The following is a 72,089-nucleotide window of genomic DNA, read 5'->3' on the forward strand; positions in this document are numbered from 1 at the left end:
AGAAGCTGGAGTCTTTGGGTTTATCAAAAAGTAGATTGCTATTGTAATTTATTACTGTTTATTTTGTACCTAATCTATTCCACTGATTCACTATTTTATTTCTTATCCAGTACCAAGCAATTATGATGACTGTCATTTTATAGTATATTTTTAGATCTGATACGGCTAATTTTTAGAACATTTAAATCACAGCATAAAAACCAAAGTTGCTGGAAGAAGCAACTAAGATAAATGGACCAAAGCAATCTCTGCCTGACATTGGCTAGTATGAGACACCTCAAGGTAGTTAAGGAGTGAGACAGTTTTGTATGCGTTGCCACAGAATGCAGACTGCATGGATCCAAAATTTTCATTTTAATTGTCAACTGAATTTTACCCTTTCTAGTTTCAGGTTTCACTTTCTTATAGTTTACCTTTTCTTTATTTGTGTCCCTCTTTTCCTTTTTTCTCATTGCTGCCATCTTTTTCTTCTCCTAGTTTTAACGATGATTTTGAAAAAATGATAATGTATTGCTTTTGTTTTTTTGAGAATTCTTATGAGTAAAGATCCAGTTTTTAATCAGAAGAAATTTGTTTTAGTACAGACCTCTTATTTAATAAGTGAAAGGAATTCTTAGTGTAAGAACTGACTCCATGAATAAAGAGAAGCAATTCCACATGGTTTTAGAAAAGGGAGTCATAACATGGGATCCTTGAATTGTAAAAACAAATATTTGGATAGCTCTTTTAATCTTATTGGTTTCATTTATAAACCCACTTATTTTATTTTATACATTAAAAACATTATTCTGAAAAGGATTTCATAGTCTTCACTAGACTATCAAAAGGTCCATGACAAAAAAATATTGCTTACTCCTATTTATGTTGATGCCTGAGAAATTTAATTATTTGTCCAGGGTGACATAACTAGTGCATGGCAGAGGCAGGATTAAACCCAGATTTTCTTGTTTCTAAAACTATTCCTATAATCTGTTGCCATGATGCCAATTTTCCTGAGAAAGTGATCAGAATTCAGAACAAGCAAGACCATAAGGCTTCAGTCATGACCACTATTTATTGTAGTTTCATACATTTCTTAATCATTTAACATAAATAAAACTTATACCATTTTATTACATTTCTATTTTTTTGTGTCAGTGATGAAGTTTCTGATCACTGTGTTAATGTTAATATATGCTTATTGACTGAGTCTAATAATACTTTAAAAGAAAAATAAGAATAATTATATTTGATTATGATCTTCACAACTGTGTATTCATCACATGGTTGGGTAGATGAAAATGACCAAGAATAAGTATTACTGTTTACAGTAATATTATTTTCATAATTAAATTCCATTTTCAGTAGTACTTCAGTGATGTACCTGCCAACTAGGGAAGGAAACACTTGTCAAAGCCTACTGAAATGTTATAAATGCCTGCTTTGTCTAGTATAAAATAAAACTGAAAGTCTGTTTCTTTATGAGTTTAATGCTAAAAATTCACTAAATTTTTTAAAATGATATCATCTCAAGATAAATCAACAACTTAAATTCTTATTTTCCTAAATATTCAGAGCTTCATCACATAATAAAGTTTCCCTCATGTGGACAATTCTATTCATTTTTTAAATTCCTTCATCTTAATATTTCATTCTTTCATTATTATGTATTTATTTTTAACAATCTTTCTTTTTTAAATTTTGCATTTCAGATTCTCTCCCTCCATCACATACCTCCACTCTCTGAGAAGGCAAACAATATGATATCAACTATACATGAAAAATCATGCAAAACACTTTCATATAGTCTTGTCACAGAAAAAAAGCAAAAAAAACTATATTTCAACTTGCACTCAAGAGTTCACTGGTTCTCTCTCTGGATAGCATTGTTTTCATTGTGAGTCCTTTGGAATTGTATTAAATAATTGTATAGATCAGAGTATACAAGTCTTTCACTGATCATCATTATAACTTTGCTGTTCCTATGCAAAATGATCTCCTAATTCTCACTTCACTTTGCATTAATTCATATAGCTCTAGATTTTAGTCTTTGAAAAGCAATATATATATATTTCAAATATATATATATATATATATATATGCCAAATCAGTCCTCTTTCCTTTGTCAAAATATCAAGCATTTTAAAAATGTTAAATGGCAATGCATGAATTCAAAATTTTTATATTTTAAATTTCAGTAAATGTGTTGATAGAGAAAGCAAAATTTTCCTAATTCAGAATACCACCTTTCTAGAAATAAGTTCCATTTTGGTTAAATAGCTTAAATTCCTGTAAATAGTTATCTATTCAGTTAACACAAACATGAGAGTTACTACTTCATTAACTTAAAATTCACATGATCTCTTACAGATAATGTTTTTCTTATGCTAGAGTTGGAAGAAATATGCAAAAATAATATTATTTGTGTATATACTTTGAAATCATATGATACTGTAAAAATAACTAGAATACTTGATTATAGTAAGTTACTTAGCTGAGATGTCAAATGTTGTCAAATGTCAAATGATGTCAAATCTTAGGTCTGAAGAATAAATAGTGAAAAGTTCTTTCTCTTAATGTTGAGGTGGGGGACTGTAGATACAGAATAATAAAAATGCTTTCAGATATGAATGCCTTGTTGGTCACTGTTGTTTATTTTTCCTTGTTATAAAAAAAGGTTCCAGTATCAAGGAGGCATATTATGAAATGACTGACATGAAAACAAGTGACAATAAAAGTTTAAAAAAGTAAATGAAATAAATAATTAAAAATAGTGGTAGAATCCTTCTGAAGCTTTTTTATAGGTTTTATTATAAAGATTATTTTTCCTTTCATGAGAATAAGCAGAGCCCATTAGCTCTCTTCTTTTTTCTTTCTTCTAATTGTTTTATATTTTGATCTGATTTAAATTGAATCAACAAAACTTTATTAATCATTTATTATATGTTAGCTCTTATGCTTAAATGCTGCTATACAAAGAGAGACAAAAATAGCTTGCCCTCAAAGTTGACATGTTTTTCATATGTTCCTATTCTTCTATTAATTTTTTAGCATCTATTCTGTCCAGTGCAGTTCCTCAGTTCCTCCTCTGATGGAGGGTTAGAATTCCTTCTAATAAGGAGAGTTTTTGTTCAAGGTAGACTCTGGCCTTTTCTTGGTCAGCATTGCCAGTATTGATTTTTTTTTGTAATGATTGACTTTTGCTTTAGGTCTCTAGGTCTGCTGCATTTCCTTTTGGAACAATTGTGGTTCAATTACTCTTCCCATATTTTCTTGTTCCTTCTTTTCAGGAGACACTCTCAACAAGAGCTGATAAAGTCAAGAAAATTTAAATCCATGTGTTTAGAGTTACTTTCCACATATTTGCATAAGTCCTAGTATCTGAGTGATTATTTGCAAAATAAAAGTAGCCGTGCAAAATCCTTTAATTTTCACATTTTGTCTGGTGATGGGGGATTACCTATTCAGACTGTTTTAGCAGGCCCAGAAAAAAAAAAAAAAAACACCTCACTTTTTATATAAGTATTTCCCAATTTCAAAGTGCTTTATTTATATCTTCTTTCATCCTTAACTTTTTGAATTTGGTGGTACAGATATTTTTAACCCTACTTTAGAGGGCAGGAAACTGCTAATAAGAGGAAGGAGCAGGGATTAAAACCTAGTTCTTTTGATGCCAAGTCCAGTGTTCTTTTCCCTAGATGATGCTGACTCACCATAGCCAACATTATTGTGATTTGCTGTCTTGTGACCTTTAAATTCCTTCCAAGTGCCTACCTGTTCCCATGTGTTTAATTAAGGTTGTATTTACAGACCTTCATTCATTGTGAATGCCAACTTACTTATTTGCCATCAGCTACTTGGTCCTTGTGCTAATATCCTGTAGTAGATATAATAATCTGATGATTTCCAGTCTCTGCAACCTTCTTACCTCTCCAGCTGAGGTCACTTAATACTTACTTATAAGATTAACCCCTCTTTGTCACAGAGATACTCACCACTAGGCAGTGTTCCTGAGGATATTGAACTGGTTCACCTTTTTATGATCATGGGAAAAAGAAGTCTTCATCTCCATTTCGATTGTTTTCTGTTTGTTTTCTATGTCCAGCTTCTCTTCAATAGGGACCCTGAAAGCAACAGATTACATGAAATTCTGACTCCTTCCCTAGAGTAACATATGGTAGGGAGTTCACAGAGGAAAACCCTAGCTGAGTCATAGCAAGTTCCTTGGTACCTTACCTGCAATTCACTTCTTACTCTCTCATATACTGCAACACCATGTATATGAATTGGATTGATTTGATTAAGGTAAACCATAGTTGGTAAACTATAGTTTCATTAAGGAAATTCAGAAGTGGAAGGAACTTCCATGGACATCTATTCTAGTAAAATAGATCTTAAAGGAATACCTGCTAAAAAGTAATTGACAAGTTGCCAGCAATAGTTTGTTTGAAGAATTCCAATGAAGAAATAGAAACCTCTTTCTCTGGAGTTAGCATACTCCATTTATGGACCATACTATTTGAAATGAAACATACTTATGCAGGCTCATTCACTCCCATAGAGGAGGATTTCCAAATATAAAACAGGTCAGAAAAAGAAGATTGCACATAACACTATTTCCATTTTCTAAAGAAAAAAACAAAAACAAAAAAAACCCAAAACTAAAACAGCAACAGAAACAAACCAGGATATAACAAATTACACATATTACTTTCAAAACTGTCCTACTTATTTATGTTTCCTTCTATTCTCATGTATTATAAAAAAGTCACTCTCATGAGTGAGAGAAAGTGTGTGTGTGTGTGTGTGTGTGTCTATCTGTCTTTCTATCTGTCTGTCTCTCAAGGAGGAAAAAAAATCCCCACAAAAACCCTTTGAAACAAATAAACATGGTCAACTAAAATGAATCTATCCAGTGATCATGTCCAAAAATCTTTGTCTCTTTTTAGATCTTGAGACCAACCCCTTTTTGTCAGGAAGAGGATAATGTGCTAAATAATTGAATCATTCTAATTGTTAGAAAGGTTTTCTTGATATCATCAGATTTTACTTATTGCTCTAGGTTGTGCCAAGTAGAACAAATCTAATCCCTCTTCCATATAAACACATTTGTGTTTTGTGAAAATAGCTTTCATAATACTCACATATATCTACCTATACCTATATACATACACATATATTTAAAATACACCCTTTTTTTCTTCTTCCTCAGATTTCATTCTCCTCCTCCCCGAGGTAATAAGTATAGTTTCAAGGAGCATATTTCTGAATTTAAAACTTGACAATGAATTTATTTCATTAGAACTAAATGATAACTAAATGAACTAAATAAATGAACTTAAAAAACCCCTTATTTTTCTGATGAATATCTATCAAATACTTGGATTTCACTTATTTTCCTTATTAAAAACACTGAATCATGTCATTGGAAATGTGTAGTGAGAACAGCATACTTGATTGTGTTATTATAAGACCTGTCTGCTGTTACTGTGTTAGGAAAAATTTGAGTTGGGAGGGGAAGCTCAGAAAATCAAAATGAATCATTAGGGAAATGCAAGAAATTTTATTCTCAAATAAAAAAATATTTCAAACTTATTGTGAAATATATGTTCCTGTGTGTCCCTTTTCCACTCCTCTCCATTTGTGAAAATTTTCTTCAGCTGTTTTTAAGATCAGACATCTGTGTTTGAATTTTGCCTTTTTTTCTTAGGATTTTCACCCATAAGTATTGGAAAGTACATAATAAATATTAAGGATTCATATGAATCTGGGCACTTTCGATCCACAATTCTATACTGCAACAAGGAACTATTATTTCTTAGTCAAGAGCATAATATTCTCAGGGCTCACATTGAATTCATATAATTTTCATGGTCACTGGAAAAATAAAGTTAATGATAACACACTTTTCTCACTCCCTCTGCCCAGACTTTTTTCTTTTATTACATTGACTTGTTGCTAGTTAGAAAATGTTTCCAAAGAGAGATGTACTTCTAGACACCTGTTAGTTTGGGGTGTATGAAGTATTCAAGGAGGGCTAGCACTTCTGGTAGGAGGGATTTCTGAACCTTTTTTCAGGGTTGCTCATCTATCTTTGGGGGTCTACCTTTCAACTTTCACTTCTGGCTCCAAGAAGATGTAACCTGTACAACAGGCACACCGCAGTAAACCATCTTGACAGATGTATGCGAAGACTCTTCTCAGTAGAAAGGGCAGATGAGAACAATATGTTCCTCTGGTCATGAAAGTGACCAGAGTAGGCACTGTGGTGTTTAGAGCTTTGCCAGATAGTGAAGATGCCATGGTCTTCCATCACATCCTGAGCTATCGCCAATTGTCTTTTGTCTTGCCACTGGACTTCGATATTTCTGAAAGAGTGGGATTGATGATGTGCAACTCTGCCTCACTTAAATCCAATCCATGCATATATAAATATATCATCCCTTGATGATATTGGTCCTCTTCCAAAACAAAAGATAAATAATAGTAGCAACACTTCGGCAGTTTAAAACTTGTAAGAGATAAAACAACTGAATATTTATGAGTGTTTCTTATTTTTATTCACATTTATCCACTCAGTATTTATTAAGTATCTTAGTACAATGTATTATGCTTTAATTCATAAAAGGAGAAATAAAAGATGCTACCTGCCCTCAAGGAATCCAGTTTAGTAATACACATATATATATATGTGTGTATGAACACATGTTCACACTAACTTTAGTTGCTTGTGCTCAAGAAGATGGTTTTGAAATCTTGACATATATATTCATATATATATATATATATGTATATATGTATTTATATATACCATATTCCTTAGGAAAAAAATGTCATGAATGGTAGTTGGATTCTCTAACCAGTCTATAAAAACTTATTTGATGCCCTCTAATAATAGCCTGTGTTTATGTAATGCCTTAAGGTTTATAAAACTTTATAATAATTCTATGGAATAGCTAGATTAACTGATTTTTCCATGGTCACACAACTAGTATCTGAGGCAGAATTTGAACTCAGATTTTAGCACCTTATCATCTGTGCTGTGTAACTGCCTATAATATGTTCTCAGTACTGCAGCATTTAACCTCCATGGTCATGCAATTGTATTTCTTTATAGGAAATATTGTTAATATATTCCAAATTTTCCATTCTATTCTATGAGTTGAAGGAGGATTCCTCTAGTTACAGGTGGACTGTGACTGCATAGTGGGGACTAAGACCACTGAAGTGGGATGAGGGAATAACTTGGAGTGATGGTGATAGGAAACTCAGTTGGTCAGAAGTGGAAATCTTCACATTTACTTTTTTTTTAGTCCTGCCAGATTAGCTCCTTGGTCACCCCTTTCTTTTTCTTCATGAATCCTGGAGATTGGTCTGTCTTCCTTACATTTCAATTGTTAGGATGACTTCCTTTCAATCATGGCTTCTCTCTTTTCCAAGTTGATTGTGGAAAAAGATCACAATCTTCTTTTTTAAGAGGTCTATATTCTTTGATGTTTGCAAAATTTTTTTGGGGGGGGGGAGGATGGAGTCAAAAGTTCATTTTCATCTCCTATAACTTTCTACATAAGCAGTAAAACCAAAGTTACATATAACTATCAACAGTGATCCTCCTCTCTATACTGAGAAAATAAAATTTATTTACATTTCAGAGGAAAACAAACTGAGACTATCCTAAGAATGTCTTTGCTGGAGCTAGGGTGCTATGACAGAAAGAATCGTGTTTTTAGATGAACTAAAAAGAGGTGAGAGAGGGAGCACAGGGTTGTTAAAAGAAATCTTGGTTTGTGTTCGACTTGGTCAATAAGGCAAAGACAGGAAAAGAAAGATAATAGTATTTTATCAGTATACTAAGACAGCAGTTGAGTGAAGCAAGTGTGGATTTCGCTGCTTTTATAGACAGGAGCGACTTCCATGTGAGGGCAAAAGTATGTTGTGTGGGACATATATCATGAGCAGATGAGTTATGCATTGCCTCAGCTCCTCCCCCATATCTAAATACAGGTGCAGGGTTATTTTTGGACTACCATCCCCTGAAGGTTAGCTGCACATGTATCTATAGTCAGTAAAATTTAAACAAGTGACTGATTTTTCACAGGGTCAAGACTAGTGAGATCCCTGCTGGTTTTGGAGGAGCCAAACTGTGGAGGTGAAAAGGGAAAAGTAGTCTGGAGGCTTGCTGCCCCTTCCCATCTTCCATGCCCCAGCTAGTTCTATATTGACAAAATTTCCTATTTACTAGCCCTGGGATAAAATGAAAAATTAATATTTTTTTTCCTGTTCACAATTAGTTACTTGCCTTTGGTGAGTGTTCAAACAGGCATTTCAAAAGTTGATCTAATTGGAGCTACCTAAGAATTTATGGTATATATCACAACAATGTTCATAGACTGCCTACAAGAAGTACTCAAGGTTATTGGCATTGACTTAAATTAGGAAGATTCTCACTCAATCTATTCTCTCCCCTCCCCTCCCCCCATGAGGAGGAAGAATTAGAAAAGGTTGGCAGGAATGCTTTTGCCATGCCATTTACAAATGCAAATAATTTTAAAATCAAAAATAGTTTCTGAATGTGTCTTAAGTGTTATAGAAGATGACAACAACAACAACAAAAGATAGTACAGTACTCTAAGAGACCATAAGACAGTTTCACAGAATTGTAGAATTTCAGTTGGGTGATAACCTCAAAGGTTATCTGGTTCAACACCCCCATTTGATATGAACAAACTGAAGCTCACAGAGGTCAGATGACTTAACTTAGAACATATTAGCACTAAGCATAACAGAGAGATTTGAGTCAAAGTCCTCAAAGTCTGAAGTCAATACCTTTTTTCAAAATCATATTTGAAATATAATTTTATTTACAAAAATATAAGCATGTATATAAATTTATATCTCTAAGGTATAGGGAATTTTGTTCTCTGCATATTACTAGACTGGCCACATCTGTTTTAGTTTTTTATTTTTTGAAAACATCTTTAAAAGCAACAGAAGGACAATGTTCTTTCTATATGAAGGTTAATGAACTTTTGGATTCAGGACATTTTTTCCTTGTTGTGAAAATAGTTGATGTAAATTGGAATTGTTTTCATAGAGACTGAGCTAATGAAATCTAAGACTAGAGAAAATACATCTTTTGAATCTGGGAAATGCAGCTTTAATAAGTATGCTAAAATTGTTCTTCTATTACCAAAGCATGTAGAAATGATAAATGAATTCCTTACGAAATAATCCATTGAAATGGAATATTAAATCTCATGTGGAGGTGATGTAAAAAAATTAGTAAAGGTGTTTTAGATCTCTGGCTGAAAGATGTTGTCATGAAAGTAAATTAGCTTCTTTAAGGAATTCATGTTAAAAGTGGTTTTAAGGTAATATGGAATTGGAATTTGTCATGTAAGTTTACTGTTTTCTGAATTCAAATGGCTGAGACTGCTCACAATATTGTTTTATTAAAAGCATTTAGAATCTTTTGGAAAACACTCACATTTTATTAATGTTATATGTGTCAACCAATAAACAGTTTAATTTTTAAAATTACTACTGCTTATGAAACTTGAGTCAAATTGCTTACTTTAAAAGCAATGCAATCTAAAACTATTCTGGAGTTATTCTTATTTCAAGTAGACAAATTAGATTACTGGCAATTTAGAGGTCTATATCCCTTTTTATGTATACATATCACTACCATTTATATTTATATGCAATTACAAGTGTATGCACAAGGAAGAAAAAGCTGAGTCATTTTTTCCTTTTCTCTTCAATTCAAAATGTTTAGCAAGTGATAATCAATATGACATTTTATATTTATCTATAGATACAGATATATGTTTATGTATGTGTATTACAATATTGTGTGTGTGTGTGTGCCAGACACTGATGTTAGGGAAACAAGGACAAAAATAAAACAAACAATTTCATTCTCTGTCTTCCAGGAATTTATAATTGATTATGGGAAGCAAAATATACACATATTCATTGAGCTACACACACATATACACACACATACACACACATACACATACATACACATATAAGATAAATCCATAGAAATTTCTAAGGGTAGGGAAGGAATCAATAGTGGTTGTTAAGGTAAGAAAATGTCTTATGTAGAAAGAAATTCTGAGCAATGGAGGTGAGGAGGGAGTGTGTTTAAGGCATTGGGGTCAGGCTATTTAGATAAAGGTGTAGACACAAGGGATAGAATATCCTTTGGGAGAAAAGACAAGTGGGGCATTTTGGCTGAAATCAGAGTGCATAAAGGGAAGGAAATAATACTTAGGAAGTAGAAAATAGACCGGAATCAGGAAGGACTTCACAAGTCAGAGAAGCTTGTAGTCTATCCCATATTGAGAATCACTATTGTTTTTTTGAGCAGGGAAATGACATGAATAGAATTATACTTTGGAGATGTCACTTTATAAACTGTGTGAAAGATAAATAAGGGGGGAGAAATAGGAGGCAGGGAGACCAATTAAAAGACTATAGGAAATGTGAGAAATGATAAAGACCCAAATTCTAGACTGATGGTTCTCTCTCTCTCTCTCTCTCTCTCTCTCTCTCTCTCTCTCTCTCTCTCTCTTCTCTCTCTGTAGGTGTGTGTGTGTGTGTGTGTGTGTGTGTGTGTGTGTGTGTGTGTATAGAACAGATGATATGGGTTTTTTTGAAAATTTGGTATTTTAATGGATTTATGAGGGGACTGAGAATGAGGAGTTGAAGTTGACCCTGAGATGCTTAACTTGGGAGTCTAGAAAGGTGATGATAAGTAGTAAGATTGGAATATAGGTGGGTTTATGAGAAAAGTTTAGTGCATGTTGAGTTTGAAAGCTCAAGAAGAAAACCAGTCATAAAAATGCAAGTAAACAAGGTAAAATGTAATGCCACAGAGAGGTAAGGAAGACTATCAATTCAGAGAAGGAAAATATCTTAGTGGCTATCTACTCCAACAACTTCTAAATTTTGCCTCTTTAAAAATCTGAGATCCAAAATAGTTAAGAGCTGATCATACAATTTTAAATGGCAGAACTATGATTTAAATAAAGTCATGACTAAAAGAGTGGTGATCCTTCCATTGCACCCATTCATGGCGATCTTGTTTTCCTCTTCTGTAAAGGAAAGACACATGAATGATTCTTGTTGACAACTTGTATAGTGAAATATGGAGTCTTTTACATGATTTATATGTACTGTTGATATAAATGCAATCAATGCATTAGTCAGATATTTATAATTTTTTATCAAGGATAGTTTCTATTTTTCACATCAAATGTAAATGTGACCCCTTACTGGAGAGGATCCCATATTCATAGTGAAGAGAAAACATAAACACTACCCTTATGACATATCTTACACAATTATTTTCTCAATCTCTTGTGGTCATTTCTCTTTCTTTGTTTCTTCAGTATTTTTTCTCATGATTTCATCAATAAATTGTTTTATTCTGAAGTGCTACTAGAGATGTAATTTTATTGGTAGGGTGACCATTTATTTCTTTCCAAAAATTCTAAGAATATAATGTTTTATACTCTTTTTGGACTTGCATGGAGTTTAGACAATAACTCTGGGCCTGTCCTTAAAAAAATACCCGAAAAAATTACATATCAAATTGGAACCATTTTGGCTTTGGCAGTATCTGAGGATTAATATGTCTCCATTCCATCATGGGAGTGGGGGGGAAAGGGAAGGAGGGAGAGCAAGAGAGAGCAAGAGTGAGAGAGTGAGAAAGAGAGAGGGGGAGTGAGGGAGGGGGGAGTGTGAGAGAGAGAGGGGAGAGAGGAAGGGAGAGAATGTTAAAATAAGATACACCTTTATATTCTAATATATATTTCTTGATAAACTGCTTACCAGTGTCTGCCAACTTCCTGTGCTTTATTTCAGGGAATTTTTTCATTATTCAGTAGCCTGCATAATTAAGATATAATAGCAAAAATATAATAATTAAATTTGAAGAAGAAATTTTATTAATTTTTTTTTTACCCCAACCAGGAAAGATGATTTCTGCTGACTTGTGTATAGGCATTTTTGGTCTGAAATTAGTAATGTAGAATGTATCTTTACTCTCTTGATTCTCTCATTCCTAAATAAGGAATATTTGAGAAGGTTGTTGATCTCAAAACAACTCTAAATTTTGATAAAGCAAGTGAAAAGACTACTTTATTAGTAATAGAAAATGCAGTGAATAATCTCATGCTTACATTTCATTTGTGTTTAGTAGGAATTTTCTTAACCATCCTAGATTCCTCACAGTCTAGAGTGTGGAAGAATTTAATTTTGGAATGCTTATTTTATTTTAATTTATCATTCTCTAATTATTTCTGCCTTGCAGCAGGAAGTTTTTCACTGAGGTTACCTCACTGGACTTTTTTTTTTTTGATGCATTGCTGTAAACAGTTTAGCTGAGTTAATGAGTTTGTCATTAGGGCTTTAAAAAGGTTTTCTATTAGTACAAAAGGGTTCAGCATGAAAATATGTTAGGATAAGAAGTCATTGCTTGGTTATATATTATTTTATATTTAATTGTTTTAAATGTCTGATTGTTTTCTTTCCCTGTTTAATTGATTTATCTAGTAAAAGACCTCTTTTGAAAAGCTCCTGTTTTTTTCTTACGACTGAATTTTATCTTTTTTTTTTTCCTTCATGTTTTTAGGAATGGGGTTGATACAAGGCTTTGCGAGAAGATATTTGAAGGCCTTTGTGAGAAGTTTCTTTGTTGCTATACCTGTAAACAGTTACTTTTCTGGATCGAGTGGCCTGTGTTGAAAGAGTGGAAGGTGCTTCAATGAAGGTATAATTCAGAGAAACAATGTTTTTGTTAAATATTTTTAATATATTCAACGACATGTGCTTTTCATTTGCAAAGTACTAGGAAGGAGAACTAAGTTGAATATTTTCATGATGAAGCCAATCTTTAGACCAAAAGTCATATGCAAGAAGAAAAAGGCAAATTTTGATGCTTTGACTAAATTGTTGGTATTTTCTGCTGTTTGTGTGTGTGTGTGTGCCATATTGTGATGTAAATGATTTAGATCTTCCTCTGAAGAGAAGATACAGACTACATAGCCCTCCCTACTTGAAATCTTTCTGAATTCTTACTGTCTTTTTTTTTTTTTTGCCTGGAGACTGAATTTTTGGCTAGAATATTCCTGGGGTTTCCATTTTCAAGTTTCCTTCAGAAGATACTGGAGAGTTATTCCTACTTCCACTTTGCCCTCTGATTCTAAGGGATCTGGACTGTTTTAAGATTTCTCAAATAGAATGTCCAAGGTAATTTATTCATTCATTCATTTATTTTGGTTGTGGCAATCAGGTAGTCCCATGATTCCTAAATTTTTTTCTCCTCAGTCTGTTTTTTAGGTCAGTTGCTTCTGTTATGAATTATCTTATATTTCTTTCCTTCTTTCAACATTTTTACATTGCTTTAATGTTTCTTGTTGCCTAAGAGAGTTATTTGCTTCCATTTGTACATTCTAAATTTTAGGAAATTTGTTGCTTTTTATACCTCTTTTGCAAGCTATTAATTCCATTTTTTCCTTCTTTTATCTATAAATCTTTCTTTTTCTCTAGAACTTAAATTCCATTTAGAAAAAAATAAACTTTCAAAAAATTTTGCATAATTTTTTTTTAGTCAACCTAATTAGTGTTTGAAGAAATACCTGTTTCTCTGAGACTTTCTTGTAGTTGTTTGAAGTCATTCTCCTCCTTTGAATTTGTGCCTTCAGCTTCCCTGCAACTGTAATACCTCTTTAAGGTAAAATTATTATTTTTGGTTAGTTCATTTGATAATTCTTCAAAGTACTTCCTGACTTCATACTTGTTGTTAGGGGTGAGCTCTGCAGCATTTCTAGAGATGTCTGGGCTTGTCTTATTGCTGCCTTATTGGGATACAGTGTTATATTTCAGGGGCAACTGGAACCTGTAAAATTTCATTGTTCCTAGAGTGGTTGATCCGGGACAAAGTGTTATCATTGCTACTCTCCTCATTTCCCTGGTCTAAGCCTTGCAAGTTCCTGACCTGACCTGCTGAGTTTAGCCACTATTAGTCAACTACTTTTGGTTCAATGTGGCAGAATTAGAGGGTCACTGTTGGAATCCTTGTCCTTGTAATTCCTATACAGCGTAGGCTAGGCAATACAAATCAAATCTATTCTGAGCCTGGGGTTTGAATTGATCCACTGCTGCTACTACCATGTTTTTCCCAAATGACTGGAAAATAAGCCCTACCCCCTAAATAAGCCCGAGTTATGATTGGTTGTCAGACAGACACATTTAGTTCATCCAGTGTAGCACACAACAGATGTATTGAATTAGAAAATAATGACATTAATATATAATTAAATATAAATATATATAATTGGCATTAATAATTAAAATAAATGATATCATAAATCATGATTAAGCATTTGTAAATGCCCAAGAGAACTCTTTTGAATGAGAAATACCTATGTAAACAGATGAACTGGAAACTTATTTCTGAATGAGCAATTGGAGTACAGACGCAATACATGAGTAACATGAACACTTGATAATGTCTGGATGAAAGAAAGCCCTACCTCTAATCATCATCAAGGGCAAGACAGATAAAATTGACCATGTTTTTTGAAACTGGAAAAGTCTAGTCACAAGGTCTGCCAGTCTGGAATTCAGCCATCATTGACTGTGCTAAAGACATGAAGAATTTTCTTCCAGATAGAAGAATAAATCAAATAATGACTCTTCAGGAGTGACTGCCTTTCTCTAGACATTCCCTGAAAATAAGCCCTAATGTGTCTTTTGGAACAAAAATTAATATAAGACTTGCATTTATTTTCAGGGAAATATGGTAGCTTCTGAATTTCTTCCTTTCTTGATAAACTGCTTAAGGTATCTCTACATAGGGAATTGACCTGAATTCCAGGTTTCTTCCTCTCTGGATCTGGACCTAAAACTGGTAGTGGGTGACAAGCTGCCACTTCATACTTGTCCCCATCTATAGGTAATCTACTATGTACACGGCAACTTTTCTTACTCTAGTCCATAGTCTGTCCTTGATTACACATGCAAGTCTCCTGGTCTAACTCCACCACCAATGTCTACCAACTTTCTTTTCAGTCTCCTTTTGCCAAACTGAACTGGACAAATGGCACACCTTAACTTTTTCTATATTATCCCATCAGGATTCAGTTGTATACATACTTCTGATACATCCCCTAGATATCTACAGGAGTTTTGTGGAGGGAGGCTTATTGTTCTGCTTCCTACTATTCTAAAATCTTGATTCCACCTCCAAACTTCCTTTTTTTTTTTTTTTTTTTTTTTAGGTTTTTGCAAGGCAAATGGAGTTAAGTGGCTTGCCCAAGGTCACACAGCTAGGTAATTATTAAGTGTCTGAGATCAGATTTGAACCCAGGTACTCCTGACTCCAGGGCCAGTGCTTTATCCACTGCGCCACCTAGCTGCCCCCAAACTTCCTCTTTTTTCTGATTTCCTCATTTCTCTTGAGGGCATTATAATCCTACCACTCACCTAAAGCTCTTGACCTCACTAAAGTTCTTGAATTCTAATTTTTGTTCATCTTACACATCTATCTCATTTCCAAATCTTCTTTCTTCAATCTTTAGAATATCTCTTCCATATATTTCTTTCTCTCTAATCATAGACACTGTGAATAGACCCTCATAATCTTATACTTTGACCATTGCAGCCTCTAATTGATCTTCCTGCCTCAAATTTTACCCTGTTTTGATTTATACTTTAATTAACTGCCAAAGTAATTTCTTCAAAGTGCAGTTCTTACCATGTCATTACTCTACTCAATTAACCATAGTGGCTGCCTATTGCCTATAGAATCCAAAATAAAGTCTTTGGACTTTTAAAGCCCTTCATAGTTTGGCCCCATTTCTACCTTTTCAATTTTCTTACATTTTACTCTTTCCATGCACTCTAAAATTTTCTGACACTGGTCTTCCTCTTTGCCCAAATAATACTTCATATTTTGATTCTATGTCTTTATTTCCTGAAATTCCTATCCTTTTCTCAGCTCTTGGCTTCCTTGACTTTGATTAAGACTTAAGTCAAAAAAATACCTTCACCCAGAGGTGATTACCTTTGTTTTTTCTTCCTATTTAGAAAAATTTTCCTCTGAGCTTCCCTTCTATTTTACTATAAATATCTTTTATGTACATATTAATTTGTAAGTTTTCTCCATTATTAGAATGTGAACTCTTTGAGCATAGGGCATATGTATAAGTGCTTCCTTAAACATAATAACCACTTAATAAATGTTTGTTGATTGAATCATGTATTTCTGTTTCTGTCATAAGCACAACCAGGACTAGCATGTTAGTGTTCAAGTGTAGTTGATTCATGGTCAAATGACTTTTGTTGAAAAACATTTTGAATATGTTTTGCATCATGTCTGTGTTTCTTGTGATCATGTTTTTTTTCCTTATGTGCCCTTGGAATGACTTAGTAAAGTCTCTTGACAGGCTTTCTCATGGTTTTATGAGTCCAATTTTATTTACCATAGCAATGAAAGAGATCCAGTATAGCATATTCACTGGCCTCAGAGCCTAGCTACTGGATTGTACTGGAGGGAGGACCTCCTTGCTGGTTTTTCCTGGGTACAGGGACTTTGCTGCTGGCTTGCTATGGAAGTGAGGCCTTCTGCTGGATAGCCTGAATGGCAGAGTATTGTTACTGGTCAACTCTGGGGTGTGGGACCTCTCTGGTCTCCTGCACTGGAGGCGAGGGCTTACTCTATTGCTAGTCTGGGATTGATGACTAACACAAATGTCTTCCTGGTAGATTGCCGCAGGACTCAGAGCCTGGCTTCAGGTTCCCAAGGCATGAAGCCTACCGCTGCTACTTGTTTATAGTTTGTTTGCAGTGAAACAGACCTTTCCTGCTCTTCTGGTATGTTTCTTCCTTGGTCCTAAATCAGTTCTGAGATGATTTTCAAGGTTGTTTGGAGGTGATTTGGGGTGGTGGTGCTGGGAACTCCTCCCTCATTTCATCACTTTGGAATCAGAAGAGCAACTGGCTTTGTTAAGCCAACCTCAATGCACCCTGGGATAGTATCTTACTTAGTGCTTTCCTTGACCTTTTTATTCTCAATCTGGTGCCCTAGTGTATGCTTCTATTCTGTCTTTCATAGTATTTGTTGAGTTCCGGTATATGCCAAGATTCATTTCATTCCTATTTAAAAAATTCCCTTGACGTTTTTAATCTTTGATTTCTATAGATGCATTTAAAATTATTTTGACTTCTTCTATTTAAAGATATTTATAATCCTTCCATATACAAATTAATTTAGGTAATATTATGATTTTAATTACATATTTTAGTCATATATATTAGTTTATATATTTAAATAAATATATTTATTTCTGTAAAGATTATTTTACTGCTTTATTCACATGACTACTACTACTACTACTACTACTACTACTACTACTACTACTACTACTACTACTAATGTTTGTCCTTCATTTTCGAAGAAGATCATGACATTAGGGAGGTGATGTCATGACAAGTACATGAATTGGATTTGACTGAGGGGGTACTGTGCTCACAGCTAGTTAGAGTCAAGTGTCTGAGACTGGATTCGAACTAATGTTCTCCTGAAACCAAGGCCAGTGCTCTATCCACTGCCTCATCTAACTGCCCCACATAAAACCTATATGATAAACTTAAAGAAATTTTATATTTTTTATGATTATTCTGAATGGAATTTCTTTTTCTATTTTTATCATGCTAGATTTTTTTAGTAATATGTAGAAAGACTAGTGATTGCTTATATCTTATGACATGTGACTTTATTGGAAATATTATTTGAATTAATTTTAGTTGAATATATAGTATTCTCCAAGTAAACTATTGTATTGGTATTAGCAATAATTTTATTTCTTATTTATTTTTTAATTTACTTATTTCTTATTTTGCTAACTAATATTTACGGAATCACATTAGAGTGTTGACAAGGATAATCTTGTGTTTTCCCATAGTTAGAGTATAAAGACCTTTAGGATTCCAAAAGATAATCAATCCTAATTCTTGGTTTTAGCTAGATGCTTTTTATCATCTTGTTTTTCTTTTAGCCTTTTCAACATTAATGAGAATTTTATATTTTTCCAAAAAATTTTTTTTACATCCATTAGTATGATCATGACTTTCAGTCTTTGTTATTAATGTGCTTCATAGTTTCCTGAGGATTAAATTAGCATTATAATCCTACCTTTTCATAGCATATATTTTAGAATTGTTAATCTATTTACTAATATTTTATTCATTATTTGGTATCATATTTATAAGAAATTTTGATCTGTAGTTTTATTTTTACTGTCTTATCCCTTCTTGATAAGCTAAATAGAAGAATATTTTCCCCAGGAAGAAGTTTAGGCTGATGACACTTTTTTCAATCAATTTAAAAAATGTTAGAGTTAAATTGTTTTAACATTTGAAAGAATTAATATGTAAGTTCATTGGGTCTAGAGTTTTATACTTTGGAAGTACATTTATGGCTTATTCAGTTAATCTTTCAGAAACTGAATTATGTAAATTTTATGATACTTATTCTGTCCATCTCAGTGGTTTTAATTGTTTTATGTATTCTTAACATTTAAGTTGCAAATATTATTGGAATATAATTAGGTAAAATCATGTTTAATCATTTCTTTTATTTCTTAATGTTGAAAATTTTCATTTTTATTCTTGATTTTGCTTTTTGTTTTATTGGATTCTTTTTTAAATTTTTTTTTAATTTATTTTTTATTCTCATTATGTACAAATGTTTTTTTTACATTAATAAAATATACTTGTTTACATGTAAACAAAATACCCCTCCCCCCATGAATATAGATAGACTTCCTTGGGTGAAAAAGTAAAGGGGAAAGAAAAAAAAATTAAAATAAAAAAAATAGTAATAATTGTAGGTATGGCCAGGTGGCACAATGGATGAAGCACCAGCCCTGGAGCCACAAGCACCCGAGTCCACATCCAGCCTCATAAACCCAATAATCACCCAGCCATGTGACATGCAAGCCACCTGATGCCCACTGCCCTGCAAAAACCAAAAAGAAGAAAAAAAAAGACCCAAAATAAAATAAAATAGTAATAATAGTAGGGGTGGCTGGGTGGCAGACAGAGCATTGGCCCTTGAGCCAGGAGCACTTGGGTCTGAATCCGGCCCCAGACACCCAAAGATCACCCTGCTATGTGGCCCCAGGCAGGCCATCCAGCCCCATTTGCCCTGCACCCTCCCCCAAATAATAATAACAAAAAAATGTGCTTGAGTCTTTGTTCCAACACCATCAACTCTGTCGTGAGTGGATCACATTCTTTATGATAAGTCCATCACAAAACTTACTTCCATATTTTTCCAATGTTGCCATTGCTGATTGCAACTCCCTCCTTTCTTATTTCTCCACTACCATGTACTATATTTTCTCTCTCCTTTCACTCTGACTCTGCTGTAGGGTCGCTGAGTGGCGCAGCAGACAGATCCCTGGTCCTGGGGCCAAGAAGCCCTGAGCCCCCATACCACCCCTTAGGCCCAGAATCAACCTGGCCCTATGGTCCTGGGCAGACCATCCAATCCCAGCCCCTTGTAAGGAGTAAAAAAGAAAATTTGTTATATCTGACCACTGTCCCCCCATGGTCTATCCTCTCCTCCTTTATTCACATCCCCACCCCTTTCCCCTGTTACCCCCTCCTTCTTACTCCAGTTGTCTATACCCCATTGAGTATATTTGCTGTTTCCTCTCCTAGCCACCTCTGATGAGAGCAAAGGTTCCCTCATTCCCCCTTGCCTCCCCCCTTCCATATCATTGCAATAGCTCATTGTAATAAAAAAATCTTATTATGTGAAATATCTTGGACTATTTCCCCTCTCCTTTTTCTTTCTCCCATTCCATTTCCCTTTTTTTCCCCTATTGACTCCATTTTTACACCATATTTTATCTTTGAATTCAGCTTTCTCCTGTGCTTCAACTATAAAAGCACACTCTACCTGCTCTATTAACTGAGATGGTTCATATGAATGTTATCAGTATCATTTTTCTATACATGCAGTTCATCCTCATTAAGTCCCTCATATTTCCCCCCTCTCCTCCAATCTCCATGCTTCCCCTGAGTCCTGTATCTGAAGATCAAACCTTCTGTTCAGCTCTGGCCATTCCAAAAGGAACCTTTGAAATTCCCCTGGTTCATTGAAAGTCCATCTTTTTACCTGGAAGAGGACATTCAGCCTTGCTGGGTAGTTCATTTTTGGCTGCATTCTAAGCTCTTTTGCATTCCAGTATATTGTATTCCAAGCCCTACGAGCTTCCAATGTAGTTGCTGCTAAGTCCTGAGTGATCCTGACTGCAGCTCCATGATATTTGAACTGTGTCTTTCTGGCTGCTTGTAATATTTTTCTCTTTGACTTGGGAGTTCTGGAACTTGGCTATAATATTCCTAGGGGTTGGTTTTTTGGGATCTCTTTCTCGGGGGGATCGGTGGATTCTCTCCATTTCTATTTTGCCCTCTGCTTCTAGAATATCAGGGCAATTTTCCTGTAGTAATTCTTTGAAAATGATGTCAATGCTCTTTTCCTGATCATGACTTTCAGGTATTCCAATAATTTTCAAATTATCTTTCCTAAGTCTGTTTTCCATATCAGTTGTTTTTTCAATGAGATATTTCACATTTTCTTCTAATTTTTCATTTTTTTTTGGTTTTGAAGTATTGATTCCTGATTTCTGGTAAATTCATCAATCTCCCTGAATTCTATTCTTTGTCTGAAGGATTTATTCTCCTCAGAGAGTTTTCTTATCTCTTTTTCCATCTGGCCAATTTTGCTTTTTAAAGCATTCTTCTCCTCAATAACTTTTTGAACTGTTTTATCCATTTGACCTAAGCTGTTTTTTAGCATGCTATTTTCTTCAGCATTTTTTTGGATTTCCTTGACTAAGCTGCTGACTTCATTTTCATGTTTTTCCTGCATCTCTCCTTTTCCCAGTTTTTCTTCCAACTCCCTCATTTGATTTTCAAAGTCTTTTTTGAGCTCTATCATAGCCTGAGCCCAATTTCTATTTTTCTTGGAGTCTTTAGATGTAGGAGCTTGTGCTTCCTCATCTTCAGACTGAATATTTTGATCCTTCTTGGGCTCAAAATATTTCTCAATAGTCTTCCTCTTATTTCTTTGCTTATTCATTTTCCCAGCCTAAGCCTGTTTTTTGGGGGGGTGCTTCCTGAGCTTTTGGGACACTCCCACAAGGGTCTCAGTGTATGAGGTTCTGTTCTCCCTCCTGGTCTGTGAATGACCATATGCACCTCCCTCTGCCACAGGGCTGAGGTGGGGGGGCCCTGCTGTTCTATGGGGGGCCTAGACTGGGATCAGGATCTGAATGTGGTCAGAGCCCCAGAGCCCTGTTCCAAGGGCAGAGGACAGAGCTCTGCAGTCTCTCTCTCTCTCTCTCTTCACTCCCCTCCCTCAGCTCAATGGGCTCATGCCCTGGGGGCCTGCTTCTGTTTCCTGGATTTGGGCTGCGGAAAGACCAAGCTGCTGGCTGTGTGCCCTGAGGGCTGGGCTCCACGTGCTTGCTCTGGCACAGGTCCCCCACTGTTCCCCCACTTTGTGCCCGTTGCTCCTCGGGTTGCAGCTCAGGAGACTTCCCCGCTGCTGTGAGCCGTGGCTCCCAGCGCCCTGGGGCTGCCTCCGGGAGGCTGAAGTTCTTTGGCTCTGGTGGGCCACCCCTCTGGCGTGCCACAACTCCACCCTGGGGAGCAGAGCCTTTCTGCTCTTTTCCAGGTTACCGTGAGTAGGAGAACTGCCTTACTGGGTCCCTTTGTGGGTTCTGTCTCTCGAAAGTTTAGTTAGAGTCCTTAGTTTATGGGTTTTTATCAGAGAGCTCCTAAGACTGGATCCCTTCATGTCGCCATCTTGGATCCGCCCCCCCCTTTACTGGATTCTTTACTTAGTTTCTTTTAAAAAAGAAACCAGTATCTAATTTTAGTTATCAACTAAGATTATTATATATTTAAATAAGATATGTCTCCTTTTTGAGGGTGGGGTATTTAATTTTTTTGCATTTACTTTGGGTTTTTGATTTGTTGCTTTTTGATTTGCTACATATCTAATTCATTGTGCTTCTCCCCCCCTTTAGATAAAAATATTTAGAAATGTTTTTACATTAAGAGCTTCTTTGTCTGGTTAAAAAAATTTGATGTTTTCTTATCTATCATTTTCTTTGATAAAATTATGATCAAATTATTATTTGTTTTTTGATTAAGTTGTTCTTTAGAGTCTATTATTTGTTTCCCGCATACATTTCAATATATTCTCAAAAAGTTCTTTATTACAATTTTAATATTGTTTAAATAAAGAATATGATGGGGCAGCTAGATGGCACGAGGGGCAGCTAGGTGGTGCAGTGGATAGAGCACAGGCCCTGGAGTCAGGAGGATATGAGTTCAAATCTGGTCTCAGATACTTAATAATTACCTAGTTGTGTGACTTTGGGCAAGTCACTTAACCAATAGCCTTGTAAAAACTGAAAAAAATGTATTATGTTTTTTGCTTTGGTTTGTTTTCTCTATTTTATTTTATTTTGTTTTTAATGCTTTATTAAAATTGGGTTTTTTTTATAAAGCTCATACATAAAACTGGGAAATATTTATTCCTTTTCATTCTCATTCAATAATTCTAAGATATATCATAGGAAAATTTTCCAAAATTCTATTCAGATGCTTAATTTCTTCCTTTAAAATTTTTTCTTGCTAGATTTTCTAACTTACAAAGAATTCCATTTAAGTCCTCAACTATAACATCTTTTTCTGCTTATCTGTTATGATCATGTCTACTTTTGCTTTTGCCTTTTCTGAGATCATGCCTGAGGTAAGATAAATTTTACCAATCATAATTTTGATAAATTATTGCTTTGTAATATAGTTTGAGATTTGGAAGTAAAATTCTTCCTTCATCCCTAACCTTTTGACTTCATTCCATAGCCATTTTCTAGAAGTGTTAATACTTTCACCTCTACACCACTTGGTCTAAGGTCTAGCTGGTCTGATTGTTAATTGCCTCCCCTTTTCTGTATTTTTTGGCCCATCTCCTGCTATGTTTTACTTTGCTTCATTTCTCATCATCTTATTACAAGATGACTTGCCTCTACTTCCTCCATTTCCCAATACTTTTAGGTTTTGAACCACAATCAAATCAACTCTATCATTATTCCTGGAAAAAGGTGTATTAATAACAATGACCTATTCATCAACTTAAAGTGGCCACTGACTTGAATTGTCCTCCTGTATTTAAATGTAAACTTAAGCACATTCCTTTTTTATTTTTGTATCTCCACTGCTTAGCATACTACTTGTCATATACTGAGTACTTAGTTAATATTTTTTCATTAATTTTTTCCATCATCTTCCTTGAGATACTAGATCTTTTGTTCTATAAACAAATTTTATTATTTCTAGCCCCTTTAATTTTTGAGACAGAATGCTTTCATAGTTTTCCTCCTACCTCTTTAATTATTCCCTCCTTGAATACTTTTATTTCTTTTATAACATTCTTTTACCTTTTGTTAAATAGAATTAAAGAGTAAGAAGTATAATGAATGTCAAATATATATTGTGATCCAGGAACCCAAATTGATCTGACACTTCTGGAGAAACCCTTATTTAGGACTTGCATACTAAAGGGAATATTTCTTTAGACCACACAAGCAGGGTTATAAAGAACATCAGTCCTTTCAGGGTGAACATATTGCATTCTTGGCTTGGGGTAAATTTGCATTTTGGTTGCATATACATAAGAGATATTAAAGACTTGAGCTATGATAGTGGCATAGAGTGCGTAGATAAAAGGAATAATGTGGGAGATAGATTTCTGATGCTAAATAAGTCACTTAACCCTGTGTACCTCAGTTTTCTCATTTGTAATATGAGCTGGAGTATCATTGCTAAGAAGACCCTACATGGATTTGTGAAGAGTCAGACACAACTGAAACAACTGAATAACAGTACAACAACAATAACATTAATTTGGGGAGACAGAAGAGTTAGTGATTTGTCTCTGGGTTACTGTGACTAACAGAATTCTAGAGTATATTGACAATAAGGGTGTTTTTAGGTAGGTTAAATCTTCATGATTCAGGTTCAAATTTGAGATTTAAAGATAGATTTGAAACTGTGGAGGTAAAACTATTAGAAAACATTAATAAGTTTACAAAAAAGATTTATTTTGAACTGGAAGAAATCTTCGAAATCATCATTTTCTCTACTTTATACTTGAGGAGACTAGACCAAAGAGGTTAAGAAATTGTTGGTCTACATAAATTGTTAGTATTTGAGTTGGACTCAAACACAGCTCTTCTGGTTCCTATTGTTTTATGCAAGGATCTTTAAAAAAATGCTTCAGAGTGTACTTTTCTTTTGTGTGCAATGTTTTTTTGTAGTTCGTCATCAACTAATTACCACAAAAATATGATAGGGATGGAAAGGAAAAGTGAAATATAAAGTTGATATGAAATTCCAAATAATATGAAGGTAAATCAAATGAAAAATTATTTGTAAAATTACAATATAAATCAGAATTAATATAGGATACAATTTATACAAGCTTCTTTTCCACAATTATGTAGACACATCTCACTTATAAATTGAGGCATGCCTATACTATCTCATAATATTTTTATAATGTTATATACACAATGGTTGCTGCCATAAAATGTTGATTATTATTTGCATTTTCCTTTTTCTCACAAGATTGAGGATGGTATAATAACATTTGAATCATTTTACATTGAAAGTCATTACTTTTGAAAATGATATTTCTTTTTAAAGAATACCAATTATATTAAATAGAAGTTTTACATAGGATATGAAGAAAGTTAAGTTTTTGAAACTGCAGAGGGGATTGAGTTGGATGCAGGCCTAAATGACCCAAATTAGAATTTTCATTGAATGTCAGGCATGATGCTGTTTATCTTCTATTCTCAAAGAGGACCAAAATAACAACACAATGTCATGATCAGTGTACAATGTATTCCACTGTGGCTGATCATACCAATATGAGCTTGAAAGACTCTATCACAGAAATAGTCTGTTTGACCATTTGGAAGGGAGATATCTCTGAATTTGCACATCTCACATTTCTTTTGAACTATCACAATTCTGCTTTACCCATAGAGCACAGGTGGATCCAGGCACACTATTTTGGATGATCTTGTGCCAATATCTCCCATGTCTCAAACTTCTTCATAGAGACCTTGAGAGATTGTCTTTGTATCTCTTTTTCCTTTTCCTGACCATTTGAGTGAACAGGGGCCTAAATAATTAAAAAATGCCCTTTCTTTAACAACCTTACTACTAAAGTTTTAGATTTCCTTTGAATTGAGATGTCTGAGTTTGGGCCACTAGCTGAGGATGTAAATAGAGCTCTACTTTGTAAATTCAGAAAATAGAATATAAGACTTGAACAGATAAATGAAAGGTGTTAACTCAAATTGAAGAAACAAAATTTACTATCTTTTGGATCATATGATAGACATACCATTTATTAATTTTTTAAATTATAATTATGACAAAATTCATCTTATTTTCCCTTTGTTTAGTTAGAGGAAGAAGATAACACTTCAATATATTTCCATACAATGCTCTCTGGTAGACTTCAGAGGTGATTGATGTGGAATACATTACAAAACTGTTGCATGTGAGGAAAAGTGAAGTCCAACCAGCATGTAACCTTTTATCCATTAATAGCACACATCCATTGGCTTTGTGATTGTCTTGACTTTAAGCTATCTGTGAACGAGTCCCTAAGAACTAGATTTGTAATAAACCTTTTAGGCTCCTAGCTGGCTTTTTGTACTGATTATCTTCTCTCCTGCTGAGTTTGAAATTAAAAATTTTGTCAAAAAAAGCAAGCAATAGACCTGCTTTCTTTTTGAAACTATGTTTTCATTTTTAAACTCAGAGAGAGAGTTTAATATTATTCAATAATCATTGTAGGTTGAAATTGTTTTGACTTTCTGGCAAGATGGTTACTGGAAGACCCATCAAAAAAGAGCTATATTGTGATTTATGTATAGTCACTTAAAACAGAGTTGGTAAATTTCATTGTTACAGCTGATTTTGCATTTTCCTGGGACTGGGGAACCACCTGGTACAAACTCTCATTCCATGCTGACTTTTCCATATTCTAATTCCCCATGATTCTGCTGGGATCAATGTTAAAGGAAGATAGGATTTAATTTTAGCAAACTTTATTGGCTTGTGTGTATTTTCCTCTCAAATTACCTTTTCCTCAAATCCTCATTTGAGTTTTTTGCCCCTTAGGAAGTTAAGAGTTTTAATGTAGTTCTCTAACTTGTTATTAATAGAGAATCAAAATAGATTAGTTCTTATTTATTGCACTGAAAGTATGTGAAATTGAAACAGCTGGTGTGTGATAACTTTGTAATGTGCCATTATGGATTTTCCTTTAATTCCTGTGATACCATAGATAGGAGGATGTTTTATGTAGTCTATTATAACTTCAAATGCCTTTTAGCTGCTCTCCCATTTGATTCACCATGCTTAATGGTATATCAAACTTTTTCTTTTCCATTATTAGCCTTATATGAAGATTATTTTTGTTAGCATATTTTAAAATATGTCATTGGAGAACTTTTTTTAATGATAGATTCATGAATATTATGGTAAATTGTGAGTTTATTCATTTAATACCTATTTAATAAACACATCTTAGGTGCAATGTGCTTTATTAAGTGGTGAACTAAATTAGAGTATAAATACGATGAGTCCCTTTCTTCTAAATCTAACTTGTTGCTTCACTGAAGAAAGATTTTATGCAGTAGATGGGATTTGAGGTAGAGTTTTAAGCACAATAGCAATTTTGAGAATTCACCTTTGATATGGAAAAAAATTTAAATGATATTTGATGATATTTAAAAAGCTGTTGGAAAATCCTTAAATCCTTTTTGCAAAATTAAGCTTTGATTCAGCTTCGGTGAAAAGACTTCAGAAGGAATGGGATTTGAGTTCTTAATGGTCATGGGATCTGTACTATTAAGTCCTAGGACATACATGGACACACATTAAATGATCTGCACACATTATATAGTCAGTATTTTTTTGTTTTCTGACTGTTGCATCACACTTAGCTGAAAGTCAAGTAACTTTTCATCTGTCAGCAAGCAGTAATTAAGTGAGTCGATCTGGGAAGCCTTCTAGAATAACTAAAGTTTGAATAAGGATTAAAGTAGGAACGTCAATTATTCCTAAACAGGGATATGTTAAGGTTGAATCCTAAATCCAGGATCTCTAAAGGTCCCTCAGATTTTCTAAGTTGGTTAGATCTGGTTTAGGTTCAGATTGATTCAAGTTGATCTTGAAAATGCCTGAATAGCTATCTTGGTCTAGACTTTGAGCTAATCACATTATCAGCACTAATTTCTACCTATAAGTAGGACTTGCAATGAAGGGCAAAGAATTGGGAAGAAATTTTAATTAGTTTTGGTGTTAGAGTAAAGGGGTGTGAATGGATGTGTAGGAATTGAACATACTATATACTGCAAATACTGTATGATTTTTTCATTGTTTGGAACTTTCTATAGCTGAAGAGAAATAGAGGTTTCTAATTCTAAATCAGAAAATGACTTGAACTGGATGAGTATAACTTGGATTAGGTGTAAGTTTCCTGAGCCCATCCAAGTTCTGAAATCATGATCTGGGAAAATCTTTGAAATTTCCCATATAACCCCTAAAATGTACACTCTATTTACTTTCTATTTCTTTTTTGAAAGAAAGAAGACTGATGATTTGGCAAAGGTGTGTGTGTGTATATATATATCTATGTATATATATATATCTATATTATATATATATATATATATATATTGCTTTTGAAAAACTGAAATCTAGAGCTATATGAATTAATGCAAAGTGCAGTGAGAATTAGGAGGGCATTTTGCATAGGAACAGCAAAGTTATAATGATGATCAGTGAAAGACTTGTATATTCTAATCTATTACAATTATTTAATACAGTTCCAAAGGACTCATGATGAAAGCAATGCTATCCATAGAAAGAATTAGTGAACTCCTGAGTGCAAGTTGAAATGTATTTTTTTTGCTTTTTTTCTGTGACAGGACTATATGAAAATGTTTTGCATGATTTTTCATGTATAGTTGATATCATATTGTTTGCCTTCTCAGTGGGTGGAGAAGGTGTATGATGGAGGGAGAGAATCTGGAATGCAAAATTTAAAAAGAAAGATTGTTAAAAATAAATACATAATAACGAAAGAATGAAATGTTAAGATGAAGGAATTTAAAAAATGAATAGAATTGTCTATATTATGTGATGAAGCCTGAATATTTAGGAAAATAAGAATTTAAGTTGTTGATTTGTCTTGAGCTGATATCATTTGAAAAAATAAAAGATTAAGTGAATTTTTAGCATTAAACTCATAAAAACAGACTTTCAGTTTTATTTTATACTAGACAAAGCAGGCATTTCTAATATTTCAGTAGGCTTTGACAAGTGTTTCCTTCCCTAGTTGGCAGGTACATCACTGAAGTACTTCTGAAAATTGAATTTAATCATGAAAATAATATACTGTAAACAGTAATACTTATTCTTGGTCATTTTCATCTACCCAACCATGTGATGAATTCACAATTGTGAAGATTACAATCAAATATAATTATTCTTAGTCCATTTTTCTTTTAAAGTATTATTAGACTCAGTCAATAAGCATATATTAACACTAACACAGTGATCAGAAACTTCATCACTGACACAAAAAAAGAGAAATGTAATAAAATGGTATGTTTTATTCACGTTAAATGATTAAGAAATATATGAACCTAAAAGAAATAGTGGTCATGACTGCAGCCTTATGGTCTTGCTTGTTCTGAATCCTGATCACTCTGGACAGGAGAGGGATCTCAGTGTATCACAGCCCTGGTTAAGTCATGGTGGCAAGTGGGATGGATGGTCCAGCCTTATTTAGTCTACAACTCCTGCTGTGCCAGATATAAATAATACACATGATACTTTATCTTGAAAAGAAAAATCTTAAGTTTATGTGTGCAAAGTAGGTACAGATGAATTGAAAGTAGTGAGTTATGAAATGGTCTAGTTTCTATGTTATTTCTGCTTCACACTCACAAAATCACAACATTCTTGTTATTCTCACATTCTCTAGTAGGTCAATCACATTGGAACAAATTTGCATTTTTAAAAAAAATTTTATACCAGAAATGATTGTATAAATAAGAAGAAAGATAACTATTAGTCTCAGGAACTTATATTCCAATGGGACAGATAACATATAAAAGAAAGCTGAAAAGGGGTAGGGGCACAATAGACTTGGCTTGCATTTGATGGAGAAGTGCAGAGGAATGTAGCCTGGTGAAAAATGAAGAGATGGCTAGCCAGGATGTTCTTGTAAATTGAAACTCTGAGATGAACATTTCACCATCCAATCAGAGGAAAAGACTTCAGGGATAAAGAGTACTTCCAAGATACAAGTTCTAGGGCTGAAATCATCTTTCCAGATTTGGAGGCATGATGATGAAGTCCAGAGAAATGGGGCTTGGGAGTGAATCTGCAAAATTTAGTTTGCTAATTCTCTTTAAAAAACAATATACTAGGGGTGGCTAGGTGGCACAGTGGATAGAGCACTGGCCCTGGAGTCAGGAGTACCTTAGTTCAAATCTGACCTCAGGCACTTAACAATTACCTAGCTGTGTGGCCTTGGGCAAACCACTTAACCCCACTGCCTTGCAAAAAAGAACCTAAAAAACAAAAAAAACCACAAAAAAACCTCAATATACTAGGGGCAGTTAGGTGACACAGTGGATAGAGCACTGGACCTAGAGTCAGGACAACCTGAGTTCAAATTCTGCCTTAGACACAATAATTACCTAGCTGTGTAACCTTTGGGCAAGTCACTTAACCCCATTGCCTTTAACTCCCCCTCCCCAAACAAAATACTATCCACCACAGGCAAATAGGCCTCCTTTAAAATTCAATGCCATTTTTATTAATATTTAGTTACTATGACAGTTGCTGAATATATGAAGACTGAAAAGCAAAAAATTATCTAAGTCCTCAAGAAACTGTGACATGTGCATTTCAAAATATGGTAAAGCTTATCCTTAAAGAAAGATCAATACAAAAAATGATGAGAGAGTGTATATTAGACATTGAGAATAAATTCTTGGAAACATGAAAAGAAATGGGAACAACCAAACAATACAGTTTGGTTGGAATATAGAATACATAAAAAAGAATAATATGAAATAATTCCGGAAAGACAGATTGCTCGTTGATTGTGGAGGCCTTATATGGTAGGCTAAGGATATTCTGGAGGAAATAAGGAATCACTGAAAAATCTTTGGGAAGTGACATGATCAGACCCTTATTTTAGAAATGTTATTTTGGCAGCTTTGTGAAAGATGAATTTGAATGTGGTTGGTGGGACTGGAAGCAGAGCAAAAGCTTAAGATTTTCAGTGGACTTTATTTACAACAACTTTGTTAGTTAAATAACACAAATATTTTTTATCCTCACTTTAAATATGATGAAGCTGACTCTGAGAATTTAAGAATTGCATTGCTAGTCAACTTATGAGAACAATTAGAATCTAAGACTCCTGACTATTATATATCCAATGTTTTGCTACATGTCTGTAATGTGAATTCAGGCAATAGGTGTTGAAAGTCAAGATGAGGGAGGTAGCATTCTGAGCAGAGGTGAAAATTGATAGAACCTGAAAAGAATTGATTGGTTAAAAAGGAAAGGAAATCTGAGGTTTAAAGCTTGGAAGATTAGTTGGATAGTGGTAACATCAAGAGAAAATCCTTTCAATTGCTAAAAAAAAAAAAAAAGGATTGCTTTCCCTTCATCCAAAAAAGACTTTATTTCCAATGATCCGGTTTTAGATTTGAATTATACGTTAGCACATTAGTGTTTGGCATTTAGAAAGAGATGATTCTTTGTGGCTTCTCAATATAGTATTTTGATGTTTCATTGGCCTAATACTGAGCTAGGTGATTAATTCATAATTCAAGAATTATATTCTTCAAATTATACTTGTATATAGACTTAGAATGATGTTCCATTTTTGTCTGTTGTTTCTCTTCAAATAGGATACAATAGTAACATTAGCAGTATCCTAATGGCTATAAAATTTTCAAAAATGTCATTTTAAAAATTTCCAGGACACTGCAGCTTTGCTTACATTCTTTTCTTAGCAATACTATTCTTGTCTAAGAAGTTATAACTTTGTACTTGAAAAGATTCAAATGTAGTAATCAACATGAAAAATTCTATTGTCAAAATTAATAGTTTGACTAATGATTTGGATGTAACTTTTTAAATGTTATATTGCTTTCTGACAATATGCTGAATTTGTGTACTCCATATTCCAACTCAATTGGTCTCTCTGCTGTTCTTTGAATCCTAATTTTGAATTCTATTTTCTGCCTCTTTTGAAATTCTATTCTGGTGTTACCTCCAGTACTGAGCCTTTCCTGATTTCTCTTTACCTCACAAAATTATTTGATTTATCTGCTTACATGTTATATCTAAAATAGATGCCAATTCCTTAAGGGTGGGGATTTTTCTTATTTCTATTTTTTAATCTCTAGTCTCTTGTACAATAGTAGATGTTTAACAAATCCTTATTATATTGAATTGAATTTGTAGGGGTCTTTTAATCTACACTTTCTTTAAAGCTGCTCTGTATATTATATGCCAGTACTGCCAAGAAGTTAAGAGATAGAAGATAGTCCCTAATTGAAATTAGATAGAAAATCTAAAAATTTCAAAGAATTTTTCCCCATTAAGTTTTTATGATTTGCATCCCTTTTAAAAAGTTTTCTAAGGTGTCAATTTTTATTTTCTTTCATTTTCCTAGTTTAACAATATGGTTTCTTTTTTCCTTTTTTTTTTGCAAGGCAATGGGGTTAAGTGACTTTCCCAAAGTCACAGAGTTAGGTAATTATTAAATGTCTGAGGTCGGATTTGAACTCAGGTCCTCCTGACTCCATGCTGGTGCTCTATCTACTGCACCACCTAGCTGCCCCCTAGTTTAAGAATATAGCAAACTATTAGGATTACAGCATTAAGAGCTGGAGACAACCTCAGAGATCCTTTAAACTAACTCCTTTATTTTACAGTGGAAACAATTGAAGCCAGAGATCATCTGCTTTGCCCAAGGTCATACAGGTGGTAACAGTCCTATTAATGATTTGAATCTAGTAGTTCTGGCTCTAAAACTAATGATTTTTCTACTAAAAAGAAAAAAAAACATTGAAAATACGATGGAGCAGCAGGTAATTAATTTACTTGATTGTCTTATATTTCATCTCTTTTCAATTTTTAAATGTTTATTTGTGAAATATATGATTGTTTAGTGTCAACTTAAAAGGAATTTCTTCTTTATTGAAGTTCCTCACTGATCTGTGCTTGCCCCTGTACTGTTTAATGAAAGTTTTAGACAAGATTCTCGATGGCAGGTTCATCAGTTTTCTAAGGACTATAAAAGTTGAAGAGACATCTATTATACTGGGTGACAGATTAAGCATTCAAAGAGACTCTGACAAATTAAAACTGAAGATAATAAAAAATTTTAAAAGGAATACAGCAAAAGTCTTATACTTGGGGTTCAAAAATTCAGTTATATAACTACAGGAAGGAGGGAATATGGTTAGACAGCAGTTCATCTGAAGGAGATCTGTAGCTTTTAATATACTTTAGGTTTATTAAAAGTCAACAGTACTGTATAGAAACCAAGAAAATTTATGTAATCTTAGACTACATTAAAGCAGACACAGTATCCTGAATGAAGGAATTGCTAACTTCACCTCCCATGTTTCACCTGACCAAGCAGAGGTATACTTCGCATGCATTCAAAGTCACTCTAGACTATGTGACCTTGGGAAAATATTTCTTGACGACAGGGACTCTTTGTATTTAAGCAATATGTTGGTAGCTATCAATCTACCCCTTCCTTAAATGGGAGAATTTTTAAAATTTAAATTTATTCCATTGCTGTTCACACAGTATTGCTTTTGTCATGACATTAAAGATCATGATGTATTTTAAAACAAATTTGAATAAATTGTGAATTATTTTCTGAATTATTAAGAATTTAGCTAAAGCACCAAGAATTTTTAAGTAGTCAATCTGGGACATATTAGAAATTCTAAGAAGCATAAAAGAAATATAAGAACATTGAAGGCTGTTAACTCTTAAGAACAAAGTGTATTTTAGAGCTAGTTTGTTATTATATTTTTCTCATTTACTGAATTCTATTGAATAGTTAAATGATTCAGTAATTTTTTTGTTCTACTTACAAAAATCTGAAATAGAAGAGTGTCTACCAAATTCCTTCTATGAATAAAGTTCTTAATATCTAAATCACAAAGATAGAAATCGGAGAAATAGAACCATAGACCAGAATCCCTAGGGAATATCATTGTAAAACTATTGAATGTTACATTAAAAGTAAAGAGGCTACAATATCATATTGAAGTAATCTGCACAATGTCTGCATTCAATTTATATGAGGAATGGAGGTTTCCTATTAGGTAAACTATGAATATAGCTCATGAAAATGACAGCAAATAAAATGACATCATAGCATCAGTATAGAAAAAAACCTTGTTATGAAATACAATACTCATTTCTGTTTTAAAAAAATAGAGATAAATGGATCTCTCCTTGGTATAAATAAATATATACTTGAAACTAAGGGCTAATATTCTTTGTGGTGGAAAAATTTTAAAATCCTTTCCAACAAAATCAGGGGTAAAGCAAGAAAGTCCATTTACCTCATTTATCTGCTATAGATCCAGAAATTCAAGAAATAGAAAAATAAAAATGAGGGATAAATGTGAGCAAAGTGATAATACTTTTGGATAAATGTTAGGAAGATCTACATAGGGAAACCTAGAGATCTGGAAAAAATTAAATAAATAACCAACTGCAGCAAAGAATGTGATATAAAAGTAAATCACATAAAACACTAGCCCTTCTGTATATTACCAACAAACCCAACAGAAGAGATCCAAAGAGGAATATCACATTTAAAATTGCATAGAATGTATAAAATATTTGGGTGCTCATCCACCAATACCCAGAAATTATATGACTATATAAAATATTCTTTTTTTTTACCAAAAGAAAGGCAGTTTTATTTCCCTAAGCACTGAGAAAACATATTTATGGCTACTGACATCCTCCTGGGCCTGTTTTTCAGCTAAGACCCATTTTTAATTACTGTACATTTCTGGTCTATTCTATCTAGTTTTTTTTTTTTTTGATTCATTAGTGAAATCTATTTTATGCCTGAGAATAATTTAACTGAAAACCACATTTTTTATCATGTTTTAGAAACTCTTATTTTTTTTAAAGACTTCATAATTTCTCTGAACTCTACTTACTCTGTTTTTCTCTTACTTTCCATCTTGAATTCTATGCCAGTCTCCATATTATTCCCATATGCTTGTTGTTCATAATTAATTCACTTCCCAATTTTGATCCATCCTTCAAGGACCACTTCAGATTTTACCTTCCCAATGAAATTTTCCTGAATACTCCAAATTATACTGTTTTTTTATTCTTCCCTGAACTCTTTTAGTAACATTTGTAGTTAATGGTAACTATTTAGCACATAAATGCACTCTGTTTTGTATTGTTTTTTGTGCGTTTCATATAAGTAAATTAATTAAAAAGCATTTATTAAGAACTTACTCTACAAAACATGATGCCAAACACTGGGGGATACAAATAGAAATGTTTAATAGTTTCAACTTTTAAGGAGCTCACACTCAAATGTAGGAGACAAAAAATAAAGGAGATTTTTGACTGAAGTCAGAGGGGTAAAGTCCCTTAATCCTTAGGGTAGAGTGGTGAAGCAGATGGCAATACTTCTTTATTAATGTCATTTACACTGAAAAAAAAATCACATTTTCTGATGTGAACCATTTGAAAGTGACAAGGACTTTGGAGACAAGAACTTTCTTTTCTGGGCCTCTAGTAATTGTGACTCCAGGTTGACTGTATATGGTGGTGGTGAGTCTTCCTGACTCACAACTGTCCCAACTGAGTTCTAGATGGCCAGGGGCAGGAGGATCAAATGAAGTGGAAATACTTTCCTATGGGTAGATGCCATTCTCTCCACATTATTTAAAACTGTGTTGAGTAGATATTTAATAAATACTAATTGTCTAGTCCAGTTATAGTATTATTACAATTGAAAACATTTTTGATGTTCTTTCAGCACTTCTGACTTGGAGGTTTTTTATTTTCATGGTAAATATTAAAAGCATCTTGTGAGTGTTTTTCTATTTGGACCAGTTAATGGAAGCGACATCAGCCTTAGTGAAGACATATATTTGTTCTATTTTCTCTTTCTATTTAGCACTAACTCCAAATGCATTTCTTTAAGAAATCATACTGGAGGGAAAATGGTTTCTTAGAGGCAATGGAGGAAGCTTTTCAACTACATGAGAGAATGCTAAAAAAAAAAAACCCTAAAAATGAAAACCAGCAAAAATTTTTGACAAAGACGTTGGATCTTTCAGTGATACTAAAGACTGTTGACATGCAGATATTTTACATGTAGATACATTATTCATATGGCCTCTATATTGTAGTATAAACAGAAATTTTCTTTAAGTAAAAATAGTTAACATTTATTGGGTTTCACATTGGATTGTTTATACATAGATGATTTGTTTTATAATTAATTGGAGTTATATGTCTAGTTCTTTGGTTCGCTAGTGAGAAATATATTTTATGTTTGATAAAAACCATTCATCATAGCAGATAGGAAAACTAAATATTTTGGTTTTTTGATTTAGTTTCTGTGATTTTAGATTTAAGTTTGCCCAAATAGAGAGGAACTGAATTATAAAATACTTTTAAATAATATTTATGAAAGAACAGCTATACAGATTTCTAAATCTCTCTTAAATAGGACAATAAAATCAGAAATTAGGATGAAAAATGAATGACTCATTATAATTTCAAAATATGAATGTCAGTAACACAATTAGAATATTCTGCTTTAGTTATAAATTATTTTCCATTTGTACCTTTGTATTGTAGGAGTAGGGAACTCCTAGGAGGCAAGGAAATGTTTTATATCAGGGCACAGCAGAAACTGTTCTAAAATTAATAAACTTGGGATATTGAGAGATTAGATGACTTGTTTAGTGTCAAAGCCAATATATGTCAGAGGTACTACTGGAACCCAGGTCGTCCTGATATAAAACTATCACCCTTTCTACTATATCAGATGAGATAGGTTCCATTCCACTATAATTGTTATGAGTCATTTCATAATAGCTGTATTTCTGTTTCAATGACCTTTGTTATACATAAGGATGTTATATTTGCTCTTTAAAATATCATAACTGAAAATGCCATCCTTCCTCTGGGGAAAGTAATGGAATTGATATTGCTTGCTTGAAAACATGATAATGATATTTATCATTTGTTCTTGAAGAGTACTACAACATCAGAGAAGTGATGCCATGAGAGGCACAATGGATTGGATTTGTGGGGATGCTGTGCTAAGTCACCAGCCTCACTTTCTTCTCCAGTCATCTAGGTCCAGTGAACAGGTTCAGGACAACTAAAGATGACCCTGAATGCAAAGCAATCAGAGATAATTGAATTGCCCAAGGTCACACAACTGGTAAGTGTCTGAGGTTGGATTTGAACTTGGGTCCTCCTGATTTCAGAACTGGTGCTCCATCCACTGTGCCACCTAACTGCCCAGCTAGAAAGCAGATGAGTACAAGAAATATAATATGTAATAATATATCAATACAAATAAATGTCTGAGTATATATATTACATCTATCTACTTATCTCCCTATCTACCTAACTAAATTATTAAAGCTTTTTTTCTGCTTACTAATATATTTTGCTTTGACAATTGATTCCCTTTCTCTTAAAGAACCTATTTTAGCATTCATATAAAATTTGAAGAGAAATATGCATTTGATCCTTTCTCTCTGAGAACAATCCTAGATAATCCCTCTGTCACTACTAGCTGGACAGTAGGTTATTTTTAATTTTTTTTTTTATTTAAGGCAATAAGGTTAAGAGTGACTTAGCCAAGGTCACACAGCTAGGCAATTATTAAGCATCTGAGGTCAGACTTCTTACTTGAGGGATGGTCCTCTATCCAATGCACCATCTAGCTGCCCTGTAATAAGTTATTTTAATATAATTTTTTATTCTTGATTTAGTAAACAGAGAATTTCATATACAAAGTAGAACAGAAAATGCTAGTGTCCATGAAAATGTGAATCTCTCTCCTTTCAAATCCATAATAAATTTAACTTGTTTACATTTTCTTCTGGCTTTATATCATCTTCTGTGCATTTAAAAAGGATTCAATGACTTTTTTCTTATTTTGGAGGATATTCTCTATTTCTCTTCACACCCCACAACTTTCTTCATTAATGAAAATAAAAAGAAAGAAAAAATCTTTTAAATACAAGTATGTATGATCAAGTAAAGCAAATTTCTACAATAGCTAGATATTTCAGATACAGAATTCTCTGAGAAGACTATCATCCATATTAATGAACTATCTTCCTTTATAGTTATGTAGTTTTATTTGTTTTTTCCTTCCCCTGCCCCCTCACTCCTAAAACTATGAAAAGGTCTTCCCATTTTCCCACTTATAATTTCAGACATGAATGTACATTTGAAAAAATAACACTGGGGATCATAGATAAGAGCCATAACAAGATTGAAATTGATTTTTTATCATTTTCGTCTTTCCCTTTTAGATTGTAAGATCCTTGAGGGCAGGATCTATTTTTATTTTTCCTTTTTGTACTTTCAGTTTTTGAGATATTGCCTGATACATTATAGGCATTTAAAATTTTTATTGAATTGAATTACCAGGCACTATGCTAAGCATCTTCCAAATATTGTCTCATTGATACTCATAACAGTTCTTCCAGGTAAGTTCTATTATTAACCCATTTTCCCATAAAGAAATTGAGCCACACCAAAAACAAGTAGGCCATCTTTAGAAAATAGATATGCTGGCAGTCACTGAACTGATATTCAAGCTCATTTCATATTGTTGTACCTTTGAGATCTTATAACCCTCTGATAGCATTTGAAAAATTAGGGTCAATTTCACGCAATGATATCAATGTAGCTTGAAAAATTATGTTGGGATGGTCAAAGGATATGCATAGACAATTTTCAAATGATGAAATTAAAGATATATATATATATATATATATATATATATATATATATATACTCATGAAAAAATGTTCCAAATCATTATTGATTAGAAAAATGCAAATTAAAACAACTACTAGGCATCACCTCACACCTATTGGATTGGTCAAGATGAGAAAAAGGGAAAATGAACAATATTGGAGAGGCTGTGGGATGATTGGGACATTGATACATTGCTGGTGGAGTTGTTAATGGATCCAACCATTCTGGAGAGCAATATGGAACTATGCTGTAAGAGCAACAAAACTGTTCATACCCTTTGACCCAGCAATTCCAATTCTTGGTCTATATCCAGAAGAAACTTTTTTGTAAAATGGGAAAAGTCCTACATATTCCAAAATATTTGCAGCAGCTGTTTTTGTAGTGGTAAAGAATTGGAAATTGAGGGGATGTCCATCAATTGGGAAATGGTTAAACAAGCTATGGTACATGAATACAATGGAATATTATTGTTTTCTAAGAAACCATAGATGGTTGAACTTTAGAGAGGCATGGAATGAATTACAGGATCTGATGCTGAATGAAGGAAACAGAACCAAGAGAAAAATGTATACCTTAACAGCAACATTGTGAGATGATCAACCTTAATGGAAGTAGCTGCTCTCAGCAGTTCAGAAAATCTAGTACAGTAATATTAGACTCACAATGGACAATGTTATCTCCATCCAGAGGAAGGAAAACAAAACAAAAAAGAAAAATCAACCCTTCAGAATCTGATGAACACATTATAAAAATTATCTCTTATGTATGTATCTCTTTCCCTTAATCCTAATTCCTCATACTGAAAATGACTAATATGTAAGCATGTTTATCCAAAATATGTATGTACAATGCTGACTGTTCCCTGCTGGAGGAGGGAGTGGGAAGGGAGGGCGGAAGTAAATTTTATAACTTAAAAATATACATGTGCATATGAATGAAAAATTAATTAATTTAAAAAATAGAAAAAATACATTGGGGATCTAGGTAAATTAAGGAATTATACTGTCCACATGAATAAAAATCAACATATGGAAGAAATATAAAAGGTGAGAGTAAGATACTGTACTTCTCCATGGTATTAAGTTGCTCCAAAATTAAAAGTATATAAGAATATATAAAATAATATTAATTGATATTCTAAAACTTTTAAAAAACATAATCATGTAATATTAAATTCCAGTTCTTAAGCTTCAAAAGCAGGGGATTTTTTAGATTTAGATCTTATACAGAGAAGACTTTTAGTGCTTTTGAGATTAGCTATGGTTGGTCAAAAACAGAGATGAAATTATTGAAGTCATTTCAAAAGCAAAATCCTGGAGTGATTATTAATAGCCTAGCATTTCTCACTCATTTTATTTTATGCTAATTTTATTGAACAAAGAGGAGTACAAATCTTATTTTCATAGAATTATGGAATTTTAGGAATAGACAGCACCTTAGTGATCACATTATCACTTTTTTTTTACAGATGGGTAAAATTAGGTCAAGGGCAGTTAGAAAGTTATCAAACTATGAGGAGAACTCCTTTCTCTTTTATTATTATTATATTGTCAAAATTTTATTTATGAAAAATTTCAAACTTTTTGAGAGGTAATTTTTTTTTAACAATTCTTTCCCTATGGGATCATGCCATTCATATGTTAGAACTTTTTCAAATCTGTTTTCCAAAATTCTTTGCACTAATTATTGTGGTCACTTTCTTTAAAGCTTTTCCTCACTTTTGCCTGAATGAATTTTCTCATATTGGTTAAAATTCAACCCCAAATTGTAGTTTCTGTTCTTTGCCAGTAAAATAAAAATTAGCAATGCAAAGGGAAAAATTGACCAATTATTTTACATCAGAGCAATATTTCCCCATGCCATTAGTAAATTTTGATAAAGACTGGAATAATCACCTTTAACAAACATATTACAGTAGAAATAAGATGAGAAATATTTTGTAATACCTATGCAAGCAGTATGGGATAGTAAAAAGAGTGACAGATTTCTGTAAAGTTATGGGTTCAAATTTTGTCTCTGCTTCTCAATTTTGATTTCTTGGTGAACCAATTCAATTATAAACTATTCATTGTTCTTGGATTTCTTTTTCTCTGTTTGGCAAACATGTCATACCTTGCATACCTCACTCCCTGCATAAGTCCTACTATCTGTCTCCTTCCATTGTATTCACAATACTTCTCTATGTTGACAATTCTCAGATTACCTATTCTGCTCTAAACTCTCTATTGACGTCTAGTCTCACATCTCCAACTTTCTTTCAGTTATATCAAGATTCATATTTAAAACTGAACTTATTATCTTCCCCCCCATAATCCCCTCTCTTCCTAACTTCTCTATTTCTGTAGACAATAATATCATCCTCTAAGCCCTCAAACTTGCCACCTACCTGTCATCCTTAACTTCTCACTATTTCTTACCACAAATATACAATATATTACCAAGTATATCATTCAACATCATCTGTGCCACATCTCTTGAATTTCATCCCTTCTCTTCTCAGATAGTGCCATCACTTTGGTGCAGGCCCTCAATACCTCACATCTACATTATTGTAATAGCCTAATGGTGGTGTCTGCCTCAAGTCTCTCCACACAATCCATTCTTCATTCAGCAACCAAAGTGTAACTTTCCTAAAGTTCAGACTTGATCTTCTATTAAGAAACTCTAGTGACTTTATTCCTTACCAATACTAAGTCTTTTATTCACATTCTATTTCCCCCACCAAATTACCCCCTCTGTCATCCCCACTCTGTTACTGATTTTTGATGTCTCCTTGTATACTGACTTATTCCTCACTGCCTACAACTGAGTTCCAAACTCCTAAATTCTACAAAACCTCATTTGATCCTTGCATCTATGCTATCTTTCTCTCTCTCCTGTCCTATATAACAAAACTCAAAGAGACTGTCTACAATAGGTACCTCCACTTTTTCTCTTCTCTTTTTTCTTCTTCTTGCTCTTCCTACCCTCTTCCCAACTCCTTAAACTCCAACTTCTGCCTGATTGCTCTTTTCAAAGTTACAAGTAATTTCTTAGTTGCTAGCTCCAATATCTTTTCTCTAGCCTCACTGTCCTTGACTTTTGTGCAGCCTTTGACTCTTTTTGGTACTTTTCTCCTCTGCTTTGTCTTCTCTCAATGTTTTCAGGACATCACTCTCTTGGTTCTCCTCCTACATACCTGACTGCTTTTTCTCAGTCTCCTTTGCTGGATCTTCATCCATCAAACCCTCTAACCATAGGTACCTTTCAGGGATCTGTCCTGTGTCTCTTCTACTTCTTTAGGTGATCTCATTAATTCCTATGACTGTGATTACTATGTCTATGTTGATGATTTTTTTTAATTTTATTTTTTAAGGCAATGGGGTTAAGTGTCTTGCCCAAGGTCACACAGCTAGGTAATTATTAAGTGTCTGAGATCGGATTTGAACTCAGGTCCTCCTGACTCCAGGACCTGTGCTCTATCAGCTTCATTGCCTAGCTGCCCCATGTTGATGTTTCTTAAATATACTTACCCTGCTTCAACCTCCTTATTGATCTCATACCTCCAACTGCCTTTCAGACATCTCAAATTGAATGTCAAGTAGATATCTTAAACTAAACATGTCTTAAATAGGACTTATTATCTTTCCCCCTTAAGCCCTTCCCCAGTTCTTACCTTACCCATTACTATAGAAAGCAATAGCATCCTTTCAGTCCTTCACTTGCAATCAAGTTAACATCTAAGACTCATAAAGATCTTTTATCCTCATGTCTTCATTATCTCCTACCCCTATATCAAAGAACTGGAAGTTTCTTTTCTGCAATATCTCTCATTTAGATACCCCTCTCTCATCTGACTCTACTACCATCTTTTTTGTTAGACCTAATAACATTATACCTAGACTATCAACAATAGCCTGGTAGTGGACTGCTTATCTCAAGGGTCTCCTCAATTCAACCCATCATCTAATCAGTCACCGAGATGATTTTCCTAACAGTGCACATTAGATATCACAAACTTGATGTCACATAGATATCTTAAATTCAACATGTCAAAATTAATTATCTTTCCCCAAAAATAGTCCCTTTATCCTAGCTTCCCTATTACTGATTTTTAAAATTGATTTTTATTTTATTTTGAGTTCAGCTCGATTTCCCCCTGCCCTATCCATTTGAGAAGGGAAGAAAAAGAAAACTGTTATAAATATAGTCAAGTGTAAAAAATTTATATTAACAATGTCCATAAAGGAAAAAAAAGAAAGAAAATATGCTTTTTCTATATTTTTCAGTCCTTGATTCTGGAAGTGTAACAATGTAGTATGTTACCATCATGAGTCTTTTGAATTTGTTCATCAATTTCCGTCTTTCAAAGATACCTATTTTTACAATATTATTGTTATTTTAAAAATTTCAAGTCTTCCCATGAATTTTTGAAATAATCCCTTTCATCATTTCTTACAACACAACAGTATCCCTTCACCTTCATATACTAAAACTTGTTCAACCATTCCCCAGATGATGGACATACTTATCCCTATTACTGTTGATAGTACTACTATTCTCTCAGTCTGCTGGGCTAAAAAAAACAAGGTGACATCCTTGGTTCTTTGCTTTCTCTTACCCTCCCCCCTATCAATCTGTTGCCAAGGGCAGTAAATATTACTTTTGTAATATTTCTCATATATGCCCCTTTCCTCTGACACTATTACTATCTTGGGCTAACCCCCTCGTTATCTCATGCCTGGACTACTGCAGTAAGTTCTAGATTGGTCTCCCTACCACATCTCTTCCTACTCCAGTTTGTTTTTCAAGCATTAACCAAAGTAATCTCCTTAAAGTGTACATCTGATCTTGATACCCTGTGTCCCATTTCAACACTCAGTAATCTCTAGTGTTTCTTTATCACTTTCAGGATCAAAAGTAAAATCATTTTTGGGGGGGCTTTAAAATATTTTATAATTTTCCAATCTTTTTAACTTTATACTTTTCTAATCTTCCCTTCACTCTTCTGTCTCCCCTCCATTTTCAATGAATTTCAGTGACACTGGCTTCCCTATAGGTCTATGCATAAGATACTCCATACTATTTCCCATGCTTGGAATTCTCTCCCTCTTCATCTGGATTTCTCCAAATCCTAGCCCAATTTTCACTGTTTACTGTTTCCTGCTTAATACTAATGCCTATCATTTGTTGATTATTTCTGATTTATCCTGCAAATATCTTTGCTGTTTGCATATTGTCTCCATTTTACTCTGAGATCCTTGAGAGCAGAGACTATCTGTTGCCTTATTTAATATAATTGAAGGTGCTTAACTAATATTTATTGACTGATTCGTTTGTATTGTTGCATTTTGCTCCCCTCCATGAAGCCTGTGATTCATTCACATTGTCTTACTTGCTCACCACATGCAGTACAATCTATCTCTTATATTATTGACTTTTCTCTGGATGTTTTCTGGGCTTGAAATGTTCTTCATCACATCCTTTGACTTTCCTGTAAGACTCAGCTCATATACCACTTTCTGTAGGAGGACTCTCATGGAACCTCTAGTGCTGGATGCTGCGGATTGTGAGAGTCCTTGACCTTTTGAATGTGGTTTCTCTACCATATCACAGCATTCCAACAATGACAAGCTGTGACAACATGGTACATCCAAGGCTGACTTTCAATGGTCTAATTGTCAGTATGGCCTTTGGTTCCCCTGGAATCCAAAGACTGGTTTCCTGAAAGTTGTCTGGTGGGTCTTGGGAATAATGCTATTGGATAGCTATTCAGCATCATTTGTTGCAAATGACTTATCAAGAAAAAAATTATTTTTTGTTCATCCTAGTGCAAGTTATAGTTCTGAGACATGAAAATATGAGTGACATACACCTACCAATGGAAGGAATGTCCACATTGATAACATTACAGATTCAATGAAGTATTCTTGAATAACTCTTTTTTTTCTAAGCCTTCTTTGAACCCTGGAGGGAGCCTGGCATGTGATGTAGTGCTTTTGAACCACTGCAAAGTTAGGAATTATGAGGTACACCATGGTGATGTTGTATCACTGGTGTAAGTAAGAGTGAAATATTTTTATTTCTTCTATTTAAAATGAAAGATATTATTTTCTGTTTTCATGTGTAATTCAATGTTTATGAAAGATATTCATTAGCAAGAAAGTAAATTATAAATCTTTAGATATTGTATGCATCTTTTAGTTAGCTTTTAGAACTTAACAGCTTTACCTACATCAAAGGTAAAATTTATTTCTTTTATATCAAGAAGAATGCATACATTGAGACTTTTATAGTTAATAGATGTATGATTGTAATTAAAAGATGTATTTTTAAGTGATGATAATTGACATAATTAGACATAGTACTTAACATGTTCGGACAAGTTTTGGATTTTTTTTTTGTTTGCTTTATCTATCCACTGATATTAATACTCACATATTAAATACATCATTTTTATCATATATCCAGATATGTATAACATAGAATTCTAAGAAACAATATAATTATTAATTCGCTTGTATGAATCATGGCTTAATTGGAATTATATGAGAAAAATAATAAGGCCTATGAATGTGAAACCAAAAGATGGCACTGTTTGTCTGTTGAAAACCTTTGAGACTTGTAGAGGACAAAACCCTCATTCCAGTTCTAATGTAGAAAGGGATATTAAAGTACACATATCTAAAACAGTGATATAATAAATATAGTATATGTTTGGACATTTAATGTTTATTCTTTTCAAAAAGGAAACTGTGCAGTAGGCAGATTATAATTATACCTATCTCATTTCGTTTTATTTTGGGAAATTATATAATTTAGATATTTTCTGGTTAGGCCAGGTTCTTTATTGAGGTGGTAATTAATGTAGCAATATTGTTAACATTCTATATAGTAACAATGTCAAAAATAAAAGGCAACATTTGTATACGCATGCCAGAAAACTGTTTATCTTTCCGATTCTTACCCTAGGAATTTTAATGTTTTCTTAAATTGCTTAGACAATATGTTTCCCATTAATTTCTTAAGAAAATTCCACAAGAGCACATTTCCTCACAAACTGTGCTTTTAAGATTTATTTAAAAATATTAATTTGAATTGGTAGATTAGTAATGATAGCATCAGAGAATGCTTAGGATTTTGAGTAGAAGAAAGCCAGGAATGGTTATTTATGGGTTGAACGACTTCCTAATACTAGCTACATCTGTAAAGAATATTTTTATTTAATTAGTAATAAATCTCCTTACCATCCTTCAGTATTTTGAGTTTCCCTATCTAGCGCTCAGTGTCCTTTTGTCTTTTGTTTGGCAAGGTTACCTGCCTATTTAGTTGGTGATGGAAAGGATAACTACTCAAGTGGAATAGGTCACACGATGCACATATACAACTATGGAATATTTTGTTCCTCTCTCTTTTCTTGTACAATGTATTGTCTATACTAAGCAAGAAGAGAAATCCAAAAGAAATTAATATTAGAAGCAAAAATAGAAGTTGGTAGATATTTATTTTGAAGATCAAATTAAATAAAAAATAAAGTTTAGGATAGATAAAATTAATGACTCCTGAATTTCTTTTTATTTTATTAATCCATATAGTCTTTTTATTCAGGTTTTGTATATTTATGAAGTAAAGAATAACTAATCAAGGTTGTATTCAGTTTTACTTTTATTTCTTTAAGAGACTTAAAAAAAATACTGAATGAACAACAGTAATCTTTCTTCAACTTCACCTGACCTACTCTGAGAACTTCCATATTCCTTAGGGACCACTGAAAACCCATTGTACCTTGGCACAATATAAGCAATCGAATTTAATATCTTGTTCACTTTTCAATTATGGTTCTTTTGTATTTCTATTTCTAGGAATTTTGATTTTAAACTATTTGTGAAAAATGGTCTCTTGATTGATTCATTTGATTTATAATGATGGTTAAGAAAGATTTGCTACCAAATGTATTTTTTAAATTAGTTAAATGTCTAACATAAACCTCAAGTGAATTGATGAATTGATTCAAGTTCATATCAAAAAAAAGAACTAAGCACTGCTACTTTAGCTAGTTCAATCTCTTTTGATATATGTATATCTATCAATCTATCTATCTAGTTTGGTTATATCTTTTTATATAAATTTAGATTCTCTTGAATTCTTCTTTAGTATGATTAGTACATAATCAGCATCTGAGAACTAGATATCATATGAGTGTCAAAGGAAATTATGGTTGTTTTAGGAATTCAGAAGGATAAACATTAGAAAACTAATATATATATTGGATTTTACAATTGTCTACTTTTGGTAGGAGCTCTTTATTATTTTTAGAATTACTTGTCTCTTTAAAACACTAACCAGGCCTTCTCCTCTCCACTTTTCATCAGTCTGCTGTCTGCAATTGACTTTGTCCTCAGAAGGTCTACAAGGGCAAAGTCAAAACATGAACATCAATTTTGTCATTTTTGCTATTTTTTTAGCAATAGTAATAAAGGCAATGGTAGGAAAAATGACATTAATTGGTGCTTAATTTCATATTTATCCGTGCTTTCTATTATCTATCAACCAAAAAGCATGTTTTAAATACATTCCTTTATGGGATTATGCTAACTAAGCTTTGGGGTTACACAGATATGTGAAGATATTCTCTACTCTCAGTCTAGGCAGGAGTGAGAGTCAGTGAAAATGCTTGGAGTCAGGAGATGGTGTATCTTGCACGAGAAATAGCAAGGAGACAAATATTACTAGATTGCAGAGTACATACAGGAATATAAGTGTAAGAGAGATAGTGTAATTTGCACCCCCCAAACATCATACATGTATGTATATTTAAAAATATAAATATTAGATACACACATATACAGTCAATGGATATCTCTATGAATTATTTCTCTGTTCTCATATGTTATATTTAATTTTGTGACTTTCTTCAAACATTTGATGTCAATGAAATATATGGTAATCTGAAGTATTATTTAGTAATAGAGTATTGTATTAACTAATAATTGTACTGAACTATAGTATAAAATAGAATACCAAATAACTTTTTTCTTTAAAAGGCACTCAAGTACCATAATTTAAAAATTATTGTTAAATAATATTAATTTTCTTTCTTTAAAAACAGAAGAAAAAATCTTTAAACTTATTGTTGTTCAGTCTTTTCAGTTGTGTCTGACTCTTCATGACCCCATTTTGAGTTTTCTTGACATTGGAATTATTTATTGTCCTATTCCCATTATTGTCTACTTGGGATACTACAACCCCAATTGACTTTTAAAATTTTATGTGGAAACGTGTTATTTGGAACAAATACCTGTCTGCTTATACAAGTGATATGAGCTTTTCAGTTTGAATAATAGAGTAGAAATTGGTTTGCATTGGTAATGTACTTTGAGTTTAGAATTAGGAATGATGAAGAATATTTCTTTTACCATATATGGTTATTAGTAAATCTGGAATTTTATAGCTAAAACATACATTGGTCTGTGGAAATATGATTTGATTATTAAACTTAAAAATGAATAAAAATATAAAATTTAGCTTGCTGTTTGCTCATATATAAATGACTATAAAAGACATTTTCAAATTAAAATACTATATGACAGACTTTAGTGTAAACATAAAAAATTAGATAGGCTTTGAAAATACATTATAGTGATACTATTTTATACAAAGGAGGGTGTCAAAAAAGCAAATCTTTGGGGTGTGTGTATGCACATGAGTGTGTGCATGTGTGTTTACGTGAGTGTGTGTGTGTGTGTGTGTGTATGTTTGTGTAAAATATGTGGGACAGATAATCTCTTCTTGTGTAATTCCTTTTCCTCTGAGAGAAAAGAGAGGTGATTCCTCCTCTTCTTGAGCCCATTTCCCTAGATTTTATTCTGTTTTTGTGGCAACAAAAATACAAAAAATTTGGCCAGTATAATGATGGACAGTTTATTCTGGAAGCTGAAATTTATTCTTTTGCACCTCCTACAAGAAACATATTGATTCCCCCTCCCACTAACAACAACATTAAAAACAGTACTTTTGCTTAAAGTATCTCAGGAATGATATCTTTAGTCAGCCAAAGTATAATTTATAATTCAATAGTAAATATTACTGATTGCCTATGTTGACACAACTAGATGGCACAATGGATAGAGTTCTGGCTTGAAATCAGGAACACTCATCTTCATGAGTTAAAATTTGGCCTTAGATACTTACTAGCTGTGTGACCCTGGACAAGTCCTTTAACCCTATTTGTCTCAGTTTCCTCATCTATAAAATGATCTGGAGAAGGAACTGGCAAGTCACTTCAGTATCTTTTGCCAAGGAAAGAGTTGGACATGACTAAAAAATGACTGAAAACAATTGGCACAATACTGAATTAGTGGATTTGTATATACTACTAACCAGTCATGATATGAGTATATTGCTAATATTATGATAATGATTTTTAAAATTATCTTAAGTGATATTTATTTTATAATGGATAATATAAGGTAAAAATGATACTTTTATTAATGACCTGCTTGGAATTTCTTCATAGTGAAGTCAGTTCCAATTTGTTTATTTTTGGTGGCTTCAAAAATCTTTATTATAAGTTGAATGTAGAACTCCTGAGTGCTGAGAAGATTTGGAGGTCCTAGGTGAAGAGTGTAAATTCTGAGCTTTTTTTTTTTTTAGGTTTTTGCAAGGCAAACGGGGTTAAGTGGCTTGCCCAAGGCCACTAAGGCCGAATTTGAACCCAGGTACTCCTGACTCCAGGGCCAGTGCTTTATCCACTATGCCACCTAGCCGCCCCAATTCTGAGCTTTTTGTAGTGGCAATTAAAGATATAATGTCTAGTAAAGACCTGGTAGAAGTGATAGGATGAAAGGCAGTGACATAAAACCAGAAGAGAAAATGGTTGCTCTACTTGGGGAAGGCTAGTTCCCTTTCAGCAGGTTTTCTATATTTCTCCACTTCTGGTTGCAGAGTGTCTTGGACAAAGATTTCATTATGCCTATTATGCAGAGGATAAGAAACAGTTTGGAATGGATGGGAGTAAGAATTTTTATGAAAACATGGGTTTAAATCTTTGCCTTGACACATACTGTGAGACCTTGGGAAAATCACTACTCTTCCTACTGCATCATGGAACTCTAACATTCAGAGAAGAAGCAAATCTGCTTTGTTATAAAGATATTCCAAATCAAAGGTCTGGTGAAAAAAAAATACAAGATTAAGAATTTTGTATTTTAGCTGATAGAAAGTGGCAAAACACTGAAAGTCTTTGAGTTGGCAGTGATCTGACATAATCAGACTTGAACATTAGGGAGATCTTTTGGGATGAGAGAGAAGAATAAGAGTCTCAGTAAGGATACAGATAAGTGTAAATGAATAGAAGACAAAGACTGAAACAGTTCTCATAGTTTCAGGCATGTCAATAAAGTGCTTTGGCATCCAAATTGTTTTGGACAAGAAGTAAATTTGTTATGGTTTCATTTGATGATAACAGTGATTGAAGAACACAATTCAGTAATTATTAGAGTTGTTGCAGTGGTTTTTGGAGTAGGGGAAGTCAAACGTTTCAAGAATCATTAAAGCACACACACACACACACACACACACACACACACACAATGTACACACCTATAGGAAGTCCTGTATGTAAATATGAGTGAGGAATAAGAAAGCTTTTTGTAAAAAATGTTTTCTGGTAGATCATGCTTTTACTTATGCAATTAATTGTTAAAGAAAACAACATTGCTCTTTTTTTCTTTATCGACTATAAAAAAGGTTTTTTGTTTCATATTTCAAGATGCTTCCTTAAAAGTTTTCCTTCCTCAGTCACTGTATAAATCAAAATTATGCAAAATTCATTAAAAGATTTAATGAGATAATTTTGGTAGCCACAATTATTAAATGAATTATAAAACAGGAAAATATATGCTTTATCAAAAGTGTTTATCACCATCATGGATGGTGTGATCAGTGCAGAGTCCAAATAATAGGAGAATTTCCTAAAGATGGTGGTAGAACTCTGGGTGCTCCCTTTTTTGCCTTCGGCATTGCACTTGTATCAAGGCTCCAGACATTGCAGAACTTCCAAAATTAAGTCTATAGTCACTCACAGAAGATTGAATTAATTATCCAATGAGGAAAAACTAAAATTGAATTGTTGAGGTTTTCATAGTCATTTGGAAATATGACTCAGAGAATGCTACCAATGGTTCATATATCTAGAAAAGTCACTGGAAATGAATAGATCAATGGCCAGAATAGGGAGGAGGAAAAGAAAGGACTGGTTTGCATTTGGGAAATTGCACTGTTATTTAAATGATTCCAAGTTTTTCCTTGAATCAAATAGAAACTTTTTAAAGTCTTCATTTTTTGTTGATAAAGGACTATAAGTCATGAAATACTCTTGGTTAATTGAGAAGAACATGCAAGCAACATATTGCAATAGCAATCTTCTAAAACTCAATTGCAGTTCTCCTGAATTACTCAGGAGAAGTAACATTAAAGATGTCAGCAGCAAAACGCACAGACACAATATAAAATGCTAGAAGAAAGTTCTTTGAATGTTAGATGAATCATTTGTGATGATTTATTGGAGGACATGGACAAGAGTTTCATTGTATGGGAAGGCAAGGGATGGGTAATCATCTTTGGAAGGAGAGCCCTCTTTGAGATCCCATTCAGCTATATCCAAGTAAGTCCAAGTATAAACCTAACAACTGGTTTACTGCAACATAAATTAATTTCTATCTTCTGAACAGGCTGCTGAACTTTGCCAGTTTTTTATCTAGAGTTCTGGAAAAATTACAATTTTTTTGTAATAATTCTGGTAGGGAATAGATATTAATGAGTGATTATGAACATCTCAGAAGTATGGTATTCCATTTTTTAAAAAATTTCTTTAATTTATTTATACATTACTAAAATATTCTTGGCTAAGTGTGAACATATTATCCCCTCCCCCACAAAAATATAAAATCTCATGAGAAATAAAGTAAAGGAAAGTAAAAAAATGTGTTTCAGTCTGTGTTCTAGCTCTGTCTTTTGGTGGATCACTTTCTTTATCATAAGTCCAACATAGAAGCTACTTCCATATTTTTCCATAGTTGCTGTTGCTGATGGTAATTCCCTCCATCCATTCCTCCCCACTACCATCTATTTATTATATTTTCTCTCTCCTTTCACTCTGTTCCTCTTCAAAAATGTGCTGTGGGGCAGCCGAGTGGCTTAGTGGACAGAGCACTGGCCCTGGGGCTAAGAGGTACCAAACCTACATACCACCCTAAAGACCCAGCAAGCACCTGGCCCCATGGTCCTGGACAAGCCACTCAATCCCACCACCTTGCAAAAAAATGAAAAATAAAATGTGTTGTATCTGACTATTCTCTCCTATGATCTACCCCCTCCATCCCCCCTTTCCCCTGTCCCCTTCTTTCCTTTTTCTTCTTAGATATCTATATCTTATTGAATATGTTTGCTGTTTCTGCTCTGAGCCATTTCTGATGAGAATGAAGACTCCCTCATTCCCCCTCACTGCTCCCCTTCCATAGTATTCCATTTTTGATGTACTCCATATTTTTCTTGTTTAATATTTTTATTAGAGAAACTGGATATGTGATGCTTCTTATCTTTAAACTGAACTTTTTGAAATATGCCTTCTTAAAGCCTTTGGATAACTTTTTCTATAGCAGATACCCTAGGATAATTTGCTAAGTTTAATTTAAATTAATTTTGTTTTCGAGAAAGAGAACTTTCTGATAAAGTTCTGCCAACCATTTATTTTCCTTCTTCTATGCTCTCTGCGCCTCCTTCTTAAAAATGAAGTTGTCAACATAGCAAGTTAAAAGATTTTAGAGATGAGAGCAGGTTAAGAGGCTAATACAATTGCCTTATGACCGTAAAGAAGTCACTTAACCTTTCTCAAATTCTGTTTCCTTGTCTATAAAATGGAGATTAAAAGTAGCATTTCTTGGGGTTGTTATGAGGATGAAATCAGAAAATATATTTAAGGAATTTTGTAAACTTCAAAGTTTTATATAAATGTTAGCTATTATTATGTATTAGATGCTTTGATTTTCAGAAACAATTTTTAAGTACCTCAAATGTGAAAAATACTGCTAAATCCCCACACAACTATGAAAGTAAACTAAGTACAATTTCTAATCTCAGGGAAGATGTAGCCTATTAGGTAATATAATAATATAATATAATATAATATAATATAATAATATTATAATAATATATACAATAATATAATAATATATGTATATGTGTGTGTATAAAATGTACATGTGTGAATATATGAAAATATAAATGATCTTTACATACATGCATATATACACATGTATATATCCATATATATGTATTTAGAAATTTCCCTCATACTAAAAGTTTCAGAGAATGTGTTAATTTATAATAGTTGAGAGTTTCTTTATCTGAGTTCCTAAAGATAAAAAAAAATCATAGGTATAAGACCCTATTATTTCTTTTTTTTTTTTTTAGGTTTTTGCAAGACAAATGGGGTTAAGTGGCTTGCCCAAGGCCACACAGCTAGGTAATTAATTATTAAGTGTCTGAGACTGGATTTGAACCCAGGTACTCCTGACTCCAGGGATGGGGCTTTATCCACTGCGCCACCTAGCCACCCCAAGACCCTATTATTTCAACTATCATTTGATAAGTTACAACATTTTACAATTACAATTAATATACTAATATTTCAAATATCTCTTTTAAAAGTTTTAAACTATCCCTTCAAATCTTTTCACTGTTTCTTTGCTTAACAAAACCTTTTTTTTAATTAGACAAACACTTCTACTTAATGCACTTTTGACTTGCAAATTTGAAATGTAACTTAATTCAATTTGTCAAACATTTATTGGATGCCTACTCTGTGGCAGGTATAAGGTGTGCACTAGGAATAGAAAGAAAATATGAAGAAATTCTTTCCCCTAATGGAGCTTACATTTCATTGTAAAATGTATACAGATAAGTCAATAGAAGATTGTATAAAATTATTAGAAAATAACTTGAGTGGGTTAGGATAGAACATTAAAAACCCAGGGAAATTAGGATAGATCTCTTGTGGGAGATGGGACTTGAACAACTTTTAAGGGGAACTAAAGGTTGCTAAAGACAGAGGTGAGAGAAAGAGCTTTTCTAGACCAGTTTGAGTACAGAGACCCAGAGGAAGGAGGATTGGATGGCTGTGTTTGGAGCAATAGCAAGTAGACTACTTTAGATTGAATGGTGTGTGATCCAGGGGGATTAGTAGCTAATCAACTACGATGGGCTAGAACCAATTACTTAAATTTATGTTGATTCACTCCTAGTGACTCCTTTATTTTCTGTCTAGTTTGTCTTTTAGATACATGCTAATCAATTCAGTCTGTTGGCACCAGCCAGTCTGAGGCTTGTCCTTTTACTTCTATCCCTCTGTTCTTTTGTACTACCTGCTAGTTAACACCAGCCACGTGCTCTTTTATCCCATCCTCCTTGTCTTTAGTCTAATAGCAAGGAGAAAGGAGTCGAGACACAATGTCCCACCCCCTTTCTGAAATGTTTACCGATCGGGATTAATTTGTTTTGGTTCATGACTTTAATTAGGGACCAGTGCTCTCAACACCTTAATATCTTGAGATACATAGTAAATCTCGATGTGAATTTGCTTCCTTATTGAGGACAAAGACCTGAACAAAGATTTTTTCTTTTTTCTTTTTTTGCAAGGCAATGGGGTTGTGACTTGCCCAAGATCACACAGCTAAGTATTAAGTATCTGAGGTTGAATTTGAACTCAGGTCCTCCTGACTCCAGGGCAGGTGCTCTATCCACTGCACCACTGAACTGCCCCCAAAGATTTTTTTTAACAGATTCTGAATACAAAATAAGAATTTTTATTTTGTATTAGAAGCAAACTCCATTGATCTATGTTCTAATTTAATAGAGAAACTGAAGAGTTCTTAGATTGAATGATAGAATTATTCAGTGAAGAAACCTAAGAAGAAAAAGACAAGGAAACTTCTAGAATATGGGGATGATATAGATAGTTTTGACTGTCAGTGCTTTAGAAATATCAATTTAGCAACTCTTTCATCCTGGTCATCTCTTTACCATGCTTTCTATGTTTTGGCCAACATGTCCATGTCTTCCACTTTATAACTGTGGGTTATGTCCACTGATCCCAATAGGTTAATTTTTCATTTATCTAGTTTGGAAACAGGCCACCCTAGCCCTTCTTGAATATTTTTTACTATGTCACCCACGTTCTACCTATATCTTCATTTTCCCCTCACATTGTTTTTGGTTTGTCTACAGTTCTAAAATGTGAGCATTCAGCTTGTTTTCTTAAGAACTCTATACTATTTCTCAACCATCTGCATGGTAAACTGCTACTCTAACCTGAAAGCCCCTGAAATGTTTCTTTTTTCACCCTTTTATTAGAGTTTAAGAATCTCAAGGGCAGAGAGTATACCCTTGCTTATCTGTATATCCCAAGTGCATTATTCCTATCAAGTAATAAGCTCTTGATAAATGCTTTATATTTTCATCTATTGGTGTGGAGAGTGTGCCAGAGAGGGCTTAGTAGACCAATTAGTACACTACTAAAGTAACTGAGGGGAGATATGACCATGACCTAGACTGAATGGTTGTGGTGCAAGTGAGAGACATGGAGTTAAGTGAGATTTTACTTTACCATAATTGCATATTAAATACAAAATTTCTGTTTCTATAAATGAATAAATCATAGACTTTATTCTGAAAATATAATAAAAATTGAAGAAAAGTAAAGTTTTCTATGTGGATAGTGTTTATGTATAACTGAGTTTACTTTTAAAAAGGGTACTTGTACTATGTTAACTATTTTTTTAAATTGAAACAAATTTATATAGTGACATTTGCAAAGAAATAGCTTATTGTATAAATAGTATATAGTAGATAAAGAGTTAAAAAGTAAGTTAAAGAGGAAAATAATTTCTGAATATAGCCTTCTGTAATTTTGTTGAATTTTATTTTAAATATAGACAAATCCTGAAAATCATACATAAATCAAGAAAAATAAAGATTCAAATTGAAGTTAATGTCATAAAAATAAGCTATATTGATATACCTGTAGTGACCTTGACAAAACTGTATCATTCCAGAACAATAAAACTGAACCATTCCTTAGAGATTTTATTGAAAACTCTACATCAAATTTTTAGAGGTATATGTTGCTTTGAACTCTAAAACCACTTAGATTTTTTAACCTCCAAAGAATAAAAACAGGACAGTATAAATTAAATTTCTTGTTTGTAAGTTTGCATTTTTAAAATCTCCTTTTCTATTCCATAATATTTCATTATAAGTTACTTTCACATTACCTTTTCTTGACCTTCTTGGCTCTGCCTATTTTTATTCTATTACTGTTTGTGTCTCAGGCACTATACACTTTACAGTCATCTGTCTTCTAGGTTGCAGGTCAATGTACTAAGGTTGTACTGACATAGAAGTTAAATAAGTACTTTGCTTTCTGGGCCACAGTGACCTCAAAGGATCTTTTTTTCATCCTTCTGTTGGAAGTATAATCTCGAAATATTCTTCCTCCATATATATATATTACATGATTCATTCTTTGTTTTAAAACTATATCTTGTCACTTCTAGTTTAGTAATCATTTAATCCAAGAGTTAGTGAACTGGCCCTCAACCCATTTCTCTATGGTTCTTTAGGCAAGAATAGTTTTTTACATTTTGAATGTTTTATTGTATAAAAATGTAAAAAAAAATCATTCTTAGCTCACCCACCGTCCCCAGTCATCTGTGGACTGGATTTGGCCATCCAAATCTGCAGACCCCCTGATTTTTCCAAATTCCTTTCATTTTCCAAATAAGCAGACCAACTTAGTATCATTTTTCACCGTCATTATGAAATTCATTCCTTAAAATATTTTTTCTTAAAATGTGAAATAAATTTGTACCAGGTCAATGAGTTTTCAAGCTTCTTTTGATATGCAACAAATGAGTAGAAAAAATTAAAGCACGAAGATTTTTGTGCTCTCCTTTTGTAACACTACCTCATTAGTTCAAATTACTTTGGAGACTGTGATAGTTCAGATAAGAACAAAGCTGAAGTTAATGGTCATTATCCTCAAAATGTGACAATAAAACAGAGATCTCACAAATCATTCATGAAATCCAATTTAATTTTGATTTAGTTACATGTTAAATAAAATAGGGTTTATTCACTCTTGTCATGCTTATTAGCTTTCATATCTATGCAGATGACTCCCTAGACTTTACGTCTAGGCTCTCACCTTTCTCCTGAGCATTAGTCCTCCATCTCCAATTGTGTACCTTCTATCTCTATCTGTAAATTTTGTAGATACCTTAACTCAACATATCCCATACTAAACCCATCCCTCTTCAAAAATTCTCTCTTTTTTGTCAAGGATCCTTCCATTTTTCAGTCAGTAAAATTTGATATGTCTGTAGAATGTGATGAATTTACTGGACAAATTATAATATGCTAGTAGCTATGGTGGGCTGCTTGGGATTCACATTTAACTAAGGGCAGTATGATTTTCTCAGTCTCTGAGAACTTTAGCTTGCTACCACTCACTTCCCCTTTGGTGCTTCCACAAGACTGGTGCAAAGAAAAAAAGAAGGAGGCCCAACTAGTCACTTGGCTACCCTCTTCTACAAATCACTTCTGTATTCTCTTTCTATTGATGTCTTAGCTGTTCTAGCTGTGCTTATACTTGGCAAAACTCATTTCCTTTTTGGGTCAGCCCCTTTTGCCCAAGAAGGTACCCTCTCTTGAGATTCCAGTGGGCTATTCCAAGGACAAATCCAATAGACATCTTTTGTTCTTTCATTCATTTAGTCATTTCATTTTTCTTTTGTTCAAACTATAGCACTTAGCCCTAGTTCTCTGGTTAATGTAGGTAAGAATGAAGAAAAAAGTTGAATATTTTTAAATTTAATAAGGATCCACTTTTTTAGTCTTTAAATTCATATGTCAAAGTTCAAGAATAGGGAGAGCAAGGTACCAAAGGAAAGATGCTCTTTTGACTATTCACATGCCATAGAAGATAGAGCACTGATCATGACATTAGAATTTGATACATACTAGCTTCAGATACTTACTAGCTTTGTGACTTTGGGTATGTCATTTAATTTTTAGCTTCAGTTTAATCATTCATAAAATAGAAAAAATACCACTATGATGATGATGATGATGATAATAATAATAATAATAATAATAATAATAATAAAGTATTAACTAACATTTATACATCACTTATAGCCTGCCAGGCATTTCACTTATCATTATTATCTCATTTGAACCTCTCAACAGCCACTAAACTAAAGTTTAGCTCAAGTGATGGCTCTTTCAAGAGGGCTTTTCTGGTTCTGTATTTATGAGTGCTCACTTATGAAGCAACTTTGTATTGTGTTGTTTTTTCTTGGTAGATTGTTAGCTCCTTGAAAGCAGATGCTGTTTTGTTTCTATCTTTATATTCCTTACAACTAGAACAGTACCCGAGAAATAGTAGATATTTAAAATATTTTTAATTTACTGATTAATATATATACTAATTTACTAATTAATATATGCTAATAAATACTAATAATAAATATTAAATAGATCAACATCTAAAGAAAGAACTATATTTAAGTACACTCAGAACACTAGTCTTTCTGTTGCTAACTAATTTATATGCTAATTATAAGTCATGTGTTCATTAGATTTTTTTCTTTCTTTTATGAAACATTTTATGAACTTTACTATGGATATATTATGATGCAGTGGCAGAGATTATTGGCCTTGGAATCAGAAAACCCATCTAGTCATCAGTTATGCCCCTTTTTAATTTGATCATGGTTTAATTTCCTTTATATCAATTTTCTCATCTGAAAACAGGAGGGTCCAGGGAGGTTTCTTGGCAAAGATTGTGGAGAGAGTTGTCATTTCCTTTTCTAAGAGATCACTTTTGTCAGAATTCTCCACTGTGACTTATTTGTATTAAATAGCCTTGCATGTATTAAATGAGCAATGCAAAGCAATAAAAGAAAGCAGTAGAATGAAAAAGACAAAACATTTGAGACATTATGCCAAAATGCCTTAATAAAATGATAGGTTTTTGACAGCAGAATATACAGAAATATTCAAGAAAGATCTTAACATCACTGATAACCATAATGGCATGGTTACTGATCAAGAGCCATATATCATAGAGAATGAAGTCAAGTGGATCTTAGGAAGCACTGATAACAATGCTAGTGGAGGTGATGAAATTCCAGCTATTTAAAATCCCCAAATCTAATGCTGTTAAAATGCTGCATTAAGAAGGACAATGCCAGAGAATGTTCAAATCGCCACACAATTGCATTCATTTCACAAGTCAGAAATGTATGCTTAAGATTTCACAAGTTAGGGCTTCAGCAATATTTGAAATGCGAATTAACAGAGTATGATGATTTTTGAAGAGGCAGAGAAACTAGAGACCAAATTGTCAACATTTTCTGGATTACAGAGAAGGCAAGGAAGTTCCAGAAAAACATCTGTTTCTTTGATCACATTAAAACCTTGATTGTGTGGATCACAAAATAATGTGACAAATCCTCAAAGATGGAAGTAGCAGACCTTCTCAAGAAGTAATAGTTAGAACTGAACATGGAACAAGTGATTGATTAAAGATTACAAAAGGAGTATGAAAGGCTATATATTGCCAACTTATTTATTTAACATATATGCAGAGCATGTGAAATGCCAGACTGGAAAAATCAAAAATTTTAATGAAGGTTATTGGTAGAAATAACAATAATCAATAATCAGATATGAAAATGATAAGACTGTGATGGCAAAAAAGAATTAAGAAACCTCTTGATGAGGTTGAAGGAAGAGAGTGTCACAAGCTGGCTTGAAGCTTAACATTAAAAAAAATATCCAAAGATTTTGAGAACTGTCATTTCCTGGCAAATAGAAGGAGAAGAAATGCAAGCAATGTCAAATTATATATTCTTGGGCTCAGAGATCACTGCTGATAGTAACTGCAGTCACAAAATTGCCTCTCTGTTTTGTCTGTCCCTCCATATCTGTAGCAATTATACTTTGGCCCACTTCCAGCACTAGGATTAAATTCTCCCTCAAGGTTCAAGACCAAATGAAAACTCAATGACTCAATGACTTTCAGAATATTGATTAGTGGGCTCATTAATAAATCATAATAACAATGACTATATTAAAAAATGGTAAAAAAAGCATATCAGAATATCTGTGATGTAGTTAAAACAGTCCACAGAAGAAAAATTATAGTTCTAAAAGCATACATTAACAATATAGAAAAAGAGAGAATCTGTGACACTTATAGAATTTTTAAAAGTAGAGAATGAACAAATTAACAAATCAAAATAAGCACAAAAGAAGGGATATTGAAAATTGGAAATGAACAAAATGTGAAGCAAAATGAATGTATAAATGGTAAAAACTAAGAACTATCTTTAGAAAAGATTAACAAAATAAAAATCTTATCGTGATAAAAATGCTGATCTCCATAGAAAAAGAATAAAGTCAAGTCTTCAATATTGAGAAAAAAATAAGGAAAATAAAAAAAATCAAAGAAAAAATTATATGATTTACTATGAAAAATAAAGTGCTAGGCAAACTGAAAATTTGAAGGGAAAAGATGATTACCTATAAAATAAAAAATACTCAAATTAAAAGAACTTGAAATAGACATTTTAGTCAACCAAATCTTAGAAAATTAAATAAAATTAAACAAGCCATAGGAGAACTGCCAAAATATGTTTGTGATTACATGTTTGTTTGTGTGAGGTAGAGAGTCATGTCTAGAAGGTTTTATCAAATATTAAATAGGCAATTAATATATAGGGGACACAAATTTTTCTCAAAAGATAAAATGTACACATTCTTTCAAACTCTTTTTTTTGAGATAAAGTTGATCCTATTACTTAAACCAGGAGGGATAAAGGAAAGATAGAAAATATATATTTACATGTGCATACACATGAGGAATTCATATGTGTGAGAGATGCAATTCATGTGGATTTATACATATATATAATACATGTATTCACATACATAAATATAACATAAATATTTATTAAATAGAATTAGCATAAACTTTTACCAAATTGCATTCAAAGGTGGTTCCATATTAGGAAAATTTCACCAAAAACTCATATCAGACCACGTTATTATCTCAATAAATATGACAACCTTTGATACAATTCAATACTTGTTTATAATTTTTAAAAAATGCTTAATAGAACAGGTATGGAGGAATTATCATTCATATAAGATTAGAAATAAATATGAATGAAACCCAAAGCCAAGTATTTCTTAAAATAAGTAGAAACCAGAAACTCTCCCAGTAAATACAGAGCAAACCAAGCAAGCCTCCTGTCATGATTATTTGACATCATTTTTGAAGTCCTTGCAATAGCAGTGATAGGAAAAGAAGATACTAAATCATAAATATTAACAAAGAAGAGACACAATTATCTCTATTTACAGCTTGAAACATTGGTTTATTTACAATAGAAGACCCCAAAGAATCAGCAGAGAAACAAATTTAAATTGTTATTGCTAAAGTATAACAGTAGGATGCAAAAATAAAACAGTATGAAAGTCTACAAATGTCATTAGAATTTCTATATAACTGTCACTTAAACCAGGAGGAAATAGTAGAGAAAATCTATTAAGATTAATATAGGACATATAAATTATCTGAAAATTATTCTACCAAGACACACTCAAAACATAAACATAATGACAAAATATTTTATATAGAAATAAAGAACTGCTTACATATTTGGAATGATATTTATTGCTTATTGTTTGGCTGTGCTAAGATAATAAAATAAATATTATAAAAATAATACTGCCTAATTTTAAATATTTGGCATTTTACCAAATAAAGTGCTTTTGGATTTGTTTTAGAATGAACAAAATAAAATAATTCATTTAGTGGAATAGAAGGCCTAAATTTTATATTTTTCATAAGAAATTGTGGACAGAAATGGGAATTAATCTTAATTGCTTAATTAGATTGAACTAATAATATAAAGCAGTATTCAAAATCTTATTTGATATTGTATAAAAATAGAAAAGTAGATCAATGGAATGACCTAGATACTCAAGAATTACAGAAATATTAGAAATCAATGTTTCTTAAGTTTTAAAATAAAAACCATTTGGAAAAGAACTCCCTTTCCCACTTGGAAAACTAAAAAAGCTCTTTGTTAAAAATTAGACTTAGACCAGCAACAAATTAGTGACCTATAAGAAGTTTCAGATAGACAATCAAGTATAAAAGGTCATTTTTTTTTAACTTCAGGAAAATGTACTATACTTCTCTAGTTAAAGGAAGAATTCTTACCCCCCCCCAGGAGATCATGCATGTTCATATAGGTATTTTATTATCATGAAATGTAAAAAACTTGCAAAAAATAGAGCCTGGTTAGGGTATCTGTTGATTAGGAAAAATATTTGCATTAAATATCCCTGATTAAAAAAATTATTATCCAAAATATATAGTGGATTAAGGCAAATACTTAAGACCAACAGTTGATATTCATACACACACACACACACACACACACACACACACACAGACACACGATGAGTCTTCCTGACTTTAGACCTACCTCTCTATCCACTTATCCAATAACCCTATCAATGAAAACTATGAATAATGCAAACCGACATTAATGTAAACCAAAAGAAAACACAAACTGGGGCATATGAAGCAATGATCAGTATAAGGCCTTGCATACCTGAGAAAACGAAACTGATAGGGAACTCAGGTGTCTGGGACTTGAATCTAGTGGTGAGCAGAGTAAACCCCCAAATATTAACCAATCCACACCAACAATCCACTCTACAACACCCCCTTCTTTTGCCTGATTTCTATGATTATCATGGGGCATTTGGGGGGATCATTTTGGAAATTTCATTGTGTTGTCTAGCATAGACTGCCCTGATGTAAATATCCCACTTTGTTAAACCACTTATATAATCATTCTTGAGCTCCCAGACTTCTTTCTTCAGAATCTGATGAAACCCCAGGTTTGGAAGAGTGTTGAGGGGAGATTTTTTTTGGCAGGACAAATTGTAAAATAAAAAAAAACTCCACCATATTAAGGAAACTGGAAAGTTAGCTGGCATATATGGAGATGAGATAAAAATCTGATTTTTATTAGGGAGGAATTTTTTTAGTTTCTCAGAAACATCAAGCTCCAATTGGAAGCTCCATGAGACTAACATCTTGTCTTATTCATCTTTGTATAATTCAACTGTAATAATCTATAAATAATGAGCATTTAATAAGTGATTACTGAAGATCAAGTTAAATTGATTCTTTTTCTCACCATTTCTTTTCCCAGTTGAAAATCTATTTCCATCCATTAACTTTCTATATTTTCACTTTTATTTAGAAAAGGAGATGCATTTGATATTTTATAAGATTTTAATTTAAATTTGAATCCACTGCAATATGGAATACATGTGTACCTAAATTCAGCAGATTTATGACAGATTCAAGGTTAGTTTTTTCTCTTTTGACCCTCCCTATTTGGAGTAAATTTGGATCTATGTTTGTGCAAGTTAGGTATGTGAAAAATATTCTTTTCTGGGGAGAGAACTAGATATTATTTTCATGAAAGATAACTCCCCATTATGTTATGGTAAATAACTTTAGAATTCATATTCTTTTGAATAATCTGATAGATTGACTTTGCTTTAGAGTTCCTGTTGACATTTCTAAAGGGTACAATTGGTAGATATTATTCTATTAAAAAATTTTGTACTGACTGAAAGAGAAGATGGCTCAGTTTGGTTTGGCTATGAAATAGAGTGACTAAAATATCTTTTTTATGCTTTTATTAGTCATAGGTCAGAAGTGTCAAAAAGTATTTATTTCAGTTGCATATTTAATTATTTAAAAGTTTTTGTTCAAGTTGACAATTGGTCTAGTAATAAAAGGTAGATTGTGTGTGTGTGTGTGTGTGTGTGTGTGTGTGTGTGTGTGTTTGTAGTAATGGGGTTAAGTGACTAGCCTGAGGTTACACAGCTAGTAAGTATCAAGTTAGGTCCTCCTGATTCCAAAGCCCATGCATTATGCCACCTAGTTGCCCCAATAAAAGGTAGTATTTCAGAAACATTCCAGAATGAGTAAGTTAATCTTGGAGTCCAATATGGAATATTAATAAATTTTATATTATCAAAAATTCAATATTCTATTGATAGAAATTTTTTTTCCTTTTTTTTTTTTTTGCAAGGCAATGGGGTTAAGTGGCTTGCTCAAGGCCACATGGCTAGGTAATTATTAGATGTCTGAGATCAGATTTTAACTCTCGTACTCCTGACTCCAGGGCCAGTGCTCTATCAACTGCGCCACCTAGCTGCTCCTATTGGTAGAAATTGAAAGAAAAGTAAGAACATAGAAAAATATAAAGAGGGTATATAGAAAAAGATTCATTATCAAATGAGAGTAGGAATAAAATGAATGATTTTTGAATGATTGAAGTTCTTGGCTAAATCAGAATTAGAGAAGAGAAAGCAAACCAATATAGATAATTAGACTAATATGCGATTAGCTTAAAAATAAATAAGAATACTGCCTTGGGACATTAGAGGAATGTTAGCTAATGAACTTAACTCAACATTTTGCAATTATCTTTGAAAACTTATGTATGCTCTTTCATTTGGAAAGGGGAAACATGCTGTCGGTAATCATCAAGGGTTGCTTTTTATCCTGAGTAAAATTGATCTTATAAGCTTAATCAAATAATGAAGAAAAATCTAAAGGAAAAGGCTTTGTATCATTGGCACACCTCAACAGAATAAATTTAATGTTAGACAAATATGATTTTTAAAAAACTCAAATCCCTAAATAGGAGCTTTAAATTATAAAAATACCTTGCTTGATAGAGATTTATGTCAAGAAAAAGAGGGTTAATTAGACCATTAGCAAGAATATAAAATACAGGAACATGTCAATTTTAGATTGAATTTTTATATATTGTTTTAAAAATTAGAACTTGAGTACCTCAAAGATCTATATTTCCATTGTATTGGACGATTAATTCCTACATCAATTCATATCAACTTTCTATGTCTTAGTAGGTAATCTTTATACTGTATTATATCCCTGATGATTATTCTCTCCTATCGTAGCTGGAGCAGGTATTCTTAAGAATATATTATTGATATCATACTCAAGCCTTTTCCATTTAGTAGAACTTGCTGAAATTTGTGCTTTGCTGACTTAGCATTTGAGAATTCATTGTTATCATGAGGCATTAGAGGAAGATATCAAAACCATCAATAGGTAAAAAGCAATGTTCTGAAAACAATGTGGAGGTCTTTTAAAATAAGTTTCTCTATTGGTCAGTGACGTTAATACTAGTCAGTCTTCTAAAGGAATCTTATTCTCTGGGTTGTGGGCCATATTTGGGAGGTATTGCAGTAATCAATGGAAGGTCTAATATTACATAACCTCTTCATTATATAATCTGGTAGAGGAAACAGATGTCAAGTAATTAAATTCCCAGATGATTCTAAATTCAAAGGTGATATAAACACTAATTTAGGCTAATCTAGTTGCCATTATGTTACATTGAGAAAGAGGTCTAGCCAGAGATCTATTTAATTTATCCAAACATATTATACATAATAATAGAAACTTGTAGTATTTTATGTATTTTGCAACTTCTAGCGTTAAGTTACTTTGATTTGATTTTGCCAAGTGAATGATATGTGAATATATTTCAACACTTTTTTATTTGTTAATTGGCAGCTAGATGGCTCAGTGGATGGTACACTGGGTCTAAAATCAGGCAGTCCTGTGTTCACATCCAGGCTCTCTTTACCTTAGTTTACTGGAGAAGAAAATGTTAAACCACTCCAGAGTCATTGTCAAGAAAACGAATGGACAGTGTCGTCTATGGGATAGTTGTACATGATTGAACAATTCATTAGTTCCTAGAAGAAGTTGAAAAGTTATTGTTCAGTTGTTTCAATGCTGTCTAAATCTTCAGAATCTCATTTTGTGTTTTCCTGGAAAAGATTGCCATTTCCTTCTCCAGCTTATTTTACAGATAAGAAAATTGAGGTAAGCAGGGTTAAGTTACTTGGCCATAGTCACATAGCTAGAAAATATCTGAGGGTGACTGAGATGAGTCTTCCTGATTCCAAGCTCTGTGTTCGATTCACTGTGTCACCTTCTCTCTCTCTCTCTCTCTCTCTCTCTCTCTCTCTCTCTCTCTCTCTCCCTCTCTCTCTCTGTCACACACACATACACACAGATTTCAGGGGTATCTTTGTACTAGCATCCCCAAGTTAATTTCCTTTCTGTAGGAAGCTGATGGGTTATCTGTGTACCATATGAGTGCCTGGGACTTTGCGTTTTCTCTGAGGCTGCATAATACCTAAACAAAAGAATCAAAGAAACATAGACTGAAGTCAGATTTTGAATTGTTTTTAATTTCAAACAAAAATATTTGGTTTTTTTGTTGTTGCAGTAGTAATAGTGATCAACTGATGTTTCTTGAGCAAGGTAAGGATTTAGCCAGTAATGTGCTTTAGAAATATCAACTTGACTGTTGGATTATAGAGGGGGAAACTCTGGATTCAGGGAGACCAATTAGAAACCTGTTGCAATAGTGGAGTGAAGAAATAATGAGAGTCTTTTATAAGTTCTTGTGACTGAAGAGAGAGTGGGCTTCTGAGGTAGGACTGATAAACCTTGACCTTGGCTTTTGAGGTAGGACTGATAAACCTTCACCTTGACCTCTGCTTCTTAGTATTAGAAAATTTCCTGTAGCACTTGAGGGGTAAAAGCCTGGGCTCATATAACCAGTATGTCAGAGATGGCGCTTTTATCTATATCTTTTTACTGCAAGATCCCCTGGAATATACTGTTTTTCGTCCAGAATGAGGGACTCAATTTCAAACATTCTGGATAAGTCAGTAAGTATTTAGACTAAGAAAAAGTCACTGGACTTAACAATAATAAAATTTTTGATGAATTTGGAGAGAGTGATTGTGGTTGATTTGAATCAGTGCATGAGAATACTATGTGTTTTTACAAACTGCAGATCAAAATGAAGGTCTGAGATAGGGTAATCATGTTCAGTCTCTATCTCTGTGGCAGTTTGGTCTATACAGACCTGTGAGCTAGTTCTTTGTCAGTCAGTTATATTGAAGATTATATAGTAAGGAAGGATTAGTGTTTTAATTCAGTAAATATGTATTCAGCACTAGGGCTTCTGCTAAGTGGGCCAGACTCTTAGCTGGAAATTTCCCTTGATTGTACTTGTATGTTTCAGGGGAAGAACTATTAGTACATAAAATCATTGATTCAATCTAGATCCTGCTTTTTAAAAATATAATTAAGGATTAATCTGTCTGCACTGAAGAAATGTTCATTAAAGCTTAGTTCTTTTTTATGGAATGAAGGGGAATCTGATTTTTTTTTGCAAGTCAAACAGGGTTAAGTGGCTTGCCCAAGGCCACACAGCTAGGTAATTATTAAGTGTCTGAGACCGGATTTGAACCCAGGTCCTCCTGACTCCAGGGCTGGTGCTTTACCCACTACGCCACCTAGCTTCCCTGGAATCTGATTTTTTAAAAAGTCATTTTTAGCTTTGTCTTTTGTCTAAATACAGAGTTCCTCATCAATTACTTGGTTGCCTATGAAATTATTCCTTTTTTCCCTTTTTTTTTTTTTTTGATCAGCAAGTAATGGATAGTTTCTAAAACATAGAAGGGTGGTGATGAAGAAAGTACTTGTGTGTGAATGTACTGTACTAGATTCTGAGGCAAAGGAGAGTAAGTTCAATTTAAGCCATGCTTTTAAGGAATTTATGATCTAGGATTAATCTTCTAGATTTGAGGAAATAAGGCTTTTTTGGCTCAATTCTGAGTTGTTTATTTGTGGATATTGGATAGCATAGTAGAAGTAGAACATTAAGAAAGAAGGACAAGAGCAGAAGAAATACTTTGAAGGATGCACTGATTAGTAAAAAAGGAAAAAAAAAAACAAGAGAAAACAGATCAAGCCTGTTATGTAGCAGTCAAAGAGTATTTGGACAGCTTTGTGGAGCACAGGTTTTAATTAAATGGGTGTGAAATATAAGCAACCATAGGCAATAGAAACTCATACTGCCTTCAAAAAGCAAACCATCACTTTTGTGTCTACCAGGTGGACACAGTGTAGTAACAACTGTGAATTCCCCTACTCTCACACTGTGACAGCTGTCACCATCAGTTATTGTTAATTCTAAATATTTAAGATGATAATAGAGAACATAAATAAACATGACATGCAATCAAGTGATCTTTATTAATTTTCATTAGCACTCTATTTTTTCAAAAGCACATACCTAAAAAGGCAACAATTTAACCATTTTCACTGATTATTAGTTCATTAAAATACCTACAAAAATTAATTACCATACAAAGTTGCAAATAATAGTTTATTTTATTGTTAAAGCACTAAAAGAGAAATAGATTTTTTTAAGTTTTTTTTTTAGTTTTTAGTTTTTAGTTTTTTTTTTTGCAAGGCAATGGGGTCAAGTGGCTTGCCCAAGGCCACACAGCTAGGTAATTATTAAGTGTCTGAGACCGGATTTGAACCCGGGTGCTCCTGACTCCAAGGCCGGTGCTTTATCCACTACGCCACCTAGCTGCCCGAGAAATAGATTTTTTAAAGGAAACATTTTTTGTATTTTTAATAAGTGTGCTTTGGCAGGCTTAGCTGATATAAAATATGGCTAACAGTTTGGAATATTGAATAAAATTGTGCAAAATGTTTCAATTAGTTTGCAGAATCATCAGCAATCCTGAAAAGAATTCTCTCTGAAAGTTGTATTGTACAAAGGTTAGTGCACTTTTCTAGAAAAAAAATATATCATGTCATTACATATAATATTTATAATTTTAATTTTATTTTAACTTTTCATGGAATAGTATAAATTGTACCAATCAATATTATAGTGACTTAATAAATGACCACCAGTTTGGTGGTAATATTAATTGAGAACTAAGGTCTTTGAACTGTTTCAAGTTTTTTGGTCCGAATTAATTATATATATGTCTTCAATAATAATAGGAATATGAGTTCAGAAAATAACTATTCACAAAATGACAGTTAAAATGACTTTAGACAAGAATGAATAATGAATACACATACAACATATATTGTAATACTATTCTTTTAATAATTCTTGTCCAACAGACATGAAATGCCATATATGTTTGTGAATGCAATTTGAGGATACATTTAATCTACTTAATGGATTTTTATAGACTTGTGCTAACACATTAAAAGAATTGAATTATAATTGGCTTACTAAATTCAAATTTCAAGAATGTTTCTTTTTTATTTTCATTTAATGTTGTCTATATTTTGCTATAAAAAGTAGCATAGTGTAAGTAAAAGAACATTTGCCTGGAAATTAGGGTGCATGGCATTGTTGATAGTGAGCCATGGAAAATTTGTTAGCAAAATCCTTCTTGGGCTTTAATTTCCTTATCTGGAACATAAGGGGAGGAGGATTTCTAGTTGATTTTCAAGGTTCATTTTTGCTATAAGATTCTCAAAAGTTAATCAGCCATTTCTGTGATAGTTATTCTGCAGCATATTTGGAATTGTCTGACTTTTAGGATTCTGTTAAGCTGACCTCAGAGCTATTGGCAGATTCTTGGAATTGATTTTGTTGCTTCTTCATGATGTAAACATTGACTTCCTTTAAACTACCTTTTTTTATAGAATTCTAGGCATTTTTATGTTTCCCATCCATTATAGAAAAAATTATGATGTATGCAAAGTTTATCTTTGTACCTCCTCCTTTCCTCTACTGTCCCTACATAATTTATTTTGATTTTTGACAGGGGTCAGATAATACTTGTATTCATTATGAAATGCATTTTTTAAGACTTAAGGAATTTTTAAATCCTAAAAGAATGATACTTGTATGGGTTTAAATGATGCTTGTTGAATGACATTGGGATTCCAGGGTTCTTTAGTAGTGGCCCTGATGTTTTGCAGTAAGGTTGGGTAGCCTATACTCCTCAAGTCATATTGCTACTCCTGCCATTTTACCTGGAAAGTAGCTGTAATTCCTAGAAGAAGATGATTTTTATTTACTTTTTTTTTATTTACTGTTAAAATTTCTCTCCCAATACATGTTTCAATTCTTGAACATGATACTTGACAGTAGGAGGATAGCATTTAGACACCATTGGGTTACAATGATTTATATGAACTTTATTTTCAGTTAGGCTAAGAATTGGTTTCAAAGCAGTTAGTGAATTTACTTAGCCAATAAAGTATGAACTTCTTAACTGACCAAAAACTTTTTGTTGGGAAAATGATGCATCTCCTTAAATTTGATATGTAGTAGGAAGTAGCTTTGACAGTTAGTGACTAGAAAATTATTTTTTTTAAGATATAGGAGGTTCACAAATGTGGACTGGTACATTATTTTTTTGATGTGTGGTTCAGATTTGTTATTATTTTCTCTTCCTTTTTTTCCTTTATAAACATTTTTTTGTTATATAGAAAGCCTTTCTGAGAGAAAGGAAATGGAAGGATACTTCAAGTATTTTTTTTTAAATAGGTCTCTACTATCTCTTGGCCTCTCCTAGAAGAAAGTATGAAGTCAAATTGGTATTTTTTTAAATGTCACATATTTCTCAAGTAAATTCTTACTATAATTCACTTCATATCATTTTGCTTTTTGACAAGCTAAGTCATTGAGACTTGAGGTCAGCTTAATTATTGGGAGCATGAAAAAATATAAATATTAACTATAGTACTTACTTCCAGGAAGTATTAGGTATCATAAGAAAGTGAATTTTGCTTATACATAAAAAGATGTCTTTAAAGAATATCATGGTCCATAAATAACAATGAATATATTGTCAACAGGAATATTTTTGCATATTGTGAAAGTCTTGGCCTTATTTTGCTGTTGCTAGACTCTTTTCAGATGAAAAGCAAGGTAATAATAGCAAGCCAGGAGGTATAAAATGTTAATTAGCTTTATAATCTCTGTATTATTTAGGCAGATTGCATTATCATTTTATGTAAATAGAAATTCACAGCCTTGTTTTCAATGTAAACACTAGTTAACTTTGGAAATTTATTCTTTGTAATATCATGAATTGTGCATAAATTAATAGTAGCCATGTGAAATCAACAGAAAGGCAAAGTAAACATGGTACAATTCAATTCATATATTATAACATATGCTCATCCTTATTCCTTTTGTTCCAGACTCTTAAACTCTGTCCCTGAGCTATCAAGTTCTTTTGGGTGAGGCTTGCCTTATCTTGCCAAGGTTTGTTTGCCTGTTCCTGGTCATCTATACCTCAGAGTTAACCTCTTTCTCCTTTATAATTCTGATTTATATACATTGTGAAAAACAGTCTGGTAGTGGCAGAACCTTGAGTGGTTCCTTCCTACTACTGTATATGGAAAGGAATAAGGATTACAATTCCATCATTCAGGAACTCTGGATTTCACGTTTTCTGAATGAATGACATTCAGAGACTGAAGTAAATGAAGCCCTCTTTGAGTGTTGACAGAATATTTGGGGTGGGGAAAATCCAAGTTGGTAGACTGGTTCATTTGAGTAAAGAACTCTCTAATTCACAAGGTAAAGAAGAATATTTCTCAGGTTACACAAAAAGTTCATAGATGTTCATAAGTTATTAAAAGTTCACTAAGGTTAATAGCAAAGATATTTAAGAAAGAGAAAAGAAGAAAGGGAAAGGAAATAGCCACTAAATATGATGGGCTTAGACCCACATGGATCTAGCATGGAGGAGGGGATTGACCAAACCTTTATAGGGAGTCTAGTCCACCTCCTGTGTAGTGAGAAGTCAAGGGGAGGGAGTCAAGGAGTGACATAACTGAAGTCAGGCATCCACTTTGGAAAACTAAGAGTCAGGAAGGTGGATTTGGGGTTGGGGAATGGACTGAGGATGCTTTCTATTTTGTTGGTTAATTTACATTTAACCATTTTACCTGAATAAAGGAGAGGGAGTCAGAGGCTCATAGAAAATATCAGGCAAGCACAGATAATAAGTTCTTGATATTATAGGATAGACTAGACAAATATTTTTTTAATATTTCTTCTTCAATAAGAAAATGACTGAGATAGAAATAAGAACCACTTTACTGTGAAGGTTTCTTCATTCCCTACGGAAACCATATTGTGGGTCTACTAATCAGGGTATCTTGCTGTCTTCAATCACTTCCTATCAGATTGTTTCATTAGAATAGGGACTCAACACTGGTTTTTAGTCTAGGAAGATAAATTCATTCTAAATAATATGTCCTTAATAATATATTTAGAGAGGCAGAATGGCAATGTATAGAGATTTAAACTTAGAGGCAGAAGTTCAATTGCCAACTCGGAGTTTCCTAGTTGGCAAGCCTGAGGCCACTAAATAATTCAAAACTATCCCTTGGAGCTGAATTTTGACTTAGAAAAACCACGTTAGCATTATCTGTATTCGATTGTTTGATACATTTGCTCCATATAATTCTCTACAACTGACCTTCCAGAGGTGCAAACTATTGGTGGTAAAGGAAGTTTTTTTTTTTCATATAGAAGACTCTAAATGCAAGGATTAAAAAATTTGTATTTAATATGATAGTTAATGAAAATTTGTGAGTATCTGAGTGATGTAGTGAGATTTGAACACTAGAAAAATTATTTGGTTTAAATGCTAAATTAGTATAGGAGAAAATGAGACCAATTACTTCTTAGGCTACCCTACTAGTATGAGAAATAATAAATGGAGTCCCCAGCTCAATGGTTGGCAGTAAGAATATAAAGAGGAATTGAGAGATATTGTGTTTGGCTGAGGGACATCAGAGAATTTTCAAGTTGTTCTTT

At 33.1% G+C, this 72,089-nt stretch overlaps 1 protein-coding gene across 1 annotated transcript; it reads left to right on the forward strand.

The window, feature by feature from the left end:
- The first annotated feature begins 12,627 nt into the window (after positions 1 to 12,627).
- Positions 12,628 to 44,264, forward strand: IMMP2L (inner mitochondrial membrane peptidase subunit 2). The gene is given in 3 exon segments (XM_074195290.1): positions 12,628 to 12,702; positions 12,704 to 12,763; positions 44,157 to 44,264. Coding segments are annotated over 3 exon segments (243 nt in total).
- Positions 44,265 to 72,089: the final 27,825 nt, after the last annotated feature.

Source organism: Macrotis lagotis, chromosome 7 (assembly GCF_037893015.1).
Source record: "Macrotis lagotis isolate mMagLag1 chromosome 7, bilby.v1.9.chrom.fasta, whole genome shotgun sequence".
Lineage (NCBI taxonomy): Eukaryota > Metazoa > Chordata > Mammalia > Peramelemorphia > Peramelidae > Macrotis > Macrotis lagotis.